General features: G+C 46.3%; 1 protein-coding gene across 1 annotated transcript; it reads right to left on the bottom strand.

The window, feature by feature from the left end:
- Nucleotides 1-20,215: 20,215 nt before the first annotated feature.
- Nucleotides 20,216-69,869, bottom strand: LOC140427762 (protein downstream neighbor of son homolog). The gene is made up of 10 exons (XM_072513391.1): nucleotides 69,233-69,869; nucleotides 63,179-63,262; nucleotides 51,932-52,132; nucleotides 49,648-49,826; nucleotides 48,664-48,842; nucleotides 47,847-47,952; nucleotides 44,186-44,290; nucleotides 37,824-38,022; nucleotides 32,525-32,737; nucleotides 20,216-25,024 (listed from the first exon to the last, which is right to left on the bottom strand). Exons 1-10 carry the CDS (start codon nucleotides 69,569-69,571, stop codon nucleotides 24,887-24,889), a joined length of 1,743 nt encoding a protein of 580 aa, XP_072369492.1. The 5' UTR covers nucleotides 69,572-69,869; the 3' UTR covers nucleotides 20,216-24,886.
- Nucleotides 69,870-72,089: the final 2,220 nt, after the last annotated feature.

Genomic DNA, 72,089 nt, shown 5'->3' with positions numbered 1-72,089 from the left:
TAGCCTCTAACCTGCTCTTGTAGCCAAAATGTTTATATGGCTAGCCTAGTTGGGTTTCTGGTCAGTGTTAACCCCCAGGATGTTGATAGTCGGGGATTCAGTAATGGTAATGCCATTGAATGTCATGGGGCAATGGTTAGATCTGCTCTTGTTGTCGATGGTCATTGCCTGGCACTTGTCCAGGTCTTGCTGCATTTGGAAACAGACTGCAGCAGTTTCTCAGGAGTCACTTCTGACCTTCTGATGGAAGCAAGGTTGGGCCAAAGACACATAAGAACATAAGAACTAGGAGCAGGAGTAGGCCATCTGGCCCCTCGAGCCTGCTCCACCATTCAATGAGATCATGGCTGATCTTTTATGGACTCAGCTCCACTTTCCGGCCCGAACACCATAACCCTTAATCCCTTTATTCTTCAAAAAACTATCTATCTTTATCTTAAAAACATTTAATGAAGGAGCCTCTACTGCTTCATTGGGCAAGGAATTCCATAGATTCACAACCCTTTGGGTGAAGAAGTTCCTCCTAAACTCAGTCCTAAATCTACTTCCCCTTATTTTGAGGCTATGCCCCCTAGTTCTGCTTTCACCCGCCAGTGGAAACAACCTGCCCACATCTATCCTATCTATTCTCTTCATAATCTTATATGTTTCTATAAGATCCCCCCTGATCCTTCTAAATTCCAACGAGTACAGTCCCAGTCTACTCAACCTCTCCTCGTAATCCAACCCCTTCAGCTCTGGGATTAACCTAGTGAATCTCCTCTGCACACCCTCCAGTGCCAGTACGTCCTTTCTCAAGTAAGGAGATCAAAACTGAACACAATACTCCAGGTGTGGCCTCACTAACACCTTATACAATTGCAGCAGAACCTCCCTAGTCTTAAACACCATCCCTCTAGCAATGAAGGACAAAATTCCATTTGCCTTCTTAATCACCTGTTGCACCTGTAAACCAACTTTTTGCGACTCATGCACTAGCACACCCAGGTCTCTCTGCACAGCAGCATGTTTTAATATTTTATCATTTAAATAATAATCCCTTTTGCTGTTATTCCTACCAAAATGGATAACCTCACATTTGTCAACATTGTATTCCATCTGCCAGACCCTAGCCCATTCACTTAGCCTATCCAAATCCCTCTGCAGACTTCCAGTATCCTCTGCACTCTTTGCTTTACCACTTATCTTAGTGTCGTCTGCAAACTTGGACACATTGCCCTTGGTCCCCAACTCCAAATCATCTATCTAAATTGTGAACAGTTGTGGGCCCAACACTGATCCCTGAGGGACACCACTAGCTACTGATTGCCAACCAGAGAAACACCCATTAATCCCCACTCTTTGCTTTCTATTAATTAACCAATCCTCTATCCATGCTACTACTTTCCCCTTAATGCCATGTATCTTTATCTTATGCAACAACCTTTTGTGTGGCACCTTGTCAAAGGCTTTCTGGAAATCCAGATATACCACATCCATTGGCTCCCCGTTATCTACTGCACTGTTAATGTCCTCAAAACATTCCACTAAATTAGGCACGACCTGCCCTTTATGAACACATGCTGCGTCTGCCCAATGGGACAATTTCCATCCAGATGCCTCGCTATTTCTTCCTTGATGATAGATTCCAGCATCTTCCCTACTACCGAAGTTAAGCTCACTGGCCTATAATTACCCGCTTTCTGCCTACCTCCTTTTTTAAACAGTGGTGTCACGTTTGCTAATTTCCAATCTGCCGGGACCACCCCAGAGTCTAGTGAATTTTGGTAAATTATCACTAGTGCATTTGCAATTTCCCTAGCCATCTCTTTTAGCACTCTGGGATGCATTCCATTAGGTCCAGGAGACTTGTCTACCTTTAGCCCCATTAGCTTGTCCATCACTACCTCCTTGGTGATAACAATCCTCTCAAGGTCCTCACCTGTCATAGCCTAATTTCCATCAGTCACTGGCATGCTATTTGTGTCTTCCACTGTGAAGACCGACCCAAAAAATCTGTTCAGTTCCTCAGCCATTTCCTCATCTCCCATTATTAAATCTCCCTTCTCATCCTCTAAAGGACCAATATTTACCTTAGCCACTCTTTTTTGTTTTATGTATTTGTAGAAACTTTTACTATCTGTTTTTATATTCTGAGCAAGTTTACTCTCATAATCTATCTTACTCTTCTTTATAGCTTTTTTAGTAGCTTTCTGTTGCCCCCTAAAGATTTCCCAGTCCTCTAGTCTCCCACTGATCTTTGCTACTTTATATGTTTTTTCCTTCAATTTGATACTCTCCCTTATTTCCTTAGATATCCACAGTCGATTTTCCCTCTTTTTACCGTCCTTCCTTTTTGTTGGTATAAACCTTTGCTGAGCACTGTGAAAAATCACTTGGAAGGTTCTCCAACGTTCCTCAACTGTTTCACTATAAAGTCTTTGCTCCCAGTCTACCTTAGCTAATTCTTCTCTCGTCCCATTGTAATCTCCTTTGTTTAAGCACAAAACACTAGTGCTTGATTTTACCTTCTCACCCTCCATCGGTATTTTAAATTCCACCATATTGTGATCGCTCCTTCCGAGAGGATACCTAACTATGAGATCCTGGATCAATCCTGCCTCATTACACAGGACCAGATCTAGGACCGCTTGTTCCCTCGTAGGTTCCATTACATAACTGTTCTAGGAAACTATCACGGGTACATTCTATAAACTCCTCCTCAAGGCTGCCTTGACCGACCTGGTTAAACCGATCAACATGTAGATTAAAATCCCCCATGATAACTGCTGTACCATTTCTACATGCATCTGTTATTTCTTTGTTTATTGCCTGCCCCACCATAATGTTACTATTTGGTGGCCTATAGATTACTCCTATCAGTGACTTTTTCACCTTACTATTCCTGATTTCCACCCAAATGGATTCAACCTTATCCTCCATAGCACCAATGTCATCCCTTACTGTTGCCCGGATATCATCCTGAAATAACAGAGCTACACCACCTCCCTTACCATCCACTCTGTCCTTCCGAAAAGTTTGATACCCTCGGATATTTAACTCCCAGTCGTGACCATCCTTTAACCATGTTTCAGTAATGGCCACTAAATCATAGTCATTCACGATGATTTGCACCATCAACTCATTTACCTTATTCCGAATACTACGAGCATTCAGGTAAAGTACACTTATGTTGGCTTTTTTACCTCTGTTCTGAATCTTAACACCTCGATCAGTAACCTCTCCTAAGTTATATTTCCTCTTAACCTTTCTCCTAATTTTCCTTGTCGTTGAACCCATATCTTCGTGTAACAACCTGCCCCGCCGCTTACCATTAATGTTTTCACTTCCCGTTTTATTTCTTTTAGTATTCCTGGTCCTATTCACTAAGTTCCCCTCAGTCACTGTACCTTGTACTGTCGCCCTTTTTGATTTTTGACTATGGCTTCTCTGCCTTACACTTTCCCCCTTACTGCCTTTTATTTCTGTCCCTGTTTTACTACCTTCCAACTTCCTGCATCGGTTCCCATCCCCCTGCCACATTAGTTTAAACTCTCCCCAACAGCTCTAGCAAACACCCCCCCCCCCCGAGGACATCGGTTCCAGTCCTGCCCAGGTGCAGACCATCCGGTATGTACAGGTCCCACCTCCCCCAGAACCGGTTCCAATGTCCCAGGAATTTGAATCCCTCCCTCTTGCACCATCTCTCGAGCCACACATTCATCCTCTCTATCCTGACATTCCTACTCTGACTAGCTCGTGGCACTGGTAGCAATCCTGAGATTACTATCTTTGAGGTCCTACTTTTTAGTTTAACTCCTAGCTCCCTAAATTCAGCTTGTAGGACCTCGTCCCGTTTTTTACCTATATCGTTGGTGCCTATGTGCACCACGACAGCTGGCTGTTCACCTCCTCTCCCCCCCCAGAATGTCCTGCAGCCACTCCGAGACATCCTTGACCCTTGCACCAGGGAGGCAACATACCATCCTGGAGTCTCGATTGCATCCACAGAACCGCCTGTCTATTCCCCTTACAATTGAGTCCCCTATCACTATAGCCCTGCCATTCTTCTTCCTGCCCAGCTGCGCAGCAGAGCCAGCCATGGTGCCATGAACCTGGCTGCTGCTGCCTTCCCCTGGTGAGCCATCTCCCTCAACAGTATCCAAAGTGGTATATCTGTTTTGCAGGGAGATGACTGCAGAGGACACCTGCACTGCCTTCCTACTCTTGCTCTGTCTTTTGGTCACCCATTTTCTATCTCCCTCAGTACCTTTCACCTGCGGTGTGACCAACTCGCTAAACGTGCTATCCACGATTTCCTAAGCATCCATCCGCAGCTCCAGAACCGTCAAGCGGTCTAACAGGAGCTGCAACTGGACACACTTCTTGCACGTGAAGGAGCCAGGGACAGTGGACGTGTCCCTGAGCTCCCACATCGCACACGAGGAGCATGAGATGGGTCTGAGATCTCCTGCCATGTCTTAAACCTTTGGTTAACTTCAACAACTACAATTTCAACAAAAAAAACAACAAAGAAAAAATAAATAAATATACCAATGAAAAGAAACAGAAACACTATTTAGCAGTCACTTACCAGGGATAAAAAGCACTTCCTCCCTACCCAGCTTTGAATTCCCACCTAGATTCAAATTCCCAAACTCACTCTTAGCTGTGTCTCACTCCTGGCTCTGTCTTCTCTCTGGCTCACTGGGAGAACTCACTGAGAGTGAGTTTACAAGTTGCTCTTTTTAAACTGTCCTGAACTGACTCCCCTCCCCCACCTGCTTTTAGATCAAGGTAGATTTAAGTGACTGACACTTAACTGCCAACCAGTTATGTGAGTGGGTGGGGCAGCCCTTGTTAACCCACACTGCACAATACTAGCTTAATTTAAATTAATTTAAACTCCTGAAATTTAAAAGGAGCTACCTTACTGATTTAATTCAATTCCCACCTAGATGGTCATTGCCTGGCACTTGTCCAGGTCTTGCTGCATTTGGAAACAGACGGCAGCAGTTTCTCGGGAGTCGCAAACAGTGCACTTCTGACCTTATGATGGAAGCAAGGTTGGGCCAAGGACACATGGGTTCTCCTACTCATCTTATCTACACTATTTTCTTAAACATTGGATCATGAGAAGGTCATTCAGTTCTGTATTTTAACTCCATCGACCTGCCTTGGTTCCGTGATTATCACCAGACAAAAACCTTTCAATCTTGATTCTGAAATTTTCATTTGACTTGGCCTCAACTTTGGTGACAGGAATTCCAGATTTCTACTTTACTTTGTAGTTTCTGTGGCTTTCTGTCAACTTACAATGGATGATAGTTCCTTATGAAAATTCATCCGTGTTCCCAGAGTGCGTTTGTTCCTGCCAAGAGAGAATCAAAGACATGCAAATAACTGTGGTATCTGAACGTTCAAGATCAAATGTGTTTATCAAAAGAAGTACTAGAATACTTCAGCTGGAGTATTGTGCATAGTTCTGGGAATCACACTTGAGGAAAGATATGGGGTGGGATTCTCTTGTTGGCCAACGCCAAAATCAGGAAAGGTGATTGGACGGAGGTCGGTGGCAGTCTGTGGGGGCAGTGCCCAGACATGGACCATCATTGCAACGGCTCCAAGGCATGGTGGTACGCACCATGCACTGCGGCTGTACGAGCTGGAGCTGCTCGAGGAGGAGGACACTGCAGCAGTGGAGATTGCCCCAGAGGAACAGGAGGCAGCCGGTGAGGATGGCGAGGGGAGGAGTAGCGCCTATCATTCGAGGATCTGCCGGACCGGACAGAATGTCGAAGACAGTGCGACACGGCTGCCAGATCACGATGCACCTGGCACCCTGGAGGAATTTGGGAGTGGGGGGGGGGGGGCGAGAAACACCTACTCCCGGTGGCTGTCAAGGTAATGGTTGCATTGAAAATCTGCGCCATGGGGTCCTTCCAGGCACCGAGTGGGATCTGTCGGGGATTTCACTGAGCTTGGAGCATCTGCACTGTCACGGAGGCCCTATACGCCCAGTCAGCTCAATACATCCATTTCAATATGGACCAAGCCCATCAGGATGCCTGGGCAGTGGGGTTCGCTGCCATCACCGAGATGTCCTCGGTCCAGGGGTGATCGATGTCGCCCTACGAGCGCCTAGAGATGACATCGATCTTCACAAACTGGAAGGGTTCCACTTGATGAACGTGCAGCTGGTGTGTAACCATCAGCTATGCATCTTGCACGCCTGCACCTGATACCCGGGCAGTGCGCACGATGCCTTCATCCTGGCCCTGGGTTGGCTGTAACAGCAGGTCTGACCCATGGGATAGAGGATGATGACCCTATGTAGGATAAGCTCTGGTGCCCCAATTGATTTGGCAACATCTGGCTCCTGCCCATGGTAGCACTTACCATGCGAGCCGGCCATTCCATCACACGGTTCCATCGATTCCCTGGGGTGGCAGTGGTGGGGGCGGGAACACCAGAACAGTGAGCACTGGCTGAACCGCAGTCCCTGGGCCAATGTGGTGCGCCAGGGACCCTGGGGGTGGGGTGGGGAGAGTTTGTGGTGCTGCAGTGTTCTGGCACCTCCCCTCTGGGAGTCACCGGCACGGGCCCCATCACCACCTCCTCCCTTGGGGTGCCCGGTGGTCACCGGGCTACTCCATGGGACGGGAGGGGGAGCGGAACTAACCCCTGCGACTCCCCTGCCAGCTACGCTGCCAGTCCTGGAGGCCCGCTGCCATCTCTACCACGGTCTGCATGCTTGCGGCCATGGAGCACAGGGAGTGGACCTCCTCCGCCTGGTACTGCACCATATCATGCTGCGACTGTGCCATGTCGGCCAGCGCATAGGCAATGCCACCGACGCACTCAGCCATGGCCGCTGTGACTGGGCCACGCTCAGGAGCATCACTGCAGTGTCCAGGTTGCTCTGGCACATGGCTGCCTGTCATGGGCCTAAGCATCACCTGCACAGATGGCACCACATCCTGCTCCTGCATGCGGTTGGACTCCAACTGCACCCGCAGGTGCTGGGTGTTCACTGACAACCCTTTATGTAGTCCCTGGCTCTGCGACTGTATCTCCACAATCGATGGGACTGTCCATTCCAGAAGCCCGAAACCCGTCTGGTTGGCAGCTAGTCCCTGGGGTCGGCCCGCCCCCCGACCATCTGCCCCCTTGGGAGTTCCTACCTCCACCTGCTCTACCGGAGCATTTGTGTGGTGTGCACTAAAGAGTACCCCTGGAACCTCTTCACTAAATTGCCCAGCCGGGGTGAGTGCATCTGGGATGGTGGAGGATGTTGGAGACAGCTGTGACAGGAAGTCAGTGTCATCCCGGACTCGAGCTCCGGGGTGTCTCGGAATGCGGCCCGATGGCTCCCATCCGCGTCGGTGTTGTCCTCGTCGGTGGTCGATCCTGGGATTCTGGCTGGGGTCGGGGTATTGCAGGCGACCCACCCCATCCCCAACAGCTCCTGCAAAACGCAAGACAAGACACATGATTGCATCGTGGATATCTAAGGATAGTGGGCCTGCTGAAGGGAACCGAAGGCAGGAGCCCCATTAGAGTGAAGGCAGCCTGCAGCGTTTCTTGCCCTGTGAACTGGGATGACACAGAGTTTATAAAGTAAACCATGATGGAAATCTCTGACATGGACATGCACCGACTAATCATTGGAAGCAGGGTGACTTTACAGGACCCACGGATGGACAGATCAAACCTCAAATCAGGGAAGAACTGAGCATGTTTATGGAGCAGATGGGGGCAGTGGACCCGTGGAGGTGTACACACCCAGGAGAGGAGTTCTTCTCCCAGGTACACAACGTGTACTCGCGTATTGACTTCCACACGGTGTTTCCAGGGATATTAAGAACGGAATGCTCTGCGATTGTAATTTCCGACCACGCTCCACACTATAAGGATGTGAGGCTGGAGAACAATGCCGCAAAGAGGTTGGTCACGGCCCTCCTTGCAAAAAACTTTGTTGACGAGAAAATAACACAGGCCATAGATGGGTATATTACCAATAACCAGAATGAGGAGGTCTCGGCCTCCACGTGTTGGGAGGCACTGAAGGATGTGATCAGGGGTGAGATTCTCACTTATAAAGCATAACGTGGAGATGCCGGTGTTGGATTGGGGTGAGCACAGTACGAAGCCTTACAACACCAGGTTAAAGTCCAACAGGTTTGTTTCCAATCACTAGCTTTTGGACCACTGCTCCTTCTCACCTGAGGAAGGAGCTGTGCTCCGAAAGCTAGGATTCGAAACAAACCTATTGGACTTTAACCTGGTGTTGTAAGACTTCTTACTTATAAAGCAGGCAAGTGAGGGTGGCTAGGCAGCAACTGGTCGACTCCATATTGAAGTAGACCGGCAATACTGACCGTAGAGCTTATGGCGGAGAGGAAAATGCTATAAATGGACATTGACCTGCTCTCCACTAGGAAGGCAGTTCCCCAACTCTGCCAGACACGGGGGACCTTTTACGAACATGGAGACAAAACCAACCGTCTGATGGCTCACCAGCTGGGAAAGCAGGCAGCCATGAGGGAAATAGCACAGATTATGCACAACAGCAGACTAGTAACGGAGCCAGAAATAGTCAACAAAGCATTTGAGGTCTTCTACCAAGGGCTGTATATCTCCCAGACCCCCTAAGGGGACCAGAGGATGAAGTAATTCCTCGATAGACTGGACATACAAGTCACGGGGAGGATAGAAAACCGGTGCTGGAAACACCATTAGAACTGACAGCAGCCATGGAGAGCTTTAACTCCATGCAGGCGGGAAAGGTGCTGGGACCAAATGGATTCCCGACAAATGTCTACAAAAAGTTTGCAGCACTGGCCCCGCTCTCCACTAGGAAGACATCTTTTGTGGGAGATGTTCACAGACTCGCTACCAAGGGGCACTCTGCCACCACCGCTAGCACAAGCCTCAATCTCGCTGATACCCAAGAAAGACAAAGACCCGACTGAATGCAGGGTAAGGGAGCCGGAACAGAAAGGGTAAGGATGGAGGAGAACTCCTGCATAGGGACATCGCTCCGAGCCCTTGCCACAGCAAAACTCCCATCCCCGCCAGCCATGCACTCTACAAGCCCAGTGGTAATAGCCACACTCCAGATATGGAAACAGCTAAAGCAACACTGACCGAAATGTCCACCATGGCCCCCATCTGCAACAATCAGAGGTTTGCGCCAGCTACAATGGATGCCACCTTTAAAAGATAGAGACAGGACGGGGAGTGGGGGGCGGACGTTGACAAACAATGACTTTTACATGGATGATAGACTAGGGATGCTAGATAACCTGATGGAGAGGTTCCAACAGCCCAAAGGGAATGAATTACGACACATACAAATCAAAAACTTCCTCCGTAAAGAAATTACAACATACCCATGGATGAAGGGACAGTCATTGATAGAGCTGTTGGATGCAGACGCCTCAGAGAAGGGGAACTGCATGGGCGACTGTTAGAGGAGGCACGCTCCCCCACGGCCACATGTTCTGGGAATGCCCCAGACTCGTTGGGTTCTGGACAGCCTTCTTTGAGGCAATGTCCGAGGTCGTGGAGGTGAGGGGTAGAGCCAAGCCCGAAAGTGGCAGTCTTCGGGGTATCATAGAATTTACAGTGCAGAAGGAGGTCATTCGGCCCATCGAGTCTGCACTGGCTCTTGGAAAGAGCACCCTACACAAGGTCAACACCTCCACCCTATCCCCATAACCCAGTAACCCGACCCAACACTAAGGGAAACTTTGGACAATTTATCATGGCCAATCCACCTAACCCGCACATCTTTGGACTGTGGGAGGAAACCGGAGCACCCGGAGGAAACCCACACACACACGGGGAGGATGTGCAGACTCCGCACAGACAGTGACCCAAGCCGGAATCAAACCTGGGACCCTGGAGCTGTGAAGCAATTATGCTATCCACAATGCTACCGTGCTGCCCTAAGATATCAGACCAGCCAGAACTCTTCATGGCGAGGGGGGCCACGCCTTAATCTCCCAAATTGCCCAAAGAATCTTGCTGGGCTGGTGATCAGCCACACCACCCAAATCGGCATGTTGGCTGTCCGATCTATCGGAATAGCTCCTACTGGAGAAAATAAAATTAATCAGACAGGGAAGCCATTCACCAACATGTTTCCGGACCTGTTTGTAGCCAACAGCCATTAGAGTGGGGGAGGGGGGGGGGGGAAGGGTGCGGACAAGCGAGGCACAGATCATAAAGGAAAGGGGGGGGGGATGGGGGCAGAGGGTGGGACAAAAGCCCATTTAAAAAAAAAAAGACCGCGGGACACAAGGGGCAAAGCCGCAGGGAAGAGACCCAAGGGCAAACAGGGGACCAGCAATACGTGGAAAAACACTCACCAAGGCCAACATTAGACAGGGCAACTGAGGCATACCAGCCAAATGGGGCCCATAGCCACCGAAGGGGGGCAAATGTAATAATAATCTTTATTAGTGTCACAAGTAGGCTTACATTAACACTGCAATGAAGTTACTGTGCAAATCCCCTAGTCACCACATTCCGGCACCTGTTCGGCTACACAGAGGGAGAATTTAGAATATCCAATTCACCTAACAGCACGTTATTTGGGACTTGAGAGGAAACCGGAGCACCCGGAGGAAACCCACACAGACACGAGGAGAACGTGCAGATTCTGCACAGACAGTGACCCAAGCCGGGAATCATGCCTGGAATCCTGGAGCTGTGAAGCCACTGTGCTACCGTGTAATATGCAATTGTTTGTTTTATGCTGGGTTTTTTTCTTGCTCTTTGGTTGATCTCTTTTCTAATTCTAACTTCGCCTTGATTGCTTTTGTAAGATATACGCACATACGACACTTGCAATTTAACATTCTAACTGAAATATGTAACATAAAAATGTGAAAACCAATAAAAACATTTAAAAAAAGGAAAGATATGACTGTATTGGAACGAGTGCAGAAGAATGGTTACAGGGATGAGAAACTTCCATTCTGAAGAGATTGGTGAGGTTGGGAATGTTCTCCTTGGAGAGATTTGATAGATGTGTTCAAAATCATGAGGGGTTGGGAGGAAACTGTTCGCACTCATAAAAGGATCGAGAACAAAAGGGCACAGATTCAAAGTGATTTGCAAAAGAAATGAGAAAAAACATTTTCACACAGCAATTGGTTCAGGTCTGGAATGCACTGCTTGGAAGTCTGATGGAGGCAGGTTCAATCGAGGCATTTAAAAGGGTCTTAGTTGATTATTTGAATAGAAATAGTGTGCAGAATTACAGGGAAAGGGCAAGAGAATGGCACTAAGTCATAATCCCCAAAGAGCTGGTGCAGACATGATGGGCCAAATAGCCTCCTCCTGCACTCTGACAATTGAGACTGAAGAGCTGGCATCCTGAAAGCAGCAGTCTGTTGTTGCTAACTTTCCGGTTGGTTCAATTGCTCTGTTTTATTATCTTTGCTCTCGAGTCACCAGGTATCTTTATGATACCGCCTCAAGGTTCAAGTCCAACTAATGATCAATAACTCAATACACCGATTAGTAAGATTCAAATCAAAGCACATTTATTATACACAGTAATCGCTACTCATGCACAAATTCTACGTCTAAGCTACTTCTACAACTAACAGGCCTACACTTAACTTCGGACTGGCCCACCAGTACAGGGGAACAAATGGCCTTTCGTTTGGGTTCTGAGTCTGCGGGATTCGAGGTTGGTACGGATTGGTAGCTAGGAGCGCCTATCTCGTAGCGAGCGTTGAATTAAGACTTACTTCTTTCAGTGGTCACTGCACCGGTCACGGTCAATGTTGGTTCGCGTTGCTGGGTGACCCGGGCAGGATGAAGAGAGCGAGTTGAACTTGGGGGCTTAACTTTATAGTCCCCAGGGGCGGACCCTGTACCTGGTTCTAGGTGATTGGACTTTGTTCCAATCGCTTGGTTCGATTTCTCCAATACTGGAGCGGTTCCCTGATCGATGGGTGGTCTTGAGGTGTTCGTTAACCTTCTTTGTGTTGGCTCCCGCTGGCGCCGGGGAGTCTGGCTTAGTTTTGTGTGTCCCAAATGTTGCTATTGTTCCTGGGGATTGCTCATTAGTATGTAGATGGCTGCTACATTATTATGCTGATGGTCGCTGGTATCGATGCTGTCTGGGCTTTTGCAGAGTTAAATACACAGCAAACCATCACCTGCTGGTTTCTGCCTGTGTTGGCTGAATTTCCCTTCAGCCTTTGCCGTTCGCCATTTTAAATCGGGAGTTGGCCAATTTAGGTGGCTGCATTCCCTCCTTGTGATCCTAACGCGAAGCGTGAAGGATCACATAACTGCATTGTTTTCATTCCCTGACCCAGTGAGCACTTCTTTCATGGCCTCTACACTGACCATAACTATGCAAAATAATTTTAACTGACAATTCTAAGGGGCACTATGTCAAACAGGGACATGCATTACAAAACAAGAAAATGGGAACCTCTAACTATCCTTAATACACTACTCTCACTTAAACATTTCATCACTCTAACTTCCTCAACCATACAAACAAAATCATAGCAGTTTATACACATTTTTCCTGGCTTGGCAGTAAAGCTCAGGATCGTACAATTGCTCATGAACATTTCTTTATTTACAACAAAAACGCAAACGAATGCTCTTTATTATAGATCACAGGGGTCGGGGGTCTGGTCGTATCCAAAAATAGGGGATCTGATCCTATATACCGGGGTTCGAGCGCGGTAGGCTCTCCTTCTCCATTTCCTTAGGCGCATAGTCTGCACGATGCAGCAGAGTATCGCCAATACCAATAGGGATTCTATCAAGTAGGACAGGGAGTACCAGGTTATAAACCTGGCACACCAAGATGGCGTGGTGTCGCTGGTGACTGGGCTCTGGGTACTGTGGGGAAGTGAATCATTAACGACTGGGGGGCATGGACAATGGACAACCAAATGTCCATTATAACAATGAACCACACGGAGGATGTCCTCATGGTTCTTCTTTCACTTCTCTTCTCTTCTCTTCTCCGGTCCTGGAGCTTCTGGAGGTCTGTGTGATCAAGCATAGTGTCTGTTACTACCTTGTGTTAATATCTCGTACGATAGCCTGTCTCCTTTAGTGACAATTACTCCCTTTATAATTGGTCACTATGTGTGACTCCCTCATTTTTTTTCCTTCAAAAACCGAATTTCAGAACAAGACACCCTTACAAATAATGAACCAGTGCGAGCCGTCTCGCAGACTGTGCGATTTACCATCCAAATGTATGAGGATGTAAATAGCATATGGTTGGCAACCTAAGGGTTACCTGAAATAAAACAAAACTTTTTGAACTAAAACTTTCCAAAATGAGGTGCGTATGGGCCGCGACGGGTAAGAGTTGGCTGGAGTCCCCGGGTAGGACGGCGACCAATGCCGTGTGTCCCCTACCCGAGCGTAGCTGACCAGCGGGGGTTCCCAGGCAGGGCGGGTCCCAAGCCGTTTCTCCACTGCCTGAGCAACCGACAAGAACGGGCAAGAAATGTAGTCATCGTGGGGGTTTGCCGTATTGGTTCTACCTTCGAACCAGAAGGGCAGTTACGAACGGGCGTCTGCCGACAGACGAGTTCCTCTGAACTGGCGTCTGGGACAGTAGCAAGTCTCTGCGGACAAACTAGTTCCTCTGAACTAGCATCTGGCCAAACTAGTTTCTCTGACTGCCAGTGGGCGTCAGAGGGGTGGCCATGGAAAAAAAATTCCGGTCTGACATACAACATTTAACAATACAAGTACAAACAACATTAAACATGCTGCAGGTGCCATCAGAAAGGACACCGTTTCTCCCAAGCGGTTCCTTTTAAAACACCATCTGGACACCTCAGTTATCGGTTGCGAACAGGGTCGCAAAGGGGTTCTCGTTTTGGGAGTCGGACTCCAAGTCGTCATCTTCTCCCGGATGCCAAACTCTTGAATGTATCAGGGCTGATAGGGCTGCTTGGTATGATTTCGGATCGCTCTCGTCATTCCGGACGAGTCTGTACGAATTATCTCTGTGCCAATAGGTGGTGTCTAGTTGTGTGGGGACAGAATCGAGGTCGTCATTGTAGGTCGGTGGTCGGTGGTGGGGTTTGTGTAGGAAAGTGATCGTGAAGGGATCACTCGAGTCGTGGACAGATTCGCTGAGTGTGGGTCCTGTTGCATGGGGATAGTAGGGAGGCGTGCTGTGGCTATTGTCCGAGTCACAGTCACTATTTCTGCTGCTGCAGTCTGTGGGCGTTCCGGGGCGGAGTGTATATTTAGGGGGTGGAGTCGAGGTTGAGTCCGTGGCTGGGCTGGACGTGTTGGGGGAGGGTAGGGTTACGTTGGCTGTGGCGGGGCGTGGTGTGCTGCGTCGAGCATGACATGGTGTGCGTGGTTAGACTGTGTTCCATACGCCTTCAGCTGGTTGACATGGAACCACGCAGTCTTTCCATTGGGGTACTTTATCTTGTAGACGGAAGGGCTTATTTTGTCCGCAATGGAGTACGGACCCGAGTACTTTGGTGACAGGAATGTGCTGGGGTTGTATACGGAGAGCATGACTTGCTGTCCTACACTGAACTCAGTCGCATGCGCTGTCTTGTCGAAACAGGCCTTGCTCTGTTTCTTTCTTGTGCCCAATTTCACTGCGGCTGCTAGCTGAGCCGTTTTAACATTATCCACTAATTGTTGTACTGCGTTCTCGTGTGTGAGGGCCGTCACTTCGGGGCTGGTCAAGTCTAAACCTAATAAAAATTCTGTGCCTTTCATGGGGCGTCCGGTCACGAGAGTGTGTGGGGTGTAACCTGTGGATGTGGAAACTGTGTTTTGCAAAAATATCAGCGCAAAAGGGAGGACTGAGTCCCAAGTGGTGTTGTTTTGCTGGACCATTTTTCTGAGGGTGGATTTTAGGGTCCGATTCATGCGCTCCACGATACCACTCGACTGTGGGTGGTATGCAATGTGGAATTTTTGGGTAATGCCAAATATCGTGATGACGTTCTTCATGACACGTCCCGTAAAATGGGAACCTTGGTCGGATTCAATGCTGCGGGGGAGTCCCCATCTTGTAAAGATGTGGTGGGTCAAAATCTTGGCTGTGGTCTTTGCCGTGTTAGTTCTGGATGGGAATGCTTCCACCCATTTTGTAAATGTGTCTATCACCACGAGTACATATTTATAACCATTCCTGCAAGGGGGCAATGGTCCTATAAAATCAATCTGGAGGTTAGTCCAGGGGCCATTAACGGGTCGGGTGTGACTGAGTTGAGCCTTTTTGGCGTATCTGTCCGGATTATTCTGGGCACAGATAAGACAATTCTCGATGTAGTGATTTACATCGTCCTTTAAATTCGGGCACCAACAAAGCTGCCTGAGGTGGGCTGTAGTGGGATCGATTCCCTGATGTCCATGACCGTCATGGAACAAACAAATCAGTTGATTCCTGTCCTGTTCAGGAACCACATAAAGGGTGTCTTTTAACACCACACCGTCATGTGTGGTCAGCGCATTTTTAAACCTCTCGTAGGGTGCTGGATAGTTTCCTTTTAAAATCTCCCTGAGATTGCTGTCCTGCTTCTGGGCCTCCACTAGATCCTCGATCTTAGTCTGAGAGACCTGAACTGCATTCACTGGTGCGGTTTCGGGGGGTGTCCAAAAATATCCATGCCTGGAACCTGCTTTAGCCAGTGCGTCGGCTTTCACATTTCCAGGGGGGGAGGAACGATGGTGACTTCAAACTTTGATTATCCCAAAAGTCCTGTTCTGTGCTCTCTCTAAAATGTGACGGAGCAATGGGGCTGAGGGGAGGGGTTTTCCGTCTGCAAAACAAATCCTCTTGCTTTCCACAGGGGCAGGAATTCCGTGAGGCTGTTGCAGACATAGAGGCTGTCCGAGTATATGTCTGCTGGGCTGGGGAAGGAATCTGGGTGTTCCACTATATACGCGATGGTCGCGAGCTCTGCTGCCTGTGCGCCTAAGTGTCCGGGTAGTTTTATTGCTATTTCTTCTAGGGCGCGTCCCTGCGCATCCTCGACATAAATACTGCAACCTGTTATGGGCTTCCCTTCCAATACTGTGGAAGATCCATCCACATATATCTTTATGGGCTCGCACGTGTCCGTGTGCTGGGGGCTCTGGGTTGAACTACCTATCTTTCGGGGGGGGGGGGTGTTTTCGCAATAAAGGGGCCTGTGTTGTGATGTGGAGAGAGAATTTCACATTCATGGGGAGTTCCGGGGTACTGTAGGCTGTCGGCTAAAAAAGTGTGGGTCTTTGTCCATTTCACAGTGATGTCCCGTCCCTGCAAGACAAGGGTCCATCTGGCTGCTCTTATTTGACTGACTGTACCGTCCTTGAGTCGTCCGTCCGGTAAAAGTTGGGTGGGGGTGTGTTCTGTGAGGATTGTGATGGGGTTCAGTCCGGTAATGTACGAAAAATACTGAACTGCCCAAAATACAGGGAGCAGGTGCCTCTCACAGGCTGAAAATCCCTGCTCCACAGCATCTAAAACTCTGGAGGCATAAGCTACGGGCCTTAACTGTTCGTGCCGTTCCTGGAGGAGCACGGCCGAAAGGGTGCGGTCTGTGGTTGCTACCTTTATAGCGTAAGGGGAAAGCGGGTCTGGAACTTGTAGTGCGGGGGCTGCTATGAGTGCCTGTTTTAAAGAGTCCACAGCATCTGTATGCTGCGGAAGCCATTCCCAAGGGGCTCCTTTCTTTCGGAGGTCTGAGAGGGGCGCTGCCTTGCTGGCGAAACCGTCAATGTGGTTTCGGCAGTAGCCAACCAGTCCTAAAAACGACCGGAGGGCTGAAACGTTCTGGGGAAGGGGCAATTTAGCAATCGAGTCAATCCTTTTATGCTCGATCTCGCGTTTACCGTGCGTGATAATTGTACCGAAATATATCACCTTATCTTCCAAAATCTGGGCCTTTTTGGGGTTAACTTTACAACCAATTGAGTGTAAGAGTTCCAGGAGTTCGGCCAGCAGCTCAATGTGCTCTTCCTTGGTGTCTGTCTGCAGTAGTAGGTCATCTACGTACTGGGCGAGACATTCGGGGCGAGAGAATTTGGCTAAACCATTTGCCAGCTGTCAGTGGAAAATGGAGGAGGAGTTGTGGAATCCTTGTGGCAGGCATGTCCACGCGTACTGCTGATTTTTAAAAGTGAAGGCAAATTTGTACTGGCACGCCTTTGCCAATGGAATGGACCAGAATCCATTATTGACATCCAAAACCGTAAAGAATCGGGAATTGAGTCCCTGCTTGAGCATGGTCTCGGGACTTGTGGCTACTGTGGGGGCTGCTGCGGGGGTGATTTTGTTGAGTTCCCGGTAATCGATGGTCAGTCGCCATGATCCATCGGGCTTTCTCACTGGCCAAATCGGGGCATTATTAGTGGAGGCTACTGATCTAAGTACGACCTGCTCTAATAAGCTTTCGATTACTTTCGCGATTTCTCCCTCTGCCTCTTGGGGAAATCCATACTGTTTTGGGGGTCTTGGGTCAGGTCCTGTGATTTGTACAGAACCAGTCATCCGTCCACAGTCGTGTTTGTGGGTCGCGAATGCTGCCCTGTTCTTTTGCAGAACTGCCCTAACTTGCTTGTCCGTGCTAAGCGTGGTCGGGTTGAAACAAAATTCGCCTACTGCGCTAATTTTGTTCGCGTATTCTCCTATGTTGAGCGTTGCGGGGGCTCTTGCAGACTTTGCCATTTTCCAGACCCACTGGTTGACTGGATCAAATGAAAGGTGGTGGGAATTCATGAAGTCTATTCCTAGAATGTGTTCTGCTGTGTGGGGCAGGTCAACTAAAACTACGGGGTGCTTGGTGGTGATGTTGCCGATTTGAATGGGTACAGGGGCTGTGATGTGTCCCTGCTGTGAGTGGCCTGTAAAGCCACTGAGGGTGATAGTGGCTGTAGTGGGCCACGTGTCCTTTTGAAACATGGTGGAGGAATTTATTGTGGTGCGGGACCCTCCTGCGTCCCAGAGAAACTCGATGGGCTGTTGCCGAATTTTCGCTGCAACTACCGGTCGTCCGGACCTATCCCAAAAGGTGTCGCAGACCCAACTGGGGGAGCCCGTACACCGTCAGTCCGTTCCGGTCAGGTCCGTCTGATTTGAATGGGCGCTAACACTATGAATCGGCTCTGTCTTCTTCTTACTCAGAGTGCCCGTCTGCTGGGCTCTCTGTGGCTTTCGTGGGGCATTGCATTCCCTTGCAAAGTGTCCCAACTGTCCACAGTTGTAACACTCCTGTGACTTGGGTGGGGGGCTGTTCTTTCCTTCATTCACCCATGCGGGGTTTAACTGCCTGTATATCTGCGTCGGCCTGCTTTTCTTCAGGATTTTTAACTGCGGGTTTGCTTTGTACAGACTGCTCCCAGGCACGGGACAATCTTTTTACTACCCACTTCTCGTTATGAGCCTCCTCTGAGGGGTCATAATTGGAGCAAGCTTTTTGTCCTGTTTCTGTGGCATGGGAGATAAGGGTACGGGTCCATTTGGCCATGTTGTCTGGGGACAAATGGGCACGGTCTAAGTCTCCAAAGACTGCTGCGAACTGGATCCACAGGCGTCCAGCGAACGCTGTGGGGTGCTCGGTTTTCTTTTGCCTGCATTTGTTGAGGCCATCTACGGGGTCACCCCGGTTATACCCGATCGCATCCAGGATCGCGGTATGCATTTCTGCAAGGGTGCCTCAACCTACATTCTGTGGGTCAGGAAGGGCTGCTACGACCGAAGGGTCTAGACTCAAAACTGTGAGCTTTACATGCTCTCGCTCATCCAGGCCATACATGGTTGCCTGCTGCTTTACTCTGGCAAAGAAATGGTGGGGGTCTGAGGTGGGGAGGAACGGTGTGATTTTCTCGCACGCGTCCCGTAATTGGGTCACTGTTAAGGGGGTGCTGTATAGAAATTCCGCGTTGTCCGATATAGCTGTGCGGTGGGTGGTTACTGGGTTCATTGGAACCTGAACTATCTGCTCTGTGGGGGGTTGGGACGCTTTCCTCTTTTGTGGCTTTCCCTGCGCACATCTCTGCGCTGTCTCGTTTCATTCTTCCCAATCAGGGCCGTCTTCCTCTTCTAACTTTGCTCCAAAGGTTTCCTGGAAGCCTTTTTGAACTGAAAGCAGCGATTGCAGCTCTACAATCTGCTTCCGGCACTTTGCGTGGTCTACTGAGCTTTGTCTTTGCTCCGTGGTGGCAGCATGGAGTGCTCTTAACGCTGCCTTCAGGTCACTATACTGCCTCTGCAATGTTTCTACCTGCTTCTCGGTTTCTTCACGTACCAGGACTGCACGTTGCATGTCCTGATAGGCCTTTTCACACTGGGACTGGAAGCTGCTTAAGTGCGCCAGACAAGACTGGTGTGCTGTCTTGGCATCCTCCACCTCTCCGTCTTTTGCTGCCAACTTCCTCCTCAATTCTAAGTTCTCTCTTTCTACCTCGCTTACATCGACCGTACTCATTCGATGTATGCCTTCTACTTCTTTCAGGAGCGTCCTAACAACCTCCTCTGTGCTTCGTAATTGTGCCAAGCAGGACACGATTGCCATCGGTTTGCGAGTTTTCCCTAAGCTCTTCTTGTGGATCTCGCTCAGGGTCTCCCACCAAGTATGCCCTATACTCCCGGGACCTGATTCCTTGTTGTCACAGAATTCGCTCCAAAGGGGCCATCCCTCCCCTTTGAGATATTTCCTGATTTCTTCCTCCCAAATGGGACAGTGTCCCACTCTACTGCTGCTGGTCGCTGCGACTGCAAATTCCTCAGGGTTCATGAGGCGTTGCATTGCCTGCATTGCCATCTTTCCTATCCGAATGCTGCTCTTCAAATTTGGTACAGGGGTATTAAGGCGGTGCTGTAAATATGGGTACGGCTTTCACTACATTCCGAATTACAAACTCCCGACAGTTTTGTCGCTTCAAAAAAAATCTATAAGTTACCTTATCGCCCTGTTAATTACGCATGCATACACACACTTCTGAATGATGAGGATTGACCAGAACTGCTTGAACGCTTGTGGTTTTCTGTTCCCAATTGGATCTCTAATTCAAATTCTGGGTTCTGCCGGAGTGGTTATGCCACTTCTAGATAGGGTCCCGGCGGAGTCGCCAAATAATTGTTGCTAACTTTCCGGTTGGTTCAATTGCTCTGTTTTATTACCTTTGCTCTCAAGTCGCCAGGTATCTTTAGGATACCGCCACGAGGTTCAAGTCCAAGTAATGATCAATAACTCAATACACCAATTAGTAAGATTCAAATCAAAGCACATTTATTATACAGTAATCGCTACTCATGCACAAATTCTACGTCTAAGCTACCTATACAACAAACAGGCCCATGCTTAACTTCGGACTGGCCCACCAGGTATGGGGAACAAATGGCCTTTCGTTTGGGTTCTGAGTTTGCGGGATTCGACGTTGGTACGGATTGGTAGCTAGGAGCACCTATCTCGTAGTGAGCGTTGAATTAAGACTTACTTCTTTCGGTGGTCACTGCACCGGTCACGGTCAATGTTGGTTTGCGTTGCTGGGTGACCCGGGCAGGACGAAGAGAGCGAGTTGAACCTGGGGGCTTAACTTTATAGTCCCCAGGGGCGGACCCTGTACCTGGTTCTAGGTGATTGGACTTCGTTCCAATCGCTTGGTTTGATTTCTCCAATACTGGAGTGGTTCCCTGATCGATGGGCGGTCTTGAGGTGTTCGTTAACCTCCTTTGTGTTGGCTCCCTCTGGCGCCGGGGAGTCTGGCTTAGTTTTGTGTCCCAAATGTTGCTATTGTTCCCGGGGATTGCTCATTAGTATGTAGATGGCTGCTACATTATTATGCTGATGGTCGCTGGTATCGATGCTGTCTGGGCTTTTGCAGAGTTAAATACACAGCAAACCTGTACCTGCTGGTTTCTGCCTGTGTTGGCTGAATTTCCCTTCAGCCTTTGCCGTTCGCCATTTTAAATCGGGAGTTGGCCAATTTAGGTGGCTACACTGTGCTGACTGCTATGATATATTTCATCTAAGTACTTGTATGGCAAAAACCAAACAAATGACAGGATATTTGGCCCACTGGAACTAGATTCATGAAATTACCTGTGAATGACTTTTAATTTATTCTTTCATGGATGTGGGTATCACTGGCCACTAGATTAATCTTCACTCAATGCACAACCTAACATACAGCAAGAAATCTAATTTTGAAGATGTGACTAAAAAAGTTAAATATGGATGCATAATACTGCTGTCGACTCACTGCAGCTCTGGGAAAGACCCGAGGGGGCAGCAAGCATAACTCTTCAGCAATGTCCAACCTTTGGGTCAGCAGATTGTTCACTTGTCAACCAATGGGACTCTGAATTTGATTTGTATTTGGCAAAATTTCAAAGCATCAGTTCAACCAGACTGGAAATAAGTAGCACACACACACTTGCATGAATGACAAAAATAAGTTTGAGAAAATGCTTACAACTTGTAGTTTAAAAAAAAATTAGGACATCATTTTAGTAAATATACTTCATAAACAATCAGGTACTTAAACAATTAGAAAGGCAGTGCCACAAAATAGTGCATTTAACAAAATCTATAAATTCTGTAAAAACCTGACTCTCAATTAAAACATACTTGGCACTTACTGAGTTAGTGCCACTTCACAAAACGTTTGTGTTCAGTTGGTTGTGGGCAGTTCAAATAAATTTCAAACTAAATAGTTACTAATATTTATCTCAACCATATTTCTGAGATTTGCAATCACCTTTCAGACATTTTCTTTTATGTAAATTGCTTGATCAACTTTATAGCAGGTTAAAATAAAAGCAAAATACTGTGGATGCAGGAAATCTGAAATAAAAACAGAAAATGCTGGAGAAACTCAGGTCTGCAGCATCTGTGGTGAGAAACAGAGTTCACATTTTGAGTCCATGATTCTTCTTCAGATGTATTTCCAGCATTTTTATTCCACAAGTAGACTGCAGTTTTCCACAAACATCTTTATCTTGTGTCATGATTTGGTAAATAGGTGAAATATATAACCCATATCACAGTAAAGTGCTGACTAGAAAGTACGCTGTCCACATTCTCCCGTCACCTCAGAAACACCAAATTTTCTATCACAGGCTAAAACTACTCAGAAAGCCATTCGGCCCAGCAAGTCTGCACCGGCCCTTGGAAAGAGCACCTTACTTAAACCCACGCCTCCACCCTAGCCCCGTAACCCCACCTAACCTTTTGGACACTAAGGGGAAATTTAGCATGTCCAATCCACCTAACCTGCACATCTTTGGACTTGGATAAAATATGTTACAGGCTATAAGCAAAATGCCAGACAATCCGATCTTTATACCAAAGGCCTTGTTACGGAAAGTGGACACAATAATCTCTGACCTTGTGTGGGCGGGGAAGATGCCGAGGGTGGGGAGGACCCTGCTACAGAGGCAGAAGGGGGGGGGGGGGGGTTGGCGTTGCCAAACTTGCTTCATTATTATTGGGCGGCGAATGTGGACAAGGTGCGGCAGTGGTGGGAAGGAGAAGGGGTAGAGTGGGTTAGGATGGAGGAGGAATCTTGTAAGGGGTCTAATTTGAGGGCTATGGTAACGGCAGCATTGCCAATGGCTCCAAGTAGGTATTCAGGGAGCCCAGTGGTGCAGTCCATGGTGAAGATATGGAATCAGCTGACGAGGCATTTTAGGGTGGAAAGGATGTCGGTGCTAACGCCGCTGTGCAAGAATCAAGGGTTTGAGCCGGGGGCAGGGGGGGATGGATAGTGTATACAGGAGGTGGAGGGAAGTGAGGCTGGTCAAGGTGAGGGATTTGTATTTGCAGGGTTCACCAGTCTGGAGGAGCTAAGGGAGAGGGTAGAGCTGCCGAGGGGTAGAGTGCAGGTATCTACAGGTTAGGGACTTTGCACGAAAGGTCTGGAAGGGGTTCCCTAGATTGCCGGGACACACCCTGCTGCTTCCGGATATGGAAGGGGAGGGAAGAATTGGGGATACATATAAGTGGCTGGGGGAGCAGGGAGGTGAGCGGGTGGTGAAGATCAAGGAGAAATGGGAAGTGGAGTTGGGAATGGAGATCAATTGGGGAGTATGGAGTGAGGCACTGCAAAGGGTAAACGGGACCTCGTCTTGTGCAAGGATGAGCCTGATACAGTTTAAGGTGGTGCATATGACTCGGGCGAGAATGAGTGGGTTCTTTCAGGGGGTAGCAGATGAGTGTGAGAGGTGTGGGCGGGAGCCAGCGAATCATGCGCACGTTTTAGATTTGTGAAAAATTGCGAAGATTCTGGGCGGGAATATTCACGGTCTTAGCCAGGATAGTGGAGGAGGGAGTGGACCCGGACCCTTTGGTGGAGATATTTGGGGAAGCCGGAGCTCATGGAGAAGAGGAAGGCCAATGCCTTGGCCTTCGCCTCTCGGATTGCATGGTGACGAATTTTGCTGGAGTGGCGGTCGGCATTGCCACCGGGGGTAGCAGCATGGTTGGGTGACCTGTATGACTTCCTGTGATTTAGAGAAGATAAAGTATGAGTGAAGGGGCTCAGCAGGGGAGTTTGAGAAAAGGTAGGGGATGTTTGTGACCGTGTTTGAGGAGCTGTTCGTCGCAGGGGGGTGGGTGATGGGGAGGGGGGTTGAAAAAGGAGAAAATTCTGTACAAACTGTATAGTTGATTGTTGAGAAGAATGTTTCTCGGGGTGTTTATTTGCTGTAACCTAATTTGATACAAGTTTGAATAAAATGCGTTTTAAAAAAAAATGCCAGACAATACAATAATCAGCCGTAAACTTTTTTTTTTTTTGTTTTTTTGCAGCTTCTCTTGAAAAAGTCAAAAGGGTAGATAGGCTTTAATGGCACAACCAAATGATTCATGTGCAGTTCACTCCATTCTTGGCCAGTGCTGAGGCACAGAATAGAAAACTGAAGAATGGCTACAAGGCTGGTACATTGGATCAATTGTTGCATAAGTACTCCCCTAACATTGTTTTTTCAACTCATTGACTCTGAGCAGGTGAACATTCAAGATGTTCTAGAAACTGTACTTTCTTGTGCTATTATTTGTTTAGACTGGGATTTTTTTGTTTAAAAACACACCTAACAGTTGGAAATTATATTTGTATCTCACTAAATTGTTGAATAAAACAACCCTCTGGAAGTCCTCATACAAACAGACAACAGGCTATTAATTTGTGAATCTATACATGGGTATGAAACAAAATTACATTTAGATTACACATGCAAAATCGATCAAGTTCAGAAATTGAACAGCTGAACATTTAATATCAGATAACTTATAAGGTCCTTTATTTCTGTTAGCTGTCTGACCTAACAAAAGATAAAACAAGGATTGAGATTCTGGACAAAAGTTCTCTGATGTTGACAATATAGATTTACTCCATTTAAAACAAACGACAAATAAAATCCCATTTTTGTCATACAACCTCTGTCGCTTTTTAAAGCCAGAGTACATTATCCTACCGAGTAATGCCATACCATTTCCAGAGAAAACACAGCTCTGGGTCTGCTGGAGTAGGATTTGACAGAAGGACCAATCTGTAAAGAACCATGGGAAATCTCACTAGGTGCCTTTGCAATGAAAATCAAAGATAACTTTTCAAAAGCAGAGCCCATGACAACCCAAACATTCAATTTCCACATTAAAAATGTTAAATGCTTTGCTGTATGCATTATACGTCAGGTAATATAGCTAATACAAATGTGCAATACTACATTAATAATACAGCATGGATGTGGTCACGCAATACACCAATGTTTGTTGGTCCCTCATTACGTTAGTTAACTTTCATAGATAAAATTCATCTGTAGTTTTCTCAAGCTTCACACCTGCACGGTGCTCAACTCCCCAAGATAAAAGCGTCTCGTGACAGTACGATTTTATTTTTAAAGAAATCCAGCTACCACTAAAATTGATGGTAGAGTTCATAATTTCCAGCTATATTTATAGTCATTCATTTCTAGATGCTTCATAGAGGATTTTCCAAAGGTTGGCTGCTGCATCAGTTGATTCAAGGTTTCAGGGTGTAGACCACTATTAGACAGCTCGTCTGAAGGTAGGTCCTGTTAAAATGAAGAGAGATCAGAACATCCTTAACAGTTCGATTACAACACATGAATAGCAAAGTATTGGAAATACTGTCTGGTATGAAACACCCTAGTCTTTTGCACCTTTAGTATGCCATTTGTGAATCAACTGGACACATTATAGTGCAACACACAACATTTACTGTATGCATTATCAGGAAAAAAAAAAACTTGTCAAATAATTATTTTTAATCTACCAGTTGGAAACCGGAATTGAACTTTTTAAAATCAGAAACTAAAGGCGACTTGAGCTTGCAGCCAAAAACAGCCGCCCAATTTATATCACTGTACATTCTATCCTCCCTCTCCAACCTACCTTGCAAGCTTTCAAATCCTGTTTGCTGACCATGACCATGCAGGGACACCCTTGCTGCAGACAGAGACTTCTTGAAGGAAATCAACTCAATACTACTGTCTCCAGAAGGATAGCCAAATCTGCTGGTAACATATTTAATTTATATCATCAGCAAGGGAAGCTATTTCTCTGGACTCTTAATCTACCGTTTGCCACTCTATAATCTGTTTGTGTCTGTAATTGTGTATATGTTGCTGCAATTATACAGGACCGTGGTGAGGCCACACCTGGAGTAGTGTGTGCAGTTTTGGTCTCCTTCTCTGAGGAAGGATGTTCTTGCTCTTGAGGGAGTGCAGCAAAGGTTTTACCAGACTGATTCCAGGGATGGCGGGACTGTCATATGAGGAGAGATTGACTAGGTTGGGATTGTTCCCGCTGCAGTTCAGAAGAATGAGGGGGGGGTGGGGGGATCTCATATAAACTTATAAAATTTTAACGGGACTAGACAGGGAGATGCAGGGAAGATGTTACCAATGATGGGTGTGTTCAGGACCAGGGGTCACAGTCTGAGGATTCAGGATAAATATTTCGGACAGATATAAGGAGACATTTCTTCACACAAAGAGTGGTGAGTCTGTGGAATTCATTACCACGGGAAGTAGTTGATGCTAAAACTTTGAATATATTCAAGAGGTGGCTAGATATTGTACTTGGGGAGAATGGGATCAAAGGCTATGGGGAGAAAGCAAGATTAGGCTATATTGAGTTGGAGGATCAGCCATGATCGTGATGAATGGCGGGGCAGGCTCGAAGGGTCAAAAGGCCTCCTCCTGCTCCTATCTTCTATGTATGTATGTATGTATGTAAGAGAAAGCCAGAACATGTTTTATTATTTTGTTGACCTCAAGAAAATCTGTGTCATTGATTATTTTATAATCAGAGTGTCTGAACAGTTAAACAAAACACTCATTGAACTGGTAAGTATATCCCTTGCACAAAAATCCCAAATCACTGTCACATGAGTGGTAAAAGCAGGGAGCCACTCTATCTCTTCACTTGATCATAACAGCATAACATTCCCAGAGAATGACAGACATTGTGATAAATCATTAATTGCACCTTTTTACTAAATCCAGGGCTCATTTAAATCATGTTTTAATGCTTCCCCCACTCTACTTGCTCGCTTCTTCTGATTAAAAACAGCACTGTGGCCACCTTACCGTAGCATTTATTATTAAATGGTGGCTTCAGACACTAGGTCATTCAACCTGATATTGCTGCTTGCAGGAGAGTTTCTTAGAGCAGCATTTTCGAGAGCCAGCCGATGCACATCAAAGAGGAGAGCCAGCCATCCAAACAACAAGGGGACATCACCCCTACCCCAGGGAACAAGAAACAGGATATCCACTAGGGATAGCACTCAGCACATCCACAAAATCTCCAGCCACCCGGATGCCAAACCCAGTCCTTCTGAGCTCCCCCCATAGGCGCCCTCAGGAGAGGGCACCCTCAATTCGCAGGGACAACAGGATACTGTCCATGGCGCCAGGCCTGGCCTAGCCCAGCACTATCTCAAGGAAAAACTCAGGAGAATATGACCCTAGGATCTTCCACCCAACACCTACACACGGTCGAGCCTACACTTACCCAGACCCAACCAGGGCAAGGCACTACTTCCACCTACAAGAGAGGGAAAGGATAAACACTCTGGCTTTAGCCAAGAATGGACGCCAGGCCAAAGGGAGAAGAACCATCAAAACACCCACAAAATGGGCATCCTGCGAGGGATGGCCGGTGTTCTCTCTCCCCCCAAAACCAGACTAGAACCAGGATCAACACCATGCTCACCTAGATGGAACCCCCCCCCCCCCCCCCCCCCCCCCAGGGAGAGGACCCCCAACCATATCACAGAAGCCTCTGCCGTACAAAGGATACAGTGTCGCCCTCATCCTCTGTCCACCACTGAAAACATTTCCACTATGGCCTGCTCCAAAAAACAGAATAGATACTCTATTAATTCCAACGCTGCCAAAGAGAGACCTATTCTAGGAGAAAAGACAAACTCGACCCGAAGCAAGGGCCAAATAAAACCCGGTGCCCCCCCCCCGCCGGGTTCTGCTCAAAGAACACCCCTTTCCCTCCACAACAAGGATTTATTACACATTATAAGACCAAATAGGGGAGGTTCGTGGTGTAGTGGTTAGCACTGGGACAATGGCGCTGAGGACCCGGGTTCGAAAGCCGGCCCTGGGTCACTCTCCGTGTGGAGTTTGCACATTCTCCCCGTGTCTGCCTGGGTTTCATCCCTTCAACCCAAAGATGTGCAGGTTAGGTGGATTGGCCACGCTAAATTGCCCCTTAATTGGAAAAAATAATAATTGGGCACTAAAAAAAAAATAATTAATTGGGCACTCAATTTATTAAACAAAATGTTTAAAAAAAAGAACACCAAATACATTTAGGATACAAACTGCACAAATCCCACATTCAACATTTGCCTTGTGGAACTGAAAACAGACTGAGAAAATACACATAGGCCAGGAACAGAAACTGTCTCATGAGACCCTAGCTGGAATCGATACTGGCCATCTGCAAAAGCACCCAAGTCAAGGCATAAACCTGTTATTTTGCTGTATGGACTTTGTGATTACGCACTCCAAGTCTATGAATATGTAACAAACTTTCAGACACAGGTGATCGACTTTGCAGCAGGACGAAGAACAGACAAGAGAAGCCATCAGACTCCTTAAGAGTTGATGGCTGGTCACACAAGGGGAGTTTCAGAGGACAATGGGTCTTGATTGAACCATCATGGATAAACAGGAGTATCTTTTCTTTCCCATTAACCAGTTGGAGTTTGGCTAGGACAATGGCCAGTGGTGGGCGTATACATATGACTCAATCCAAGCTTCCTAGTATAAAGAAAGGACCATGGAACAGATCTTGAGCGATAACCTGGGAGTTCCCCAGGCACAACCATCGCAAGAAGGACCCTGGGTTTCGAACCCAGACAAGACATTAACATCGAGTAATCGTAGTCTGCCAGCCTCCTTTACTAAGTGCGGGTAAAACCCAAAGCTCAGCTGTGAGTCTGAGTCACATTTTCTTGAGTAATAGAATTGTGAATAAAATTGCGTTAAACTGTGAACCGGTTTTGTCCCTTGATCATCTCGCAAATAAAGAGCACCCAAATAAAACTTTAGAGTAAGTAAACTGGTCAAACGCATCAGAGGTTTTAAAGGTACAACAGCCTCAACATAATAAGAACTTGCTAAATCAGGATTACCAAGGGTACAGGCCATACATACCCGTACATATTTCCCTGGAAGGAAATAAAAAGACTATATGAAGCCATTAATAACATGATCAACAGGAAGCACTGTCCAGGATAACAATTGAGTTGCAGGGCAGTCCTCAGGATGAAGACTCCATCACGGACACATGAAGAAAGCACTCCAAGGGGCCCTTCCAGAGCGGTCCAGGCGCCTGAACCACATCTTCAGGATGCCAAAGTAACGCTCGATCACTCCCCTGGTCTCGGCATGGGAATAATTGTAGTGGGTCTCCACGTCGGTATGTGGCTTCTGGATAGGTGTCAGCAGCCACGGCTGCAGCGGATAGCCATACTACCAGCTGGAGGCGCTCCTTGCAGAAGTCGGGAATCGTTGAGCATGCCAGGATGAAGGCGTCGTGCACACTGCCCGGGTATAGCGTGCAGAGGTGCATGATGCACACCTGATGGTCACATATCAGCTGCACGTTCAAAGAGTGGAACCCCTTTCTGTTTGGGTAGAGCAGCCCGTCATCTGCAGGAGCTCATAGGGCGACATGCATCCCGATGGCACGGATGCACCTGTGCACTGAGCTCTCTGAGATCCCGGACAAGACCCCACCCGGTGCCTGGAAGGAATCCGTGGCGTAAACGTTCAGGGCTACCGTCAGCTTGACGGCCACAGGGTGCTGGTGTCCTCCCCCATTCCCCCGCAGTGCCAGGTTCGCCATGATCTGGCAGATTTGTCGTACTGTCCCACTGCTCAGCCGGAATCTTCGACGGCACGCCTGGACTGGCGGGTCCTTGAATGACCGGCACTGCCGGTACACAAGGGGCCACATTCGGTGCCTCCTTTGCACCTCCTCCTACTTGGCCTGTTGGGCGGCTGGCTTTCCATCCTCAACGGCTGCCTCCTGTTCAGCTGCAGCACGCGGCTTCCTCTTCCTTGAGCAGCTCCAACAGTGCATCCTCCAAAGCTGCGCAACTAAGAGGAAGGCCACCATTGCTGGTAGAATTCCAATATCCATTGTCTGTAGGGGGGTGAAAGGCTACATGTGAGCATCATGCCCATCCTTGCGACCAACTAGGTCCGTCTGCCTAAATCGTGGCCCTGGTTTACACTTGTGGCTTTGCCCCCGCATGCCGCTACCACCACCCCCCCTTGCACCCCTGGCCAGAACTGTGGGGGCCTCTGGCACCTGACCCTGCTGCCAGGGGTACTGTCAGGGCACTGCCCTTGTCTGTGGTATAATTCGTGGCCACCGCCCGGCACCCTCCTGTAGGGGCTACTCTAGAAGTTATACTTGGTCTGGCTGTGTGATGTTGGTTGGGGGTGGGTAATGGTGTGAGGCCACCCATACAGCCGGTGTCACTGCAGAACCAAGGCCAAGGTAGGTGGACAGTGGGATGCACAGCAAGATGGCCGCTTACAGGCCGCAGAAATGGCAGTCTGTGACTGGGCACCACCCCAGTCCCATGGGGGCCACCCCGGCCCCATAGCTCCCACCCCAGCCAGTGTCCAGTCCGGCAGCCCACGGTTGCGCCTCTCCATGTCATCAGATTCATGATTTTTAAAAGCACAAGTGAACGTTGCCGTCGGGAATTTGCCCCAGTGGAGGTGGAGAATCGTGGAGGCCCTGAATAATATCGGGTCAGGCTTATTAATGATATGCTAATGGCGTTTACTGTGTTCTGGAGCACATTGACGCCGCTGTATTCTGGAACGCATTGAGGCGATGGAGTGAAACCGGCATCCGCCACAATTTCGGTGTCAGATCCAATTCTCCTCCTGATTGTGTTTTCCGATTCTGGCGTCGGCTGACAGAGAATCCTGCCCACGATATATTGTGCTCCATTGAATTGGATAGGATACGCCCATCCTTCAAATCAAGATCCCTGAAACATGGTGCCCAATTCTCAAACTTGGGGTTTCTTCCACCACCTTGCATCGAGGACCAGGTTCAACAGTGCACTCCTCCTGGTCCCTGGTCCTCTCTCTCTCTCGAATCAGTGCGGAGGCAGGCCCTCACCGGGAACAGTACTCTCTCTATTACAAGAACCCCCTCAGCCCCCATAACCCGCAACTCTTGGAATTGAGCCCTGAGAACCGGGATTTTCAGTCAGAGCAACATCTTTGTTGGTAGCCATGATCCGTCGATGCACACAGCACCGCCAAGGCGTGTGCCCACTAAATAGCAACTGCACCACTGAAAGGAGGGCCCCACCGCAGCTGCCACAAACAAATGAGGTTTAAAGCATTTTATTTCAGCTCTTTCAAGTTCACACCGGCCAAATACTTCTCAGGACATAGCATAAGCTATGTATACCAAGAAAAACAAATACGAAATCTTCAGACGGATGAAAAGATGAACAGAGCCGCTCCTGCGTTCACACCATGTGCCCCCCCACCCACCGAGATAATTATATAATTTGAGGAAAAAATATTAACCAGGACGTGGTTGCACGTTCTGAAAATGGCGCCGAGATCCCTTCCGTGAAGCTGAGAACACAAATGTAAGTTTAAAGCATGTCACCCAAAAGACAATACTACCAACACAAGAATTAGGAGCAGGCCATTCGGTCCTCAAGCCATTGTTTGATAAGATCATGGCAGTCTGGTTGTGGTCTGAACTCCACTTTCCTGCGCGCTCCTCATAATCCTTGACTGGGCGTCACGGTGGCACAGTGGTTAGCACTGCTGCCTCACAGCATCAGGGACCCCGGTTCAATTCCAACCTTGGGTGGCTATCTGTCTGGAGTTTGCACTTTCTCCCCGTATCTGCGTGGGTTTCCTCCGGGTGCTGCGGTTTTCTCTCACAGCTCAAAGATGTGCAGGTTAGGTGGATTGGCCATGATCAATTGCTCCTTAATGCCCAAAGATGTGCAAGTTAGGGTGATTAGGTTAGATAGAGCGGGGAGTGGGCATAGGTAGGGTGCTCTTTCAGAGGGCCGGCGCAGATTTGATGGCTCGAATGGCCTCCTTCTGGACTGTAGGGATTCTATGATTCTTCTATTCAACGGATTTCTTTGTCTATTAAATCTATCTAACTCAGCATTGAAAATATTTGAAAAAATGAAAACCGCTTATTGTCACAAGTAGGCTTCAAATGAAGTTACTGTGAAAAGCCCCTAGACGCCACATTCCGGCGCCTGTTCGGGGAGGCTGGTACGGGAATCGAACCGTGCTGCTGGCCTGCCCGGGTCTGCTTTAAAAGCCAGCGATTTAGCCCAGTGTGCTAAACCAGCCCCACTAATGAGACAGCCTCCACTGCTCTCTGGGGAAGAAAATTATATAGGCTAATGACTCCAAGAGAAAATAAATCTCCACATCTCCGTCTTAAATGGGGTACCCCTAATTTTTAGGCTGTGTCCCCTTGGTCTAGTCTGTTCCACAAGGGAAACATCCTCTCAGCATCTACCCTATCAAGTCCCCTTAGGATCTTACATACTTAAATAAGATAGCCTCCCATTCTTTTAAACTCTAATGGGTATAGACAATTCATAAGCTAACTCTCATCCCAGGAATCGGTCGAGTGAATTTCTCGAACTGCTTCTAAAGCAATTATATCCTTTCTTAAATAAAGGAGATTAAAACTGGACACACTACTCCATATGTGGTCTTGCTAAGGCCCTAGGGTAGCAATCTAAATATTGCAATAGAGTTTTAGCTTAGATTTTGTTCTTAAATCTACAACATGCCGATTCACATACTTGGGTACTGCGTCAGGACTAACTGGTCAGCTCAATACCACTCAAATATCAATTGTTAAGCATTATAATAACCATATATTTATCTTTGAGATACTGTCTACTTAAATAGCTTCAGAAACCTGTCCATTCAGAAAAGGGAAAATACTTATTTTTTCAAAAGTTACAGGTTCTTTAAAGATGAAAAATTACTAGCTCTTACCTTGTTTTCATGTTGCTCCATTTTGAGAGCTACATTAAACACAGAAGTTGGTTCATGTGTGAGAAGGCTGGCCGTGAATCTTCCTTTCTGTGCAGACTTCAGCATCAGTGTCAGGGAGTGCAGAGAGTGAGGCATTATGGGACCAGTGATCTCAAGGCTGTGGGACTCCATCATCCCAGAGTGATCCTGTGTCTTAACATTAATGCTTCGGGCCTGAATAAATAATACAAAATTAAGTGTACAAAAATATTCACTTTTCCCCAACTAGGAATGAGTCATAGAGACCGAACGGCATATTTCACCAAGAAAAATACAGGGCAAGAAATTGGACTCATTAGCACTGTGTTTCGGCTGTTGCTCCCCTCAAGAACTCAAAATGGCATGCTTATGGCAAAAATCACACTGGATGCTATCTTAGTACAGGCAGTCAAATGGTGAACTTTAATCGTAAGTATGCAGAGCAGACAGATCACAAAATCAATCAACACAGAATTGTTGATTTGCCAGAAGCTGATGCATTCAGGAGCTGAACACTTCAGCCAATGCCTACTCAAAATCATAAAGCTGAAGGAAGGAACTTACACCAACCATCCACCTTTGCCCAAGAAGCACAACATTAGAGGAATCAATTACTTCCGGTTACTTGCTGGTTTACTTCCACTGATTTGCTACAATTCTACAAGTGTTTCAAGTTCCAAAAGTCAACAGGACATGGTGAGGCCACACTTTTTGCTTCAGGAGCTTCAAAGTTCCTGCACAAACGTCGGGAAGACTTGGTTGGGCTAGTACGAATTTCCCTTGCAGTACAGCATGATTTATATACCAAGTGTAGGAGATTGCTGGAAGATGAAGAGGAGGAGGAGGAAGAGGAGGGCTCACAGCGGGAAGCCATATCCACGGAGGCGTGCTATGGGAGCATTTCTACCTGAACTTCAGTCAGGAACAGTGTGCTAGACACTGGCTTCAATAAGGATGTTCTCACAGAAATACTTTCTGCTGCAGCTTCAGAGCAAGGCAAGTGCAGCATTGCCAATGACTGAGAAGGTGACCATGGTGATGAATTTTGTGTGTCTAGCTCCTTCTGGGCTGAAGTTATTTGCAGTCACTTATTTCCACTTGCAGTTTGCCATTCATTGTTGTGCAAGGGTGTTCACTGGAGCTCTCTATTCAAAGAGTGCTAACTTCATTTCATTCTCCCTTGTCAGAGACAAGCAGATGGAATGAGCGTATGGCTTTGGTAGGATTGCAGCTTTCTCCATGGTGCAGGGGTGCCACTGACTACACGCAAACCACTTGGAGGGTGCTGCACGTCATTGCGAGTTAATTGAGCATTCTCTGGAATTCTCAGCAACGAGGCAATCCAGTTTTAAAAAATGTATTCTTTTTAAAAGACCCGCCAAAAGAGCACCCTCCCTCGGCCCAGTACCCAGCCCTATCCCCATAATCCCACTTAACCTACACTAAGGGGCAATTTAGCATGGCCAGTTCACCTAATATGCAAACATGGGAGGAAACTGAAGAACCCTGAGGAAACCCATGCAGACACTGGGAGAACGTGCAAACTTCAGTCACCCACCCGTGGTCAGAATCGAACCTGGGTCCCTGGCGTTGTGATGCAGCACTGCTAACCACTTTCATTCCAGATTTATAACGGAATTTAAATTTAACCAGCTGCCATGGTGGGATTTGAACCCATGTCGTCAGCCCATTAGCCAGGCCTCTGCATTGCTAGACCAGTGACACTATCACTGCGCCACTGGCTCCCCCATTTAGCCCCAAAGTCTGATTTCATCCTAGGCTTCCAGATTGCTTCTAGCTAAGAAATGTCGTTATCTTACACCATATTAAAATCAATAAGTTATCTCATGAAGGCTAAATCATATTCTGCCAAAAGCTGAGTGATCGATTCCATAGGTAAAGGTAGGACTTCTGTTGGCAGCCATGGAGTGAGTGGTCGCACTCAGGGCAGCTCCGGCTCGAAGGCATTGGTTTGGCCACTTTATACCCGTTAGCAGGTTAGTTCCGGCAGAAAAGCGGTGCAGAAGAGGTAGAAGAAGTTCTCCCCAAGATTGGTATGTCTACAGGCTCCCAGACCCGGCAAGTCAGTTAAAGGCCTGGTTTAAGGGGTTGGAGGGGATCAGTGGTGCAGCAATAATTTTGAGAATGGTGGAGGAGGGTCACCGGCGGTGGGAAAGACCCAGATGGAGCAATTGATGTCCTTCATCGAGGAGGGATTTCACCACCAAAGGAAGAAGATGCACGGTGACTGATTGAAGGTGACTGAGGGAGCAGCAGCATCTCTGTGAAGATCGCTGGACAGGTTGGAGAAGTGCTTCCAGGCACACGTGGTGACGATACGGGAGGTAGAGAAGGTGGTGTCAGACCAGGGAGATCGGATTGTGTCTTTGGAAGCAGCTGTGGGATCCATGCAAATCGCTGTGGGTGAAGGTGGAAGAGCAGAACGGTTCCAGGCAGCAGAACTTTAGAATTGTGGGCCGACCAGAGGGTGTGGAAGGCACGAGTGCCACGAAGTACGTGTCGAGGATGCCTGCTGGGCTGGTGGAGGAAAAGGTGCTAGACAAGGCCCCAGAGGTGGACTTGGCCCACAGGACCCGGAGGCAAAAGCTGGGATCAGGGATCAGCGTTGGTTCCAGGGGAGATTATCCTGTTTCGAGGCGCACAGGGACAGGAGGAGGATGAGGGAGGAGCATGAACGGCTGCTGGACAGGATAGTTGAGGTGGACAGGAGATATTCAGGGGTTCCTACTAAGGAAATGTTGGCAGAGAGAAATAGGTTGCAGGGGCTGTTTGATAGATTGTCCCACTGTCTTTCACGTCATCAGTCACGAGGCGGGTGCAGGGGGGGGTGGCAGGCGCCAGGAGTTATTGTTTCTATGGGTGCGGAGGTGGCCGTTGATCGGGTGGAGTGGAGGTACTTATTTGAAATTGTAGGAAGGTTTGGGCGCAAAGTTTGGGCTGTGGGTGCATCTGCTGTATGTGTCCCCGGTGGAAAGTGTGTTTGGGACACGATCCAAGATAGTGGGGGTGGAGGACAAGCTGGACCCGATTGTTGCATTTTTGGGTATCGGAGGTTCTGGAGCTTCTGGAGACAAAGTGTGCAAATGTAGTGGCCTTTGCCTCTCTAATTGCCCAGCGAAGGATGCTACTAAATTGGAGGTCGGATATGGCGTCGGGGGTGACAGCTTGGCTGGGAGATTTGTATGACTTTCTCTGGTTGGAGAAGATTATGTTGAGTTGAGGGGATCAGCGGAGGGCTTCGAGTTGCGATGGGAGTGTTCATGATGATGTTTGAGGAACTGATCCGCCGTTTGGGGGGGGGGGGGAAAGAGATAAAAGGGGACAAACTGTACAAACTATAGACTACAGTAAGAAGTCTTACAACACCAGGTTAAAGTCCAACAGGTTTGTTTCGATGTCACTAGCTTTCGGAGCGCTGCTCCTTCCTCAGGTGAATGAAGAGGTATGTTCCAGAAACATATATATAGAAATCTGTCTATATATATATATATATATGTTTCTGGAACATACCTCTTCATTCACCTGAGGAAGGAGCAGCGCTCCGAAAGCTAGTGACATCGAAACAAACCTGTTGGACTTTAACCTGGTGTTGTAAGACTTCTTACTGTGCTCACCCCAGTCCAACGCCGGCATCTCCACATCAAACTATAGACTGTGATTGTATGGCGTGTATTTTTATATTTTGCTGGTTTTACATGTTTGGAATAAAGTACCTTTTAAAAAAAGATATGCTAAAGGTATGCGGATTTATCTGCCCCAATCTGACACTTACTTTAGGATCCAGCTATGCCACCTACAAATCAGTGCAAACCACCCCTGGAACTAGTTCTTTAACAGCTCTAGCAGGCAGATCTCCAGCTTCTGCTCAGCATCATCCTCCAGGTCATCAAATAAGAAAGCGTACATCAATCATAGGAACATTATTTACTCCAAGAACACCAGAATTGGATTTTCAATGCCAAACACAAAAATCAATACATTTTGAGGTGATGTGCTGATGTTTTAATAGAAAAAAATTATTTGAACCTTCCCACATACCTTACACACTCAAAGCCATTCCACCCTAAGGATATTTATGTTGGATCCCAGATGGACAGAACTCTATCCCTCAGCTAGATTTCAGGTATTGCTCCAGCCTTGCGCTCAGCAATCCTGTCAAAATCATTTTATGTTTCCTGACAATGACTGACAAAGTAGTAACAGCACAAAGCCTTATAAACCTACACATTGTATCAGCTACAAAATAACAATAATTAGGAATTTTAGCACATTAACAGCAAATCATGCTGGGCTATTTAGTTGGATTTTGATAATAAAGAATGATAAAAGAGAATGTTAACTTGCCTGGATGAGTGCTGCTTCAACAACACTCAAGAAGCTCAACAACAGCCAGGACAAAGCAGCCCGCTTGATTGCTTCTCCTTCCACAAATATTCAAACCCTCCACCACCAATAAATAGTAGCAGCCTTGTGTACCATCTACAAGATGCACTGTAGTAACTGACCAAACCCACAAACACTACCATCTAGAAGGACAAGAGCAGCAAATACCTGCGAACCCCACCACAAGGAGGTTCCAAGACACCTGCCACCTTGACTTGGAAATAGATCGGTGGTCACTTCACTGTCTCTGGTGCAACACCTCAAGGACTCAAGGGTTCAAGAAGGCAACTCACCATCACCTTCTGAAGGGCAACTAGGGATGGGCAGAAAATCCTGGCCTAACCAGTGACGCCCACATCCTGTAAATGGATTTAAAAAAATTAAATATGAATTTTCAGATAGCTCTTTTATAAAGGTGCCACACAAAAATTGCAGCATTGAAGGGAATTTAGCTGCATGGAAAGAACAGTAAATGTGTGACTTTGCTCTTGAATTCACAGGATTGTAGGTGGTGCCATAGGATTTATTTTGATTAATTATTTGGACATAGATATGAGAGGACAGTATTGAAGACACATTTAGGGTGGAATTTTACCCTGTGGCGTGCATTGTGGCAACAGAAATGCCCACCATTGGTCAGCAGCGGGATCTTCTGTCCTGCCGCTGTCCAGGGGTTTTCCTGTTGTTCACACTCTCTGCCATTGAGGAATGGAAAATTCCACTCTTAATTTTGTGTAAATTGGGCTGCACAAAACACATAGATGTGAAATAATACAGAAATTTAAAAAGAACTGAAGTAATCTAATAAAGCATATTATGATATTCTATGACACCTTCCTAATTGAAAACACAATATTTCCATACACTTGAGTCTTACCTTTAACGTCTGCATAGTAGCTCCTCTGAATGCAACTGGTGCCAAGAGAGTAGGTGGAAGCCCTGCCTGGGGTCCAGATCCAGCTACAATACTCTTATTGTTTATCAGGAAGTTCAACAAAGTGAATGTATGAAGGCCCTTCACCAGTACAGCTGATTCAGGTTTATGGTCCATTCGCACCACATTGTGTTCCTTACGACTGGATTTTAGCATGAAGGAAAACCAGTTATAAATCCTCTGTAGTGCAATCTTTAAGCAAAATTCTACAATTCATTTCAGTGGGAATTCGTAGCAACTTAAAAACTCCTTGTACAAGGTACAGTATAAATGCTTTTGAATGAGGTCACTCAAAAAATACGATCTTTGCTTCTCCCCAAGTGAATCATGAAGACAATAACAACAGACTATTGGAAATATTCTGCAGAATCTGTGGAGAGAGACAATGAATATTCCAAGTTGATAAATTTTCATCACAACTGTTAAAGTTACGAAGGGGCAGGCATCAATCTATAATAATCGCTTATTGTCATAAGTAGGCTTCAATGAAGTTACTGTGAAAAGCCCCTAGTTACCACATTACGGCGCCTGTTCAGGGAGGCCAGTATGGGAATTGAACCTGCGCTGATGTTCTGCAGTACAAGCCAGCTGTTTAGCCCATGGTGCGAAACCAGCCCCTCTGTTACTTCTATTACTTGAAGAGGAGGAGGATCCGGTGGAGTGTGGGTCGTATAGGCCCATTTCTCCACAGAACACGGATGTTAAGATATTGGCTAAGGTGGTGGTGGATGAGGTTACAGGAATGCCATCCGAAGATGGTGGGGGAGGATCAGACAGGGGTCGTCAAGGGCAGGCAGCAGTCATCAAATGTGCAGTGGCTGCTGAATGTGGTACTCTCGCTGGCAGAAGGAAGGAAGCTAGAGGTCACATTAGAATCAGAGAAGATGTTTGACAGAGTGCAGTGGAGTTATTTGTTTGCGGCGCTGAAGAAGTTTGTGATTGGGCCTAAGTTTGTGGCAACTGCACCACTACCGTTCGCCCCAGGGAAGTACTAGGGTAGTCATGGTGGTAGCGACGCTGAAGATCTGGAGGCAATTCAGACATCACTTCAGGGCATGCTCGAAGATGATGCTAATAAGAGGGAACCATGGGTCTGAGCCAGGGAGGATGGATGTGAGGTTCCAGGGATGGGAGGAGAGAGGGGTGAAAGAGATGAAGGATCTGTTTTTGGAAGGGCAGTTCACAAGACCGGGGAGGAGGATAAGGTGTCCGTGGAAGGGAGTAAAGCCAAGTGGGAGGAAGAGTTGGGGATGGTGTTGGAGGAGGGATTATGATGCGAAGTGCTATGAAGGGTCAATGCCTCAACCTCGTGCACGAGGTGTGCAGGCCGCACTTAACAAAGGCAAGGATGAGCCAGTTGTTTGAGGGGGTGAAGGATAGTTGTGAGCGGTGTGGGAGGGGCCCAGCGTAGAAACCAACTATTTTCTAATACACCAGATAGGTAAAAGCTAGCTATTTAGCGTAAATATTAAGCCCCAGTCTTTAAATACCCATTTTATATTCACTCATAACCTCAGGCCATCTCAAAAAATACAGACACAAAACAGCATAATTCCATTATAGATTAAAACAGCACTTTTACTGAGCTAACAAATACATTTGCAAGACCATTTGACACTATACTTGTGCTGTACCATTTATCAGATCAAGGACATAGCAACACCATAGCAACGGCATAGTGAAGAAACCATTTCTGTATTATTTTAAAGGTTAAATTGTGTACAAGTTGCTTCTCTTTAAGTCCTTTTTGCTAGCCGGACTTATTAGAGAATAAGATTTAAGTGACTCTAAATTGTAATCAAATAGAGGCAATAAACAATTCTTATTTGCATCCGAGATGTTTTAACTCAAATTTCTACTGAGTTTTAGTGTTGCAAGTGCCACTAGATCCGATTGGTAGATCTCTACACCCAGCCAATCAAGTCCATATGTTCTGGTCCTGCCCGAAGTTGGAGAAATTGTCAGCACCACGTCGGAGGTTCTACAGGTGGGTTTAGAGCCGGGTCCCCTGGAGTCCATATTTGGGCTGTCAGACCTGCCGGAGTCGCAGACGCAGATGGCTTAGCCTTCGCCTCGTTGATCGTTTGCAGGCACGTTTTGTTGGGGTGGAGGTCAGCTTCTGCCCCCCCCGTGCCTCAGTGTGGCTGGGGGATCTAATGGAGTTCCTATATTTGGAGAAGGTGAAATTTGCTCTGAGAGGGGCAGATGAGGGGTTCCACAAGAGATGGGGTTTGTTTAACTTACACTTTGAGAATCTGGATGCCATCAAGGCTTTTTTTTGGGGGGGGGGTTTATTTGTTGTAAAAATGTTAAAATTTGAATAAAAATATATTTTTTTAAATTGTGAAAGTTACAGATGTAACAAATTTTAGGCAAGTAAAAGGGGAAGGATGGAAAAAAGAACAAAATGAAGGTCTTTTGTCTGGTGCAAGGCAGGAGAGATTAAATGACAAAAGGGTTAAAAGTGCAAGACCAAAGGGACAAGTTAAAGGTGTCTTATAGAAACGTGAATGGTAGAATCATGAACTGCCATCTAAAAAGCAAGCAGAGAATAAAACAAAATTAAAGGAAAAGGAAGCAAAATGGGGGCAGATATTAAAATCTAAAATTATTGAATTCAGTGATAAGCTTGGAAGGCTGTAGAGTTTCCAACTGAAAGAGGAGGCGTTGCTTCTGAAGCTTATGTTGAGCTTTACTGAAACACTTCAGGAGACTGAGAACTGAAAGATCAGAATAGGAGCTCCGTTTCATACTTAGACTAAACAATCTGTGTTTGGTCTCCATAATATAGAAATTATCATATCCTGAACAGCAAATACTGTAAACTAAATTTACATTACAAGTAAATCATTTTTCACTTGCAAGGAATATTTGGGGCCTTGGACAATGAAAATGGAGGGTGTAGAAGGGCAGGTGCTGCATTTTCTGCATTTGCATGGAAAAGGTGGTGTAGGTAGGGTATGCCGTGTTGGGGGTGACTGAAGAGTGGAGCAGGTATTGCTGAAGTAATTGTCCCTTTGGAATGTTGACGGGAATATTATGCAAGTTCCCCACCACCTACCTTTCCCCATCACTCACCCTTCCCACCCACCATCCAAGCTTGGTTAATCGGTTAACCTCCTCTCTTGCTCTTTTCCCTTTATGTTCTTTGGAGTTTAGAAGAAGAACGAGAAGCGATCTCATCAAAATATTTCTGGTGGGGCTTGACATGGTAGACAGAGAGGATATGGGGAAACCCAGAACTAAGGGGTACAGTTTAAAAATAAGGGGTCTCCCATTTAAAACAAAGATGTGGAAGCATTTCTTCTATCAGAGGGTGGTTAGTTTTTGGAATTCTCTTCCCCAGGAAGCAGTGGAGGCTGGCTCTGAATATATTCACAGCATCAGACAGTGCAGAATTGGCCCTTTGGCCCATTGTGTCTGCACCTACCTAATCCCATTTACCAGCACTTGGCCTATAGCCTTCAATGTTATGACATGCCAAGTACTCATCTAGATATTTTTTTAAAGGATGAGGCAACCCACCTCCACCACCCTCCTAGGCAGTGCATATCAGACTGTCACCACCCTCTGGGTAAAAACGTTTTTCCTCACATCTCCCCTAAACCTCTTCCACCTTACTTGTGTCCCCTCGTGACTGACCCTTCAACTAAGGGGATCAGCTGCTCCCTATCCACCCTGTCCATGTCCCTCATAACCGTTTACACCTCAATTAGGTTGCACCTCAAGTCTTCTCTGCACCAACGAAAACAACCAAAGCTTATCCAACCTCTCTTCATAACTTAAATGTTCCATCCCAGGCAACATTGGATGAGTAAGGCAGGTTTTTGATTGACAAGGAACTCATGGGTTATAGAGGGCGGGCAGGAAAGTGGAATTGAGGGCACAATCAGAACAGCTATGACCTTGCTGAATGGTAGAGCATTCCTGAAGGGCCTACTCCCATGTTCTTTTGTGCTCCCAATCAAAGTGAAATCATATTTAACCAACCGACTGCATTACATCTTGGTATGGCAACTGCTCAGCCCAAGATTGCAAGAAACTGCAGAGTGTGGTGAATTCAGCCCAATGCATCACACAAGCTTGCCATCCTCTCACTGATTCTGTACACACCTCCCGCTGCCTCAGAAAGGCAGACAGCATTGTCAGAGATCCCCCACCGCCAGGCTTTTCCCTCTTCCAGACCCTTCCATCATGCAGAAGATACAGAAGCCTGTAGACCCACACATCCAGACATAGGAACAGCTTCTTCCCCACAGCTACCAGACTCAACGATCTGTTCCCTGTAAGAACACTATTCACGACGCCCTATGCTGCTCTTGATTGGCCCTTATTTCACACTGTAACCAATCACTATTTGTTGATGTTCCATTGTCAATGTACTCTGTTGTTTATTCTTTTGTCTACTATGTACGTACTGAGTATGTTCCCTTGGCTGCAGAAAAATACTTTTCACTGTACTTCGGTACATGTGACAATAAATATCAATCAATTATTGTGTCACATTAAAGGTTATCGCAGAAAATAACAGCTCTTGGTGGTTACATATTGGCATAGATTGGAGATTAGCTAGCTAACAGGGAACAGAGAATTGAAATAAATGGGTCTTTTTCTGGTTGGCAAGATGTGACGAGTGATGTGCCGCAGGGGTCAGTGCTGTAGACTCAACCGACACAAGGTAGGTAGGAAAATAAATTGTGAAGAGGATACAAAGGACACAGATAGGTTGAGTAGGCAAAAATCTAGCAAATGGAGTATAATGTGGGCAAATGTGAAATTATCCATTTTTGCAGGAATAGTTTTTAAAAATCTGAATGGTGAGAGATTGCAAAGTTCAGAGATTCTGTGAGACCTGGGTGTCCTATTGCACGAATCACAAAAGGCTAGTATGCAGGTATGGCAAGCAATGAGGAACGCTAATAGAATGATATTGTTTATTATAAGGGGAATTGATTAGGAAAGTAGGGAGGTTGTGCTTCAGTTATACAGGGCATTGATGAGATCACATCTGGAGTATTGTGAACAATACTGAACTCCTTATTTAACAAAAGATGTAAATGCGTTAGCTGTTCAGAGAATGTTTACTAGACTAACACCAGGAGTGGGCGGGTTGTCTTAGGAAAGGTTGATGTGGCTAGCTTTGTATTCACTAGAGTTTATAGAGTAAGAGGAGACTTGATCAAAATCTTTAAAATCTTGAAGGGTATGGTCAGGGTGGATGTGGAGCGGATGTTTCCTCTCGTCAGAGAATCTAGAACCAGGTGTCACTGTTTAAAAATAAGCGGCCATTCAGTTAAGACAGAGATAAGATGGATTTTTGTCTCTTGAGGACAATCTCTGGAACACTTCCACAAAAGGCAATGGAAGCAGAATATTTTAATATTTTTAAGGCAGAGCTGGATAGATTCTTGATTGACAAGGAGATAAAAGATTATGAGAGGTAGACAGGAATGTGAGGTTAAGGTTACATTCAAATCAGCCATGATCTTATTGAATGCGGAGCAGGCTTGGGGGGCCAAGTGGCCTACCCCTCCTCCTAATTCGTATGAAAATACTGTTCTATCAAGTAATGTTAAATGTCACCACAGTCCCAGAGGACCGCAGGGTGCTCTCTCCTTTTTAAAAAAATATAACTTTAGAGTACCCAATTCATTTTTTCCAATTAAGGGGCAATTTAGCGTGGCCAATCGACCTGCCCTGCACATCTTTGGGTTGTGGGGGCGAAAACCACGCAAACTCGGGGAGAATGTGCAAACTTCACATTGACATTGACCCAGAGCTGGGATCGAACCTGGGACCTCGGCACCGTGAGGCAGCAATGCTAACCACTGTGCCACCGTGCTGCCCCGGCTGCTCTCTCCTTTGAGAGCTGATTGGTGGTGATTTAACTGTAGGGTCACCACACGACAGGCAAGGTTGAGAAAAAGTGGCTCTCATAAATAACCGTAGTCGGTACAGGCATAGAACCTGCACTCTTGGCGTCACTCCACATCACGAACCAACCGTCCAGACAACGGAGTGAACTGACCCTGTGATCACATGACTCACCAATAGCCTGCTCACCCATGATTAGCGTAGGCACCATGAGGCCTACTGGCTTCAGGCTTCATTAGCGTTATCCCAAACATGGACAAAAAGGGGAAAAGTTCCAATAGCATGTCTTCTATTTCAGCAATATTCAAGTTATGTACTACCAATACATTTAAAAAAACAATTACAATTCTAATTCTGTCCCAATCTCTCTACATTAAAAGCATAATGGCTGTTCACCTCTTCATCCACCAAGCCTGGGTTTAAAAGGATACAGTTTAATAGACACGGAATCAGGCTTCTTAATTTTGTCTTGTACTCCCATCTCCTTGAGCCAGGAAAACCCTCCATCATCATCATCACTACTACCAGCTTGTTCTCTACATTAAAAGTGAAAAAATATTATGTTCCAGTTAATCCTTCATGACTGCAGACATATTCATGGCAAAACATTTAAAATAAAACTGAATGATAGTTATTTAAGGCATCATAACTGCTTCAAGTGATTTAATCATGAAAATTATAAACAAGCTTTCTTACGTGATTTAGCAACCTCCCCCAGTATTTATTGTTTTCTCAGTTTTCCATTTGAGTGTTGGTATATTAAAACATACAAATATTAGCATGTTAATGAAACATATGTATTTGCAACAAATGGTTGCAAGTGTGTCAGGATTTCCTATTTTCAATTCTAATTAAAGTTCAAAACTTGAAATGTCAATTGTTTCTCCTACCATTTTTCTATAGATGTTGTTTGCTCAGCTCTAATCATTTTGATAAGTTTTATTAAATAGAATACTTATTACCAAACAATCTATAATAATATGCTGTTTTTGATTGTTCAGGTTGTTTTGATCTTTAGGTTTAGGATCTTTCTCCTTTATTCCAGGTGGCTATCGAATGGATCAAAAATGGTTACATTCAGTACACTTGGTATCTTAATAGCACAATAAAATGCTGTCATAACCCGTTTAGCCCATTTAGACTTTTTTAGCACTGGGGAGCTGAACTCAGGTCGGGCTGCCATTTTGAAAGGGTGCCTGATCTCCAACTGAGCTTGTTTGTCTCCCACACACCCCCACCCATGGGCAATGTCACTCTTCACACACAAGGACAATACCCCAAATTCCCCCAAGTGAGGACACACCACGATGGGATCCCTGGGGGTCCCCACTCTTCAGGCCCCCACAAGCCCGCTTACAGCACCCCCTTCCTTCTAGGATCCTCACCCATCACCCACCCAACATCCCGGAGGCCGCTACCTACCTGCCCTGCACTCTCCCACTCTTCAAGCCCCCCTCCACCCTCGTGGAATGGGCATGGCCCCCCCTCGGCCCCGTCCTGGACAGTGCCACCCTGGCACTGCCACCCAGGTAGTGCCATTCAGGCACATTGGCAGCACCAGCTGGGCAGTGCTAAGATCCCAGTGTTCCAGGAGGAGGGCCAGGGAGCCACCCTGCACTTACCCTGACCACCCTGGAGTCGCTGGTGGCCCGGGAGACCCCCCGGGTGCCGTTCTGCCTGGTACACGTTTGTGTGGTCCAGCACTGATCGGCGCCCAGCTGCAGCCTCCCTGTGGAGGCCAGAGAATTGAGGGAGGCCGGTGGATCCCGCGCAGGTAGGTTGTAAGTAGGTTTATGACCTACTTCCGCGACCGCCATTCGTTCCCACCCATTTGGGACGGGGTTCCGACTTCGACGTCTCACGGGACTTCGGAGAATCCTGGGAGGCGCGGAGCCTTTCGGGAGATTCGCCAGAGGCCCGTCCCGGCATTCTCCAGTTGCGTTGCGCTCAAGCGAGAGCCCAACGCGGCCAGAGATTCGCCCAAACGCGGCCAGAGATTTGCGCCCCAAGTCTTTTATTTTAGCATGAGATGCATGACATATTTGTTAAAAGGATGTTTTAAGAAAAAGTTGTTTTAGGCAGTAACTTGCAACACAAAAAATTGGAAGGTCAGCTCCCTCAGGTTAAGTAAGTACCGAATCTCTCGCTAGAGTAAGATGAAGCAAGGTAATAATAATCTTTGTCACAAGTAGGCTTACATTAACACTGCAATGAAGTTACCATGAAAAGTCCCTGGTCGCCACATTCCAGCGCCTGTTCGGGTACACAGAGGGAGAATTCAGAATGTCTAATTCATCTAACAAGCATGTCTTTCGGGACTTGTGGGAGGAAACTGGAGCACCCGGAGGAAAGCCACGTAGACACAGGGAGAATGTGCAGGCTTCTCACAATGACCCAAGCCAGGAATCGAACCAGGTGTTGTGACGCAACAGTGCTAACCACCGTGCCGCCCAGTGCACTCTCTTCCCTTGGGCCATATGTACCAGCTCACTGATGGCCTGTTCCTCACACATAGACCCAAACAGCAAATGTCCACAAGTTATTCAACCATCAGGACATGACAGTGCAGCCGGATCCCAACTCCATCCAATGTCCAAACATAGACACTGTTTGAAGTGAATTGCAGCCTGAGGTCATCAGACTTAGAAGAAAATACACCACTGCCCCTTTATACACTTCTACCCCACTGTTGATAATATTCATTTCAAGAAATATTGGATGCAGATACAATGGCTTTATACAGAAAAGGCTGTTGAATTTAAAAATATGCACACAAAGGCCCATAGAGTGCATTTAGCTTTTGCCACCATTTTTGGCTGGGACAGAGGTAAATGGTAAAAGCGAAGTCATTTTTTAAAAAAGCAAGATGAGATAAACAAATAATTTGTAAACATATTATTTCAGGGACGTGGTTACTAATAACTGCAGTTTCTTTCTCCCAATTTGACACGTGGCACTGTTGTCTTGCTCAGTGATGGGGACGGTCATATGGTTGATGGAGGGAAAAAAATAACAAAGAACAGAAAGGTAAATCCAAGAAAAACCAAGTTATCCTATCTGGAAGGAGGAGAGATGGGGAATGACTTGGCTTGGGAAGGACCAGGGCATAGGAGTGGAAGGAAAGTATTGGAGGGAGGAAAATAGTTCCCAATTTGACTTTCATACGAGTTGTTTATAGTCATAGAATAAAGCTAAATCTTTGACAAAATTTGCATTTATATTTCTAGGCCTGCTTTTACACATGGGCAGGTTAACGTAGCTTTTTCCAGTGAGAAGTTTTGATTCAGTTAAAGTCTTTGGTGAACAAATAACAGACATCCTGTATTTAAAAAAAGTATTGTTACAATAAAAGAATTACACCGGAAATGTATTGATAGGGTCAATGCTAGAATGCCCAGTTTGTGAAAAGACAGTTATTTGGACTAAAAATTTAATTTTAAAATCAAGCTTTTTTGAAATAACTATATGAGGCAATCAAATTAAAACATATTTAACTCCATAGATTTATTTCTGCTATTCATTCAAGGGATATGCTCGTCACTGGCTGGGCCAGCATTAATTGCCATCTCTAATTTCCCTTAGACTGAGTGACTTGCTACTCCATTTCAGTGGGTATTTAAGAATCAACCACATTGCTGTAGATCTGGAGTCACGTGTAGGCCAGACCAGGTAAGGATGGAAGGTTTCCTACCCTAAAAGGATATTGGTGAACCAGATGGGTTTTTACGACAAATGGCTTCATGGTCATTAGGCTTTTAATTCCGGATTTTTACAGAATTCAAATTTCACCACCTGCCATGGCATTAACCCTCTGTCTCTGGATTACGAGGCCAGTGACAATACCACTATGGGTATGTATCAATAGTATTTTTCCACACCAACATAGCCATAGGACTTAAATAAAAGCAAATTACTGCGGATGCTAGAATCTGATACAAAAATAGAAAATACTGGACAATCTGAGCAGGCCTGACAGCATCTGTGAAGAAAGAAGGGAGTTAACATTTCGAGTCTGGGTGACTCTTTGACAAAGGGTCATCCAGACTCGAAACGTTAGCTCAGTTTTCGGTTTTTATTCGCCATAGGACTTACTTGTGAACATCTGAGTTTTCCTCCTGTGTTTCCAAATCAGCAATACCAATTATTTTTTTCTTTCCGTTTTTACCATCTTCCAGCAAGGGCAAGGAAAACGTGATCCCTATGTAAAGATAACAATGTCATCAGCAAGCACGCACCACCGTATAATCATAAGCAACAGGGTATCCAGAAGAGATTCCATTGTTGCTGTTTTACTGAATGATCATTCTTGTATCATAACATGGCTGGAATTTCAAAAAGTTTCAACTGGATCACAAACTAATTTGAGTGAAGGGGGCAGAAAAATAAAAACTACATTACATAATGGAATATAATAATAATCTTTATTGTCACAAGTAGGCTTACATTAACACTGCAATGAAGTTACTGTGAAAATCCCCTAGTCACCACATTCCGGCGCCTGTTCGGGTACACGGAGGGAGAATTAAGAATTTCCAACTCGTCTAACAAGTACGTCTTTTGGGACTTGTGGGAGGAAACCAGAGCACCCAGAGGAAACCCACGCAGACACAAGGAGAATGTGCAGACTCCGCACAGACAGTGACCCAAGCCGGGAATCGAACCCAGGTCCCTGGAGCTGTGAGGCAGCAGTGCTAACCACTGTGCCGCCCATATTATAAGGAGTGCCAAAATAACCTCAGATACCAACGTTTTTGAATATTTCTACACAATGTACCTGACAAAAGTAGCTCAGAACTGTAACAGCATAATTAGACAGATCATGAATCAATCGGAGGGTCAACCATGGGCATTTACGAAGTTTTAAAACATATTCTCCCATAGCAGGTTTTACATAAATATAGGGCCATACCTTCATTTTTCATAGCTTCTCTAAGGCCCCTTGTTGTAGGGGAAACAATAGCTGTAAGCAAACCACTTCCTGCTACTCCAGGTGCCCGGAACAGCACAGTGAATTGATATGTGCAGAAGTAGAAATAGGGGCAAAGCTTGGCTCGTAGTAAATTATATAACGAACTAAAGCTGAGTGACCTGGAGAAATTGAACAAAAAGGCAGTCATTTACAACTAATCAAATTCAATTTTCTCCCCTCACAATATTCTCTTTGTCCCTTCTGCAGACACTGACCAATGCTAAATTGGATTACTACACTACCTTTCTCGAGGGACCATTCATGTGCAGGCTTAGACATTCAACTTGTAAGCATGCATGTTGTAACTGTGGTTGGGTCAGCAGCAAAGAAAGATAGAATTTACACTTTAGATAACTTCACACACACCCCCTGGGAATGTCAAAGCACTTTTAATTGTTTGCATTTGTAATGCTGCAGTGCAGTGAAATGTAGCAGCTTGTACAAAAATCTTACATGCAGCAAGTTAACAAATGAACCAGATTAATCTGTTTCTTTGATAGTGTTGAAAGTGGAATGTTGACCAGGACAGGAGAAATATCCCTGGCTTCTCTGAGTCATGGGATGCTTTATGCCCACCTTAAGCAGGCTGATAAAGTCTTACTGTAAAGTCTCACCTAGAAAACATCATACAACGATGTTGTATGCAAGTAACTGCAGTGCTGCAAGTAACCCCAATAATGGGATGGACTCAGAATTTTACAACTGAGAAGGCCATTTGATCAGTGTTCCTTTGTGTGTAAAATGACAGAGCACCTAGAATTCAAAGCCCAGATATCTGGTATGCAAACATCCTCTGTATCAAGTGTGAAATGTATTAACAAGCTGAGCCTTAACCCAATTTGTACGTACATGAATCCATTCCAATTAACTTTCCATCATTTTGGTTTTAATCCTTTTAGGCTTCTAAAAAAAAAAAACATGTACCATTCACTCATTAGCACTTGTTGGACTTTTTCATCTTGTGACCAAGGACTGCTCTTGCCTGCCATTTTCCTTTCTGCTCCAATTCGAGGGAAAAGTGATAGCCATGGCAGTGAGGGATGAAGCCAGTACACAAGACTTTGCTGAAACGCACAGCGTAAATCTGTGCACGATCTTGGGTCCTAGATAAAAGCAAAAAGGTGTGAGACAAACTGTGTTTACTAATGAATTATAATTCATTCAGTATTGGATTAACTCTAAACAACCTGGCTTTAGATATAAGTGCATGAGGGCAAAACAAATAGTTTGAGTTCATGTTTGCATCACTCTGACATATTGGAGCCAATTTTTAGCTACCTATTTTCCCAATTATTTGGCAGCATAAGGAGGTAGGAAAGAGAGGCACATTGCAACGCAAAAAAAAAAATACAGCTCGAGGACTTTGAATTTTCAAGTTGGCTTTGGTTTAGGCAGAGACCACAGCCACCTGAAACCAGTGAAGGATACTTAATATAGGATCTATGAATTTTTATATTGTCAAAGCTGTCAGTGCTGCTTCCTCAAGTCACTCTCAAACAATGGGCAGACAGGTTAGAAAGTGGCTATTTGCAGCTCGAATTAAAAGAGATGAGAAGCTCCAACAGTGCAAAGCCAGAAATGGGTCTGGTAACGACCATTTGTTGGAGGACATTTGTGCCTTGAAGCTTTTATCCCATCATGACAGAGAGATGATCGAGGCTGACAGTACATATATTTTGCCTCATGGATGTATGCCCTGCTAGAATGACAATAAAATGGACATCACCAGATGGCAGACGACAACAGGGCAGACCAAAGAAGACCTGGCAAATTATATTTCAGGAGGACCTCCAGGGAGCAGGACACCACCTGGGTGCAATGAAAGAGATTGCAATGGACTGGGGCTAGTGGCGGCGTCTTGCTGCTGATTGTCCCGGCAGTCATCTCATATTGCTGCTTTTTTCAATTTCTTTGTCACAATAATGTACTGCGCTATTGATCCCCTTTTGTGATATTTTCAGCTTGTCCTTTGAAGGTGAAGGCCCAGTTATAGGCTGTGTGGATGGTTAAAGGTTGCTTTGTCTTGCAGGGACCTTGTTAGAGGGGGATGGGCTTTGAATTTGGTTCTGCTTTTTGGGTGACTATTTTTCTAAAGTGACTGTTTCTTTCTTCACTGTTTTTTCTGATGTTTGTTTACTGGGGAATGTGATGCTTTTAAAATATTTATTCATGGGGGGGGGGGGGGGGAAAGAGAGGAGAAAACAATAGGGAGACAGACTGCTTGGTGCCAGGGGCGGGAGCTACCGAGTCAGCATGGGTCAGCTGACTCTCAGAAGCGCAGTGGGGGGTGAGCAGATGTTAAGCTGTAGTTTGACTTGGGGGATTGGGTTTCTAGTGTTGTTGCTTGGGAGGGAGGGGGAGCTGCTTTGCTGACAGGGGAGGAACTGTTACTAGGGAAGCCCCCAGTCTAGGCTGATCCCATGGAATGTGAGGGGACTGAATGGGCCGGTCAAGAGGGCTTGCATGTTCGCGCATTTGAGGGAACTGAAGGCGGACGTGGCAATGCTACAAGAGACACACCTAAAGGTTACAGACCAGACGAGATTGAGGAAGAGGTGGGTTAACCAAGTGTTCCACTCAGGACTGGACTCAAAGACCGGGGGGGTAGCGACCTTGATCAGCAAACGAGTGGCATTCGAGGCAGGGAGAATCGTGTCAGACAAGGGAGGTAGGTACATAATGGTGAGTGAGAAGCTGCAGGGGGTGCGAGTGGTACTTGTGAACATATATGCTCCGAATTGGGCCGACGTGGAATTTATGAGGCGGGTGTTAGGTAAAATCCCAGACGGTCACATAACCTGATCATGGGAGGGGACTTCAATACAGTCATTGATCTGGAAATGGACTGGTCAAAATCCAGGACAGGGAGGAGGCCGGCTGCGGCAAAGGAATTGAAGGGTTTTATAGAACAGATGGGGGGAGCAGACCCATGGAGGTTTGCATGGCCGAGGACAAAAGAATTTTCCTTTTTTTCAGATGTCCATAAGGTATACTCTCGCATCGACTTTTTTGTTCTGAGCAGGGCGCTAATACCGAAGGTGGTGGATACTGAGTACTCAGCAATTGCAGTGTTGGACCGTGCCCCATCTCAAGGGCAACTAGGGATGCGTAATAAATGATGGCCTAGCCAGCGATGCCCATATCCTTTAAATGAATTTTAAGAAACACACCTTTTCTACAATTTTGTGACAGACAATTCATTTGGTACCTCAATATGCAGGGGGAAATCAACTACTGAGGAACGACAGTGCTGTATTAACCCTTTGGCTTCCTCTGATGCCTTGAGATGACCTGTCCAAGTAAAAGGATGAGGGGATTTGAAAAGTACCCATGTCTTGACACTCCAATCTGCAGGAAACTCTTTGGGCAACAATGTGCATTCAGATAATACTTCAGGATTTTCTAAGTTCTGGGAAAACATAATAGGAAAGTAGGCCTGTTACAGTTAATCCAGAATAAAAGCTGGCGCAGGAAACAAATTTCATTTCACAATATTATTTCATAATAAACATCCATTCCATGTTACTCAAAACAGGTATGGTCAAATTGATTTCTGAATTGCAACTGGCTCTGCCAACAATAAAACTCACAGAATTATAGTCCTAAATTTAAAAAAAAACAATTGTCCCTTACAGCTTAGTTTGCAGTGGCTACCAACAACAAAGTACTGTGCACACCCCTGTCAGCATCAACGGGGCTGAGGTGGAGATGGTTAACAGTTTCAAATCACAAAGCACATCACCAAAAATCTGTCCTGGTCCACCCATGTTGACCCCACCACCAAGCAGAACAGCGCCTATACATCCTCAGGAAACTAAGTAAATTTGGCAGGTCCACACTGACTCTTACCACCTTTTACAGATGCACCATAGAAAGCATCCTATCTGGCTGCATCACAGCCTGGTATGGCAACTGCTCGGCCCAAGAAACTTCAGAGAGTCATGAACACAGCCCAGTCCATCACACAAACCTCCTATCCATTGACTCCATCTACACTTCCCGCTGCCTAGGGAAAGCGGGCAGCATAATCAAAGACCTCTCCCATCCGACTTACTCTTCCAACTTCTTCCATCGGGCAGGAGATACAAAAGTCTGAGAATACGCACAAACAGATTCAAAAACAGCTTCTTCCCCGCTGTTACCAGACTCCTAAATGGTCCTCTTATGGACTGACCTGATTAATACTACACTCCTGTACGCTTCACCCGATGCCGGTGTCTATGCATTTACAGGTGTTGCCCTATTATGTATTTTCTTTTCATGTACTTAATGATCTGTTTGAGCTGCTTGCAGAAAAATACTTTTCACTGTACCTCGGTACACGTGACAATAAAAAAGTCCTATCCTATCCTAATCCAAATAACACTGACCCGGTTAACAATTAAATCCCAGGGAAGCTGTGCAGATGGCTTAATGAGGAAAGCATCATCCAGAAGAATACAGACCAGAGAATCTCAAGTGAGTTTCTGAGTGCGCTGAGTTAACTGAACTCAAGCCATGAGGCTACAATTCTCCTCAGCTAAAGATGCCAATTTCAAAGGGACCTACGGGGATGAATTTGCATTTGATAAGCCAACTTTGCTAGTAGTCAGTGGGTCTGTCGAGACATGCTGGATAAACATTACTTTTGAAATAAATGTGAAGAAATGCACGTGACCCAAGCCTCCAGTCATTTGGTCAGTTTAATATTATATTTCTGGTCTTCACAGCCAAAACTTATTAATTGGACAGTATAGTAAGCACTCTCATCTCCACAAAGCCTGGCTCAGTTTGAAACATCTTTGATCAATGCCGGTCAACTTTGGAAATTTGGCATGTCAGCTACGACCCTCACCAACTTTTACAGATGCAGCATAGAAAGCATTCTTTCTGGTTGTATCACAGATTGGTATGGAGCCTGCTCTACCCAAGACAGCAGGAAACTACAAAAGGTTGTGAATGTAGCCCAGGGGTTGGTTTAGCACACTGGGCTAAATCGCTGGCTTTTAAAGCAGACCAAGGCAGGCCAGCAGAAGGTTTGATTCCCGTACCAGCCTCCCCGAACAGGTGCCGAAATGTGGCGACTAGGGGCTTTTCACAGTAACTTCATTGAAGCCTACTCGTGACAATAAGCAATTTTCATTTAATTTCATTTCAGTCCATCACGCAAACCAGCCTCCCATCCATTGACTCTATCTATAATTCCCGCTGCCTCAGAAAGGCAGCCAGCATAATTAAGGACCCCACGGACCCCGGACATACTCTCTTCCACCTTCTTCCGTCAGGAAAAAGATACCAAAGTTTGAGGTCACGTACCAACTGACTCAAGAACAGCTTCTCCCTACTGCCATCAGACTTTTGAATGGACCTACCTCGTATTAAGTTGATCTTTTCTCTACACCTTGCTATAACTGTAACATTATATTCTGCAGTCTCTCCTTCCTTCCCTATGTACGGTATGCCATTGTTTGTACAGCATGCAAGAAATAATACTTTTCAGTGTATACTTATACATGTGACAATAACAAATCAAATCAACTGGTCTAACAAAGAAAAGCCCCCGTGCAGCGTCAAGTGGCAATGACCTGGAACACACTGCTCTTTTTCTATTCAAGCAGTCCCTCAACTTTGAGAATGACTTGCTTCCACTCCAAGGAGACGGGTTCTGCGGTGCCTGAATAGTCCGATTCTGAATCCACAGACTCTGCCACAGGTTTGGCAGATGGTGCTTGATGAGGTGGGTGGGATGCTCTGGATTCTACGCTGTCCTTCTGCTGTTAATGATTGGCCTTTGTGTGCTCCATCCTTCAACACTCGAGGTGATTGGCGCCTTCGCGGATGCTTGTACGTTCTAAGGCAAGCGGTTCTCACGTGTCAGTGGGGTGTTGCATTGATCTAGGGAGGCTTTCAGAGTGTCCTTGTAGTATTTCCTCTGCCCTCCTAGTGATTGTTTGCCATTGTGCAGTTCGGATTAGGGCACTTGTTTTGGGAGTCTTGTGTCGGGCATGTGGGCAATGTGGCTCGCCCATCGAAGTTGGTCAAGTGTGACCAGTGCCTTAATACTGGGGCTACCGGCCTGGGAGAGGATGCTCATGTTGATACACCTATCCTGCCAGTGGATTTGCAGGATTTTGCGGAGGCAGCAGTGGTGATATCCCTCCAAAGATTTGAGGTATCTGCTGTACATTGCCCATGTCTCTAATGCATACAGGAGAGCGGGGACCATAGCTGCTCTTTAGATCATGTTCTTGGTGCTGGGTTTGCGGTTTCGGTCTTCGAATACTCTGCTCCTCAGGCACCCGAAAACTGCACCGGAATCGATGTTGGATTTCAGCATCAATGTCTGCTCGCACCGTGATGAGGCTCTCGTGGTATGGGAAATGATCCACATTGTCCAAGAGCTCACCGTGGATCTTGATGGTTGGGAGGGCAGTTGTGTGTGGCAGAAACAGGCTGGTAGAGAACATTTGTTTTCCGGATGTTTAGCCCGAGGCCCATTCTCTCATATGCCTCGGTGAATGTGTAAATAATGGTTTGTAGCTCAGCCTCAGAATGTGCACACACAGGTGTTGTCTGCATACTGCAATTCGATGACAGAGGTTGGGGTGGTCTTGGTTCTGGCCTGGAGATGTCGGAGGTTGAACAGTGTCCCGCTTGTCCAGTAAGTTAGCTCCACTCCAGCAGGGAGCTTCAGGATGATGGGATGGCGTGTTGCTGCAAGGAAGATGGAGAAGAGCTTTGGTGCAATGACGCAGCCTGTTTGATCCCAGTTCTTCCTCGTCATGACCAGTACAGTGTCAGCCCTCTCTACCAGTCATTCGTACATGTCGCTGCAGTTTCCTCTACATAGAATGTTTGCGTCCAGTTATTCCTCGAATAGTATCTGTCGCGGTGGTCGTGGGTACATCCTTGTCTCCTTCCGTAGGAAGATTTTAAGCTGCAGGTATCAGAGATTGTTGCCCGTAGCTAGCTGGAATCTCTTTGTCAGTTCGTTCGAAGAAGGCCATGTACAGAGGTTGATGCTGCTTCCTGCATTTTTCCTGGATTTGTCGCACGCTGAAGATAATGTCCATTGAGCCTCTTTATGGGCAGAAACTGCACGGAGGCTCATGGGGGAGCTCTGCCACTGGGAGGAGGCGGCTGAGAAGTATTCTCGCGATGACCTTTCCCGTGGCAGAGAGTAGGAAAATCCTTCTGTAATTTCTGCAGTCGGAACTGCCTCCTTTCTTGAACATGATCACAATTAAGGCATCTCAGATCATCCAGCATGCTTTCTTCCTTCCAGACAAGGGTGATGAGGTTGTGGATTCTTGTCATGAGTGCATCTCCGCTGCACTTCAGTATTTCTGCAGGGTTTCCATTTGCAGAGGTCGTGTTGTTCTTCAGCGGTCGGGTGGCCTTTCCGACCTCACGACGCGCTGGGCTTGCACCGAGATGGTGGTGGGTAGCATGTTGACAGATGCTGTCGAGGATGCTTGTGTCAAAGGCTGTGTCTTGCTTGAGGAGGTCCTTGAAGTGCTCTCTCCAGCAGGTGTTGACTGCCTCTCTGTCTTTGATGAACGCCTCTCCGTTTTTGGCTCTCAGTGGGGTGGGCCCATAAGACATAGGAGCGGAAGTAAGGCCAGTCGGCCCATCGAGTCCACTCCACCATTCAATCATGGCTGATTTCAACTCCATTTACCCGCTCTCTCTCCATAGCCCTTAATTCCTCGAGAAATCAAGAATTTATCAACTTCTGTCTTAAAGACACTCAACGTCCCGGCCTCCACCGCCCTCTGTGGCAATGAATTCCACAGACCCACCACTCTCTGGCTGAAGAAATTTCTCCTCATCTCGGTTCTAAAGTGACTCCCTTTTATTCGAAGGCTGGCCCCCGGGTCTCCCCTGCTAATGGAAACAACTTCCTTACGTCCACCCTATCTAAGCCATTCATTATCTTGTACGTTTCTATTAGATCTCCCCTCAACCTCCTAAACTCCAATGAATATAATCCCAGGATCCTCAGACGTTCATCGTATGTTAGGCCTACCATTCCTGGGATCATCCGTGAGAATCTCCGCTGGACCCGCTCCAGTGCCAGTATGTCCTTCCTGAGGTGTGGGGCCCAAAATTTCTCACAGTATTCTAAATGGGGCCTAACTATTGCTTTATAAAGCTTCAGAAGTGCATCCCTGCTTTTATATTCCAAGCCTCTTGAGATAAATGACAACATTGCATTTGCTTTCTTAATTACGGACTCAACCTGCAAGTTTACCTTTAGAGAATCCTGGACTAGGACTCCCAAGTCCCTTTGCACTTCAGCATTATGAATTTTGTCACCGTTTAGAAAATAGTCCATGCCTCTATTCTTTTTTCCAAAGTGCACTTGCCCACGTTGAATTTCATCAGCCATTTCTTGGACCACTCTCCTAAACTGTCTAAATCTTTCTGCAGCTTCCCCACCTCCTCCATACTACCTGCCCCTCCACCTATCTTTGTATCATCGGCAAACTTAGCCAGAATGCCCCCAGTCCCATCACCTAGATCATTAATATATAAAGAGAACAGCTGTGGCCCCAACACTGAACCCTGCGGGACACCACTCGTCACCGGTTGCCATTCTGAAAAAGAACCTTTTCTCCCAACTCTCTGCCTTCTGCCTGACAGCCAATCGTCAATCCATGTTAGTACCTTGCCTCGAATACCATGGGCCCTTATTTTACTCAGCAGTCTGCCGTGAGGCACCTTATCAAAGGCCTTTTGGAAGTCAAGATAGATAACATACATTGGCTCTCCTTGGTCTAACCTATTTGTTATCTCTTCAAAGAACTCCAACAGGTTTGTCAGGCACGACCTCCCCTTACTAAATCCATGCTGACTTGTCCTAATCCGACCCTGCACTTCCACGAATTTAGAAATTTCATCCGTAACAATGGATTCTAGAATCTTGCCAACAACCGAGGTTAGGCTAATTGGCCTATAATTTTCCATCTTTTTCCTTGTTCCCTTCTTGAACAGGGGGGTTACAACAGCGATTTTCCAATCCTCTGGGACTTTCCCTGACTCCAGTGACTTTTGAAAGATCATAACTAACGCCTCCACTATTTCTTCAGCTATCTCCTTTAGAACTCTAGGATGTAGCCCACCTGGGCCCGGAGATTTATCAATTTTTAGACCTCTTAGTTTCTCTAGCACTTTCTCCTTTGTGATGGCTACCATATTCAACTCTGCCCCCTGACTCTCCTGAATTGTTGGGATATTACTCATGTCTTCTACTGTGAAGACTGACGCAAAGTGCTTATTTAGTTCCTCCGCTATTTCCTGTCTCCCATCACTAGATTACCAGCGTCATTTTGGAGCAGCCCAATGTCTACTTTTGCCTCCCGTTTGTTTTTAATGTATTTAAAGAAACTTTTACTATCATTCCTAATGTTACTGGCTAGCCTACCTTCATATTTGATCCTCTCTTTCCTTATTTCTCTCTTTGTTATCCTCTGTTTGTTTTTGTAGCCTTCCCAATCTTCTGACTTCCCACTACTCTTTGCCACATTATAGGCTTTCTCTTTTGCTTTGATGCATTCCCTAACTTCCTTTGTCAGCCATGGCTGCCTAATCCCCCCTCTGATAACCTTTCTTTTCTTTGGGATGAACCTCTGTACTGTGTCCTCAATTACTCCCAGAAACTCCTGCCATTGCTGTTCTGTCTTTCCCACTAGGCTCTGCTCCCAGTCGATTTTCGTCAGTTCCTCCCTCATGCCCCTGTAGTTACCTTTATTTAACTGTAACACCTTTACATCTGATTCTACCTTCTTTCTTTCAAATTGCAGATTGAATTCTACCATATTATGATCACTGCCTCCTCAGTGTTCCCTTACTTTAAGATCTTTAATCAAGTCTGGCTCAATACATAACACTAAGTCCAGAATGGCCTGTTCCCTCGTGGGCTCCATCACAAGCTGTTCCAAAAAGCCCTCCTGTAAACATTCAATGAATTCCCTTTCCTTGGGCCCACTGGCAGCATTATTTACCCAGTCCACCTGCATATTGAAGTCCCCCATGATCACTGTGACCTGCCTTTCTGACATGCACTTTCTATTTTGTGGTGCATTTTGTGCCCCTGGTCCTGACCACTGTTAGGAGGCCTGTACATAACTCCCATTATGTTTTTTTTGCCTTTGTGTTTCCTCAACTCTACCCACACAGACTCCACGTCATCTGACCCTATGTCATTTAGTGCTATTGATTTAATTTCATTCCTAATTAACAAGGCAACCTCGCCCCCTCTGCCCACCTCTCTGTCTTTTCGATAGGTTGTGAATCCCTGGATGTTTAAATGCCAGTCCAGAACCCCCTGCAACCACGTCTCTGTGATGCCTACCACATCATACCTGCCAGTCACAATCTGGGCCACAAGCTCATCTACCTTGTTCCGTACACTGCGCGCATTTAAATATAGCACCTTTAATTCTCTATTGACCGTCCCTTTTTGTTTTCTTAGTGTGGTGGATCTTGGTTTACTGAGCCTTTCCATACACTGTGTCATATTTTGTGGGATGGGGACTATCGTAACCTCTCCTGAGTTCTGGCTTTTCGTGCTTTTTTGTATTCCTAAGCAGCTACGCTTCCCACTGATTACTTCATCTCTTGGTTCATTGACTTTCCCTTCCCCCCCAATCTCTAGTTTAAAGTCCTATTGACCACCCTATTTACTCTTTTCGCCAGAATACTGGTCCCAGCTCGGTTCAGGTGGAGACCATCCCAACGGTATAGGTCCCCCCTGTCCCAAAACTGATGCCAGTGTCCCATGAAAAGGAACCCCTTTTTCCCCACACCACTCTTTCAGCCACGTGTTAACTTCCCTTATTCTTGCCTCCCTATGCCAATTTGCACGTGGCTCGGGCAGTAATCCGGAGATTATGACTCTTGAGGACCCGTTTTTTAAAATTTGAATCCTAGGTCTTTATAATCTCTAAACAGATTATCTAAACAGATCCTCTTTCCTAGACTTGCCTATGTTGTTGGTACCGACATGGACCACAACAAGTGGATCCTCCTCCTCCAGTATCCTTTCAAGCCGGTCAGAGATGTCCCACACCCTAGCACCGGGCAGGCAACATACCATGCGGGACTCTTTATCCTGCTCACAAAGGATACTATCTATCCCACTGATAATAGAATCCCCTACAACTACAACTTGCCTATTTACTCCTTCCTCTTGAATGGCCTGCTGAACCATGGTGCCTTGGTCAGCTGACTCATCCTTCCTGCAGCCCTGTTCGCCATCCACACAGGGAGCAAGTGCCTCATACCTGTTGGACAGGGTCAAGGGCTGAGGCTCCTGAGTTCCTGACTGCTGGTTCCCTTTACCTGCCTGACTTGCAGTCACACCCTGGCCACTGGCAGGATTTAAACTACTTACTCTGACAGGTGTGACTGCTTCCTGAAACACAGTGTCCAGGTAAGTCTCCCCCTCCCGGATGTGCCTCAGTGGTTGAAGCTCAGACTCCAGCTCATCAACTCTGAGCCGGAGCTCTTCAAGCAGCCAACACTTTCTGCAGATGTGGTCGCTGCAGCTCGTAATGGGATCTGCCAGCTCCCACATCAAGCAGCTCAGGCACATCACCTGACCAGCCATCTCTAATTAATTAATTAGTTTAATTTAAGTTTACGAGTTTAGCTGTGTTTATTTTTAAATTTGGGGCAGATTTGCTATCAACCAATCAGATCACAGCTTCCCTCTGACATCACTTTTGAAAAAAAAAACCTGGAAAATAGGAAGTTACCGTTAGGTTTTTATACTCAGACTGCTCCTCCTCCTCCGAACGGCTCCAGAAACTAGGCCCGAAGAAAAAGAGAACGCAAAACAGTAGGGAAAAAGCACCTTCTCCCACTCTGCACGGAATTACCTCACTGCACCAAATTACCAAGTTTCAAATTCTCACTCTGTCTGTGTCTCACTCACTCAGGCTGTGTCTCCTTGACCAGCGCAACGCTTACTGAGTGCGCGTTCTGTCTGTCTTTTATACAGACTTTAAGATGACTCACACTAAAACTTCAAAGAGAAGAATAAAATGTGTACCTTTGTGCCCCTAAACAGGCCTCAGGTGACTGCCAGATAATTGCCTCTCAGCAATTAGGGTGGGGGCAGCTTCAGCCAATCAGACACTAATCTACACTGGACTTTTAACTGAAAAACAGCACAATTAGATTAACCACTTACCTTTCCTGGTTACCTCACTGCACCAAATTTCAAATTCTCACTCTGTGTCTCACTCTGGCTGTGTCTCTTTGACCAGTGCAATGCTGGGTACTTGGGCCGTAGATGGTTTTGATTGTGCTGAAGAAGCCGTGCACATTGTGGTTGCCGGTGAGTTGCTGAGTCTCCTCTTTCTACCTGTCATCTGTCCAGAACGCGGGTTCTTTGTTGCACCTTGGTCTTCAGTTGCCTGTAGGCTCGTTTCTTCCAACTCATGTTTTGGTGGAACTGCCAGTTCAGGAAGTCTTGCGCTTGCGATCAAGGATATCCTGGAACTCGACGAACCGGCCTTGGTGTTTCCGGGTCGAGAGCCCAAGCTTCTCCTCGCAGGTTCCGACTATGGTGGCTTTTAAGGCAGACCAGGCGTTGTAGACATTCTGCGACTCAGGCTGGTTGGTTGTTGTCAGGTTAGCTGTGAGGTGCCGACTGAGTAGCATTCTTCTTGGGCTCCAGCGACATTTGAGTCTCCTGCAGCAGAGTTTTTCCTGCCTGTGGCGGTTTGGGGCCAGGGTGATGGAGATGGTAGAGCGATTAGTAGGTGGTCAGTCAAGCAGTCGTCGGTTCTGGTCATGGCGCGGGAGATGCCGACATCTTTGCGGTCCCTTGCTCAGACGATGACATAGTCTATTAGATGCCAGTGTTTGGAGTGGGTGTTGCCATGAGTTCTCCGGTTTGTCCCTCTGGCGGAGCAGGATGTTTGTGATGACAAGTTCATGTTCTAAACATTTTGTCAGGAGGACTCCATTGCCGTTTGTTTTCCCCACGCCTTCCCTGCCTAACACATCTTTCAAATGGCAGCTGACCCCGATTCTGCCATTCACACCTCCTCAAGACACATCTTTTTTTCTTTACTCAACTCCCTATCATGTCTTTGAACTTACCATTTTTATTTTGTCTGGCTTAAAACCTATAACAACTCCAACCTTTTCCAGTTCAGGTTAAAGGTCATCAACGCGAAATATCAATTTGATTTTTTATCTCCATAGATGCTCAGACGCATTTGAGTATTTCCAGCATTTTCTATTTTTATTTAAGATTTTCAGCATCGCAGAATCTTGCTTTTACACTGTGGCAAAATATATATTTAACCAGGTAATATTGTGCAGTAACTGAATAGGCACAGATAGTGGGGTTACATGCATGATTTCCATGAACAGGTTTATGGTTCCACCTGGGCATCAAGAGTAGAACTGAATTTGTGTATTGGCATACATTTCATTGCCACTTTACTCTGTCTGGTGCTCAGGGTGTCACAGGATTTAATCGCTATGGATGCTTGCAACCCATACTATTTCACTGTTGGTCTTATTTCCAGTAAGAGGAAAAGTTCATTTTGATTTCCAAAATAAAAACTCACCAATTGGTGACCATATATGCATAAATAATAGACACCATGCTTCAAAGCGTAATTAATTAAAAGTGCTTTGAAATACTGCAACATAATAAATGCGTGCAAGATTATAACAAATTAACTTCAACCCACTATCAGATCTAATTGCACGTTTTTAAAAGCATGAACTAAGTGGCTAATTTGCTTTACATTAATAAAACGAGGCATCTTGGCTACGCCACCTGATCAGGCAACCACAGAGGAGGGATAAAGTAATCCTTTCAAGGGACTCTTTCACATTTTCCTGACTGATTATAAAGTAGAAATGGTAAAAGGCCTAGGAACAGACCGCAAACTTGGTTACTCAGGTTCATGGAATGGTCAGGTGCATGGGATGGATGTTTCACCAGCTAGTCAATATTTACCTACGAACTTAGAAACTGCCTGACTGCTTTAACGAAGGAGGACTTCACAGGCAGGCTGTGTCCTGTCCTTGCTCAATTTCGATATATCGACTTGAAAAGACTTTCCAAATGGTGCCTTTCCCAACTCAAACCTCAGGAACCTAAAGCAGCATTCTTACCCATGAAACCAAAGCCCAAATATACTAAGTACAAGATCAGAAAATACTACACTATCCACCTAGCCAATTACAAAAAACTATTACCCTTAGAATAGCTAAGCAATTTTTTATTCAATTTTCCACACTATCAGCCTTCATTGCACTCACGAGCATGCTACACATTCATCACCCAAAGTGCCTTAAGTAAGCCATTAAGTCAAATGTTTTCCAGTGATGTTGTCCCAATATGGATTAAAAAATGGAATCCTACTACAGTGGGGCTTTTCCTTTCAGTAAATTAAGTTAAAAACTACATAAAGCATATTGAAATGGTATATAAAGTCTTCACCTGAATTACTACTGGAGTTGACTGTTCCTGAGAAATTAATTCTTCACCTTCCAATGTGGAATCTTCATAGTTTATAGGAGACACCTGTTTATGAGAGAAAATAGATAATATTAATGCTTTGTCACAGAAATAAAATCTTAACTCGAATTCAAGATAACATGTAATTGGTCTACCAACAGCATTATAGCTGGTTAAAATATAACCGAATTGCTTGGAAGTAGAGTTCCAAGATTTGGGGGATACGTATTCCAGGGTTAATCGGTATTCTTCTATGTTAATGGTTCCTGATGCAATTGCCAAGTTGTTAGCGAAAAATCAGAACTCTATCTTAACTATCTGTTTTACAGTGTGTATGTGTGGGTTGATGAAACTGGGACATAGAAGATTGTTTCAAATTATCAAATAAAGGAAGAGTCTGGAATTTCATCCAAATCATAATTTAAGAATGCATTTGGTAAGTAAAAAATATCAAGGAGCAATGATTATCATAGAATTTACAGTGCAGAAGGAGGCCATTTGGCCAATCGAGTCTGCACCGGCTCTTGGAAAGAGCACCCTACCCAAGGTCAACACCTATCCCCACAACCCAGTAACCCCACCCAATACTAAGGGCAATTTTGGACACCAAGGGCAATTTATCATGGCCAATCCACCTAACCTGCACATCTTTGGACTGTGGGAGAAAACCGGAGCACCCGGAGGAAACCCAAAGCACACACGGGGAGGATGTGCAGACTCCGCACAGCCAGTGACCCAAGCCGGAATCGAACCTGGGACCTTGGAGCTGTGAAACAATTGTGCTATCCACAATGCTACCGTGCTGCCCTGCATTTGGTAAGTTAAAAATATCAAGGAGCAATGATGGTGTAAGCTTTTAACAGAAACATTCATTAAGGATGCGATCTTCCGGCCACGGTGCTCCAGAAAAGCAGCTTGCCGCAGCACGGCGTGGCTGGTGAAAGCCGGGAGACCCTGCTCCCGGCATCTACCCGGCTCGCAAGATTCAACGCAATCTCGCGAGACGTTTTTGGTAGATCTCCAGATTAGAGCAAGGTAGTAAGCCTTATTCTAATGTGCCAGGGAGGCCTCCCATGGTCGTGGATTTTTTTTCATAGTCTCGGAGGTTCAGGCGCCATTTTAAATGGCATCCCGATCTCTCGCTACAACATGGACTTCCAGTGAGCGGACCTCTCCATTGTACAAAACGGGGCTATGTGCGGCCTCAGTCGCGCACTCCCCATTTAGGCCCCTGATTCAAAGTGAGTCGCGTTGAATAGCCAGATGTTTCTTGGCAATAAGAGTGCCGACCAGCACCCAGAAAGCTTTGCTACAAATTAGGACAGCATAATGCAGACAACTGAGTTTTAGAAGAATTGGTAACTCTTGATTTCCTCTCTGCCTTTGATTTGTCCTTTGAAGGTCACAACATTTTTTATTTATTTGTGCCAGGTGCAGCGATCCTGGTCAAGCTTCACCCAAGACTCAGGGTTGTTTGCCCTCCGTGTCCCTACAGTACTTCCTTTGATCGTTTTGAGTGCATCATAGACTCAAGTTCTCCATAGAAGATTCACCTCTGTAAGCAATGTCAGCCAACTGACTACCTGACCAGCCCAACTCTAATCTATCTCAATATGGTGTGGATGCTTGGCATTCTAGCTCAGGTGAGCATCTATGTCTGGTATTTTGACTTGTCATCGGATCTTCAGAAGATTCTGAATGCACCTCAAGTAATGGTTGAGTTTTTTGGCATGACAGATACAGTCCAAATCTCACATGCATAGGGCAGAGAGGGCAGGAATTGCTCTATGAATTTCAGTTTGATAGGCAGACTTTACACCCTGACTGATGTTCGAAATCTGACACTTGCTTTGGCAATTCTTGCATGTGTCTTGTCGTCAATATAGACAGTTCCAGACTGTGTTGCCGAGATGAGGGAATATGTCCACTGTTGACGGTTTCTAGTCAAGGACTGAAACATTGGGTTCAAGGGAGGGCACAGATATCAGCAAACAGGAAACCAAAGGATGTCCTTGGAGACTTCAGTCTTTGCCTGGAGTGGTCTCAGATTGAGTAGCTTCTCATCCATGCGATTATCAAATCTTGATGCCAGGATCACCATAATGGAAGGCATCAGAATGCATAACAGGAAAAGATGAAAAGGGTTAGTGATGGCATGCAGGTGTGTTAACTCCATTAGTGACTGGAAAAATTAGTCAAAAGACTCTGATCAAGGATATGCATAAGAATGCAGTCGGGGTAGCTGAAGTTCTCCATTATCTACCAACGGCCGACTGTGCCAAAGGACTTGATCAGGTCGATAAATGTGGTGTAGAGGTCCACGTTCTGTTCTTGGCATTTCTTCTGGAACTGTCTAACTGCAAATAGTATATCAATGGTTCTTTGATCTTTTCTGAAATTGCACTGCATCTCAGGCAGCAGCAAAGTTGGTTGAGATGTTGCACTGAGCAGTTCAGAAAGATTCTGGCGAAGATTTTACCAGAGATAGTGAGGAGATTCTTCTCTGACCGTTGCTGCAAGACTGGAGACTTCAATCCTGCTTGTGCAGATGGACAACGGAGGCATCGACTTCTAGCCTTGTAGATCTCAGCTGGGGTAGCATCAGTTCCTGGAACGTTGTTACTAGGCAGCAGTTTGATTGCGTTCATCGTTTTTAAGTGTGGGAGAGTGATCAAGAGAGCAATTGATAGCAATCTGTGGCAGCTTCTACACTGATGTATGAAAGTCAATTGAGAAAGTGGTGAAAATGTACTGTTCATCATTCTAGAATTTGGACATTTTCTGTGTTAAGTGTTGACCTGTCAGGATAGAGTATTGATGATGAACGATGGAGATTTAGAGCATCATCAAATCTCATCCAGTCTTTGTGGTCTGAAGAAAATCTACTTTCTAATTCAAATAAGTATCTTGCATCTCTCTGCGCTTGAATTTGGACAGTTCTGCAGATGCTGCTGTAGGCATAGCGTTTTGATAGTGATGACTTGTTATCAAGATAAACCAAAGGGATGCTTCTCCTCCAGTGCTTTCCAGCATGCCAGTCTTGAGGTGGGGCCAAGGGCCCCTGGAGCAGTGAAGTACTCTGTATCCATGAAGGTCACCCAGGCATCCTCGATGCAGCGAGTGTTCATTTTCACTATATGCAGATGATTCTTAGGATACTAGAAGAGATTCCTGTTTGAGCCTGGAGTCACTTCTGAACCATCATGCCCTAGGGGCATCTAGGGGACAGATCTTGATATTTAGCTTTCAATGCTGTCGTTACATGCATACTCTTCCCTGGTCCTTTTCCTGGTAATAAGTCGTTTGATAGAACGTCTTGTTGCGATTCGGAAGGCAAAAAAACTGTTGGTGATAGTTCATGCTCACATCATCAGCAAGAGGAGATCATTATTGTTACAACTGTTAAACTGGTTTTGTAAACCTGTTTCCCCGCCCCCTCCCCCCCATGACCCCTGCCCACAGCTGGTGATCTGCACCAACTCTCGCACTGACATCCCCAGGAATAATAGCTAGTTTGATTTTGGCATGGCAGCAATCAAGAGTGGAGGTGACACAAGGTACAGGGAAAAGATTGTCAGGCTGAAACATTACCTCTTTCTGCCCCACACAATTTCTCCTTTACGGCAGCCCCCGTTTAAAATCTTTGAGACGCCTTTTATAATAAATGCAAAGGACCCAGGTTCGATTCCCGGCTTGGGTCACTGTCTGTGCAGAGTCTGCACATCTCCCCGTGCCTGCGTGGGTTTCCTCCCACAAGTCTCGAAAGATGTGCTGTTAGGTCATTTGCACATTCTGAAATCTCCCTCCATGTACCCAAACAGGCAGCGGAATGTGGCGACTAGGGGATTTTCACAGTAATTTCATTGCAGCATTAATGAAGCTTACTTGTGACAATAATAAAGATTATTATTAAGTTCTCGTTGGTCATTTCTTGCCATGGAGGGACTGACTGGTATTGAATGAGTATTTGTAGGTGGGATCCATCAGCTGCTGCCTTCTGAGGGCTCTGCAACATTCAACTCCTTTGTTTAAGAAGGGCAGCAGGGAAAAGCCTGGGAACTACAGACCGGTGAGCCTAACGTCTGTAGTAGGTAAGTTGCTAGAAGGTATTCTGAGAGACAGGATCTACAAGCATTTAGAGAGGCAAGGACTGTTTCGGGGCAGTCAGCATGGCTTTGTGCGTGGAAAATCATGTCTCACAAATTTGATTGAGTTTTTTGAGGGGGTGACCAAGAAGGTAGATGAGGGCAGTGCAGTAGACGTTGTCTACATGGACTTTAGCAAAGCCTTTGACAAGGTACCGCATGGTAGGTTGTTGCAGAAGGTTAAAGCTCACGGGATCCAGGGTGAGGTTGCCAATTGGATTCAAAATTGGCTGGACGACAGGAGACAGAGGGTGTTTGTAGAGGGTTGTTTTTCAAACTGGAGGCCTGTGACCAGTGGTGTGCCTCAGGGATCGGTGCTGGGTCCACTGTTATTTGTGATTTATATTAATGATTTGGATGAGAATTTAGGAGGCATGGTTAGTAAGTTTGCAGATGACACCAAGATTGGTGGCACAGTGGATAGTGAAGAAGGTTATCTAGGATTGCAACGGGATCTTAATCAATTAGGCCAGTGGGCCGACGAATGGCAGATGGAGTTTAATTTAGATAAATGTGAGATGATGCATTTTGGCAGATCGAATCAGGCCAGGACCTACTCAGTTAATGGTATGGCGTTGGGGAGAGCTATAGAACAAAGAGATCTAGGAGTACAGGTTCATAGCTCCTTGAAGGTGGAGTCGCAGGTGGACAGGGTGGTGAAGAAGGCATTCGGCATGCTTGGTTTCATTGGTCAGAACATTGAATACAGGAGTTGGGACGTCTTGTTGAAGTTGTACAAGACATTGGTACGGCCACACTTGGAATACTGTGTGCAGTTCTGGTCACCCTATTATAGAAAGGATATTATTAAACTAGAAAGAGTGCAGAAAAGATTTACTAGGATGTTACCAGGACTTGATGGTTTGAGTTATAAGGAGAGGCTGGATAGACTGGGACTTTTTTCCCTGGAGCGCAGGAGGCTTAGGGGTGATCTTATAGAGGTCTATAAAATAATGAGGGGCATAGATAAGGTAGATAGTCAACATCTTTTCCCAAAGGTAGGGGAGTATAAAACTAGAGGGCATAGGTTTAAGGTGAGAGGGGAGAGATTCAGAAGGGCCCAGAGGGGCAATTTCTTCACTCAGAGGGTAGTGAGTGTCTGGAATGTGCTGCCAGAGGTAGTAGTAGAGGCGGGTACAATTGTGTCTTTTAAAAAGCATTTAGATAGTTACATGGGTAAGATGGGTATAGAGGGTTATGGGCCAAGTGTGGGCAACTGGGACTAGCTTAATGGTAAAAACTGGGCGGCATGGACTGGTTGGGCCGAAGGGCCTGTTTCCATGTTGTAAACTTCTATGATTCTATGAACTCAACAATTCCTACGAAATTATGCAGAAAAAATGTTTTTAAATAGAATCAACGCCCCCCACCCCCCCAACCATTTTCACACAACTGGGGCAGCACGGTGACAGTGGTTAGCACTACTGCCTCACAGCGCCAGGGACTCGGGTTCGATTCCCATCTCAGGTGTCTGTGTGGAGTTTGCACGTTCTCCCAGTGTCTGCGTGGGTTTCCGCCGGCTGCCTGCCACAGCCCAAAGATATGCCGGGTGGGTAGGATTGGCCGCGCTAAATTGCCCCTTGATCCGCAGGCTAGGGTATGGGGTTACCTCGGGATAGGGTGGGGGGTGTAAGTGGGAAGCTCATTCAAAAAGGGACGGTGGGGACTCGATGGGTCGAAAGGCCTCCTTCTGCGCTCTTGAAATTCTATGAAAATAATAATTTGAAAAAAGCACATTATTATTTTGCTCTCTGGAACGACAGAGTTATTTCAGATCGGGCGCAATCCAGCTTTTGTGAAAAAAAACCGTGTTAAATGCTACGCTGGCTGGTCGTTCACCCGGTTATTTTACACTTTCTAACGTGCATAAAAAATCTTTTGGAAGTTACACCTGGGCGTCCCGCTTGTTGCCGGTGTCGGCCCGGGCTCTGCGCTCCTGGGCGGAGAGTGAGCGGTGCAGGGGGTTGCCGCTCTCCTCGGGCCACGCTGCCCCGGCCTCTGCCGCCCACAGCCGCTCGGTGTTGCCGATGTTGACGAACGGGTTCCTCCCGCTCCTCTGCCGTTTGCTGCCGTCGTGGCGGCGCTCCGGCTCCTGGTTCTCCGCCGGGGATGGTGGTTCCGAGGAGAGGCCGAGCCGCGGCGAGCTGCGGGCCCGCTTCCTCCTCAGCCTCAGGGTCTCCGCCGGCTTCTTGAAGCTGGGGGAATAGCCGGCCAGCTGCACGGTCGACATGGTTTTTTTTTTTAAAAAGCAAGGCGGTGAATAACGGGCGCTGCGGATGGACAGAGCGAAGCGGAGTTCCGACCTGACACCCAGGGACTGATTGTTAATTTTAAATTAAAAAAAAAAAAATTAATCAAAAAAATAAAATTCAGTGTGCCGATTGTTTTCAGAGGCAGCGGTTTAAAACCTTTCCCGTTTTTATTTCCATCTTTTAAAAAACACACAATCCGCCAAATGTCACCAGCGGACGAAAGTTTTTTTTAAAAAAAAAAATTTCGCGCGAGCTGCCCGTTGAACGTTTCCCGCCGAGCTAGTACGCATGTGCAATCGGGGCACCGCCCTTTCCCCCAAAGTGGGCGGGGCGGGCGGGATCTCCACGCAGGCGCGGTGTGGTCCCTGTCAGGCTTTCTGGACTTTGCTTCCAGCCGACGAGCGGTGGTGGTACTGCGCATGTGCATTGTGCTGGTTTCATCAGGAGGACTGGGAATTTAGGGTAACTGCTTTTTTACCCTGGGGTCAACTTTGTTCAAGTGCAAAATTTAATACAGCTTGAACAGTTGGGGGTAAATGGAAATACTTGGTTGGTAATGAGGGAAATATCTGGGATCAGTAAATAAACAAAATGGGTAAGTAAGAAAAGTACCAAACGAATGCTAAAAGCAGACCAGTTAAAATGCCCAACTGTACAACACTCTGGTGCGGCCGCATTTGGAGTATCGCGTGCAATTCTGGTCGCCGCATTATAGGAAGGATGTGGAAGCATTGGAAAGGGTGTAGAGGAGATTTACCAGAATGTTGCCTGGTATGGAGGGAAGATCTTATGAGGAAAGGCTGAGGGACTTGAGGCTGTTTTCGTTAGAGAGAAGAAGGTTAAGAGGTGACTTAATTGAGGCATACAAGATGATCGGAGGATTGGATAGGGTGGACAGTGAGAGCCTTTTTCCTCGGATGGTGATGTCTAGCACGAGGGGACATAGCTTTAAATTGAGGGGAGATAGATATAAGACAGACGTCAGAGGTAGGTTCTTTACTCAGAGAGTAGTCAGGGTGTGGAATGCCCAACACTAAGGGCATATAAATGGTCATTGGATAGACATATGGACGATAAGGGAATAGTGTAGATGGGCTTTAGAGTGGTTTCACAGGTCGGCGCAACATCGAGGGCCGAAGGGCCTGTACTGCGCTGTAATGTTCTATGTTCTCTGCTATTCACTTTGGTTGAATGATACAAGACTAAACTGCACATAGCTCAACCCAGAGCTGAACTTTATTCCTATCAATCACCAAGTCTGTCCATTTCCACCTTTGCCTCTATTTCACTCAGTCATTTTCCTGCTAAAAGTCTTTATTGACCTTCCATCCATCAATATCCACAAACTTCAACTTATCCAAAGTTGTAGTTTAACCAGGAGCAAGTTTGCCCATTGCCTGCGTCTTCAGTGATCTAACTGGCTCCCTGTACCCCATCAAACATGTTGAATTTAAAATCCTCACCCTCATCATCTGTCATCTTACCCCACCTCCAGCCTTATGTTCCCACCCACACCCTTTGGTCTTCTGCTACACAGGCCACAAGCTCCTTCTGATACCAAACAGTGGCTGAACCCTGAGTTTCTCCAGCAATCTACCATTCAGCTTCACAGTCCAGGGGGCATCCCACTGAAGATACCAGGGCAGATGACTGCCACACTTGGTTCGAAGGGAAAATAAATCAGGAGTGCTCATGAACCGGAGATCAATCTCAGATTTACAACTTATTTACAATGGATAAGCTGAACAGCTAGGACATACGGGATAGATTTGAGAAAACATTTGAAACAATTCACAGGACTGGGGAAACTCCAGATGGCTTACCATATTACCTTAAAGCCAAATGCCAAGTCAGTGTGTTTGTTTATCCCAAGGAAGGTCCCACACCTAGGTGAGACGCGATTGTATCCATGCTACTCCATCACACCCTTCAGGAGATATTGTTTCAATTGCCTACCATTTGAATTGCCACAGTGTCTGAGATCTTTCAATGTACCATGACAATGTTTTGGAAGGGCTGGAAGGAGTCATCTGTTGTATGGATGAAATCATTTATGGATCCACCACTTTGGAACATGATGCCAGGATAGGAACAGTGTTACAGCACTTACAGGCTGCAGGCCTGACACTCAATCATTATTGTGAGTTCTCTAAATTATTGATGGGACAACGACTTTGCACCAGGCTGAGCCTGCTATTTCCTAATTTGGTGGGGAAGGTGGAGGGTTTTTCAAACTCAGGGTTGTGACCGGCAGGCGAGTGTCGGGAGGGTCGCAGAACAATGGTTCTCGTTCCCGATCATGGGAGGAGTGCCAAATGGCTGCGACCGGCTTTGAAGAATGCTAGCCATCGCGAATGGCCTTTCAATTAAGAATGCTGGCCGCGACCGGCCTTTAAATACAAACAATGGAGTCTTCGAGCCGGAAGTGGTGACAGAGAGCAGGTCATGTGCCCGACACGTACACTGACATCAAGCACTCTGTTCGTCTGTACGTTG

This window comes from Scyliorhinus torazame, chromosome 8 (genome assembly GCF_047496885.1).
Source record: "Scyliorhinus torazame isolate Kashiwa2021f chromosome 8, sScyTor2.1, whole genome shotgun sequence".
Taxonomy (NCBI): domain Eukaryota; kingdom Metazoa; phylum Chordata; class Chondrichthyes; order Carcharhiniformes; family Scyliorhinidae; genus Scyliorhinus; species Scyliorhinus torazame.
Note: the sequence above shows the minus strand (reverse complement) of the source record. Positions and strands in the feature narration are given on the sequence as shown.

Bases quoted from the DNA above. Each gene is read 5' to 3' on its own strand.
- LOC140427762 (XM_072513391.1), bottom strand. From the start codon at position 69,571: ATGTCGACCGTGCAGCTGGCCGGCTATTCCCCCAGCTTCAAGAAGCCG. The intron at 49,827-51,931 runs GTACCAAATGAA...GCTTTTATCTAG, and splicing joins ATTTCCCCCTGCATATTGAG to GACCCAAGATCGTGCACAGA. The intron at 38,023-44,185 runs GTATCCTTTTAA...GCTAAAATCCAG, and splicing joins GATTCCGTGTCTATTAAACT to TCGTAAGGAACACAATGTGG.